This window comes from Tenrec ecaudatus, chromosome 8, assembly GCF_050624435.1.
Source record: "Tenrec ecaudatus isolate mTenEca1 chromosome 8, mTenEca1.hap1, whole genome shotgun sequence".
In the NCBI taxonomy this organism is placed as follows: domain Eukaryota; kingdom Metazoa; phylum Chordata; class Mammalia; order Afrosoricida; family Tenrecidae; genus Tenrec; species Tenrec ecaudatus.
Genome location: NC_134537.1, coordinates 127,014,837 through 127,086,925, shown reverse-complemented (window position 1 = coordinate 127,086,925; position 72,089 = coordinate 127,014,837). Strand labels below are relative to the sequence as shown.

Sequence of the window (72,089 nt, the reverse complement as noted above, 5' to 3'; positions counted from 1 at the left end):
TAGAGGACAAGGGACACACACCATCTCCCAGCCAGCTAGTCGGGGACAGATTTGGAAGGTAGGCCTATGAATATTTTTGGATAGGTCCTCAAAAGAAAGGGATTTCTCATACTAATCAATTTTCTAATGTTATTTTTCAATCCTATAAAGTTTAGATAAACTAGAAAGTTGATACTTAAATAGACATCAACAGAAACAATTTTTTAACATTCAAGAAGGTATCCTTTTTGACTGAGAATTCTGCTTTAAAAAGGACAGTCAGGAGCCATGGAGGAGAAAACGGACACCTAGCTAGCCAGTACGATCAGTTGAAAAAACACTGGTGAGCAGTGGGGTGGCTTGTCAGAGCCGGGTCACCCTCACACTCTAAAATGTGTCAACCGTTAGGTCACCTTTATGAATTAATTAATTTTGGACTCAAGAAACTGACTAGCTTTTCAAATTTAGTCCCTCAAAGAACAGTTGTGTGTAATCTGAGTACAGATTAATTATGACTAATTCTGGGTAGCCAGGCCGTGCTACGGCATGCTTGACAATGCATGCACTTACTCTAGTGACACTTTCATCTCTTCACTAATTTCACATTGTGCACAAAATACCAAAGTCCCATTTTTTGTTTTATTTATTGGTCTTTCATGAAATGTATCACAACACATATTTGCACTTGTCAGTGAATTAATTTCACACATTTTAGACTTCAGTGGTCATTGATGTCATAATGATTACAGTAATTATATGAATAATGAAGCTCAAGTGATCACAGAAAAACTACTTACTGTAAGTGAGCAACAAAGGCAACTCTGCTTGATGAGCGATGAACTCAGTTCCATGTTGCTTACTATGCGCTTAAAGATGTTTGACTATGATTCAAGAGAGTATACAGCAACAACAAATATTGTTTATTCAGCTGAAATTTGACAGATCTAATGATGTAATACTTCAGTTATTTAATGAGGAAAGTGATGAGGCTTGCATGTTTATAAAACCTTGTTATTTTCTAGTTTATCAGTAGTAAGACCATTAAGGTACATAATTAAAAGCATTAAGGATGTGAGAGTAATTGATATAAATACTACACGTTATCTTATTCAGTAGCCAGTAATTACATTTGGTTAATTGTCTGATTAAGAATTCAACAATGGGTACATTTTATTATCTTCAGAAGGGGTTCTGTAGACTATATTTTCAGGGATCTAGGTCATCATAAATCCTTGGTCATTTTTACCTTTGTTACTAAGTTGGACTCTATCTTTGCTGTAGAGTTTGTGATATTGTGATGGGCGTGGGTTTGTGGCTGGAGTGGACAGATTAAATCCCATGTATATTATCTGATGGACTGTAAACTCTTTCAGGATAAAATCGATTCAAACTCATCTTTTTCTCTCTAGAAGCTTTTCCAATACCATTCCAATCATATGTCTGTACTCTGTTTTCATGTAAATCTCTCTTCAAATTCTCCAGGCAATACCAATTCTAGCAATGATACTCAAATTCTTATTGAATGATTTGACATACTGCTTCATTTTCTAAATTCAATCGTACCCCCTTCCAGTTTTTAACTCCAACTGCACATGGGACTGCCAGTCATCACTAGGTCTGTGGTAGGAACTCCCTTGGAGAAGGCAGTGATGAGCTGCTCCCATAAGCTTGCCCCCTCCACAGCCCTCCATGTGGTTGCTGTGAGTCGGAATCACTTCAATGGTGGTGAGGATGTGCTTAGAACATGCTTTCAAATGCATCCACTCTTCTTTAGTCTATTTTATAAATGCTCAGCTGTCACATCCACAGGAGGACTTGGAAAATGGTCTGGTGCACTTGAGTCCATCCTTAAAGTGACAGCTTAGCTCAATGAATAAAGAAGGTGATGAAAAAGTGATGCATTTGAATTTTAAATATATCGTGAACTGCCAGAAGAATGAACAAACGTGTCTTATAAGAAGAAGTACATCCATACTTACCTGGCAGGGGAGACACCATGATCACGGAGGTGGTTTCCCAGAGCGAGAATTCTCCATTGCACTCTGGATGTGCTGAGCCCTGTGATTTCCCCAAATGTGGGAAACTCGACTGCATCATTTGTGGTAGTGGAGGACTATGTTCACACTCTCCCCTGATTTAAAAAAAAAAAGAAATAAGAAAAAAAAAAGGAAGTACATCCACAATACCCTTTAGAAGCAAGAACTAACAGACTTCATGCTGTCAGGAGGGATACACCGTGCTTGCTAGAGGGCCAGCAAAAGGCAAAGTTCCCCAGTTGGAAGGACTGGCAGAGTGACTCCTCCAATGAGCTCAAGCACGGGAATGGCTGTGAGGACGGTACAGGACCAGCCAGTGCTCCTCTCCACTGTCTAGAGGGCTGTACGAGTCCAAACCAGTAAGACCACACCCAACAACAACAGTTCAGGGCTTAATGTAATGCTTCACAATCATTTGATTTTTTATAACATGTAATAATATAATTTTTAAGTGTTTTATTATCAATCTGGACATAGATTTTGTGTGTTATGCATGAAGGCTGGGCCAAAATTATTTTCCCATATGAATAATTTATATAGTACCATTTTCGGAAAATATGTCCAAATATTTTTATACATTTTACTGGCATATAATTCTTGTATCATGTAATTCAATAGTTCAATATTAAGAAGAGTTGTACGATCATTACCACAAGTTCTTCATTCTCATAGTGCTTGTGTTAGTTCCCCATTTTTCCCCAACTTCCCTTGCCTGTCCTTGGGTAATCATTAAGCCAATTATTGTCTCTGTCGATTCACCTATCCTGATTTCATATATGGAAAACAATACAAAACGCAAAAAGGAAACAAACACACAAAAACAAGGACAAAATAAAACAGAGAAGAACTCCAACCAAAACAAAAGCAGAAAATACTAAAAGCTGAAACAACCTTAAAATGGGTCACAAGGAATATCAAATAAGTTGTTATATTCTACCCTATTTACATCCACCATGATCAACTTTACAATATTCTCTTTTAAACCTTGATAACAAGGTTATTCACATCTCTGGGTATTGGTAATAGGGAATTCACCAGAGTTTTATTCCATGTTGCCACCCTGTGTGTTAGGCAGGGTTTTCTAGAGAAACAAAATGAGGACACTTATGAATATTTATATATATATATATTTTATTTATATATGCATATATATGTAGGTTTATATAGCGAGAAGGAATATAACAGCTAATTAGTCCACACAGGAGTACAGAAGACTCGGTCAATTCACGTTCGTAGAGCAGTTAATAGACTGGAAGTTCTTCAACTCATGAGGGCTGCTGGGTCCAAGGTCAAGGAAGCAGACATCGGGAGTGTTCCCTCAGGCAAGGCAGGCAGAGTCTGCCCACAAGCAGCAGGCAGCAGGGTGGGTCAACAACAGTCAGTAGCTCTAGAGCCGCTAGGGGACATCGAACTCAAGTGTGGCGAAGGGATCCACCAGCCTCAAGATCAAGCAACAGGATTGGCTTGACCCACAGGTAGTGTAGCACACAGGTTGAGGCAGAGAACTAGGTAAAGCACCAGCACTCTTATCAGATCACTCGGGAGCAAGTAGGAGAGGGGACACTTGCTGTCTTTAGTTATTTCGGTCATCTTCCAATCAAGCTGAGACCTGATTAAACTCAGCCCACATTTTTCTATTGTCCTTGTTAGCACAATAATCCTACTGTAACTATTATACACTGCAAATAGATTTTGGGTGTCCACTGTCATCCATAGCCTTCTGCAAACCTTCTGTTCAGAATGAAGCTCTGATACCATTCCTAACTCCAAAGATGGATTTTATTATTTACAATTTTAGAACATAGAAGTTGGTGTGTTTCTTCCAGGTGTACTTAGTTGATTCCTCGCTTAGTTGGCTGCTTGTTTTAAGACAAGCCTTTAAGACCCCAGTCACTATTCTTTCTGACACCTTTGCACCATATTATTTCTTCACCACTCTTTGGTGTATCATGCACATCTTCTGTGATCTCTTCTTAGGACAAGTACTAAGTAAAGCCATGTCATAAGTACTAATTGCTTCTATATTGGGGTTACAACTAAGTGTGAACCCCAAATCCAAACATGTATCTATGGTTTGCATATGTCTCTGGTTCACTTTTGTGACTTCATTATCATTTTATTGGAGAACACTATAACATTCCCATCGGGCATAGGTAATTTGATTCATAGCAGCATCAATTCAGTCAATGGTCTAGATTTTTAAACACTGTTGAGAAAAGGAAATTGTGCATGAATAGGCTGGCTTCTCAGACTGGAAGGTATGAATTGTTGAGTTGTGTGCATGACCAATGAGCACTGAGGGTTCAAAATCTCTTTAACATTTATCAGCTGTTAACATGTGAATCCACCACTCATCTGTCAGTTTGCCCTACTGGAATGGCTTGTGTGTTGCCATGATTCTGGAAGCTAGACAACCAGTATGCAGAAATACAACCAGGATTTCACATAGAAGCCACATTGCCCATGGTGAGCAGGTTTCAGCAGAGCTTCCCAACTAGAACTAAGAATAAATAATAGGCAAACTACCGCTGAGCAATCAGCTGCTGAAAAGCTTATGAACAACAGTGGAATATAAACTTGATTCTGTTCTGGATTTTAGTGTGCTCCAGCTTTCCATATTGTGATCTTCTTCTTCATATATAACACTGTTTTAAAACCCTAGCTTCAATGTAAATTATGGGTCAACTACTCCTATCTTGTTCTTTTTCAAGGTTTGTGGTTACTCTTGGCATTGTGCACTTCCATATACATCTTAGAACTGGCTTGTCAAATTGAATAGTAAATAAAAGTTCTTTTATTTGCAGTAGGGCAGAGATTATATTAAATTTATAATTATAGACCCTGCTCCTCACAGAAGAATTCACTTCAGAGGATAGCACTGAAGCTGCAGCTTAGGGAGAGGGACATGTCTGATCAGAGCACACAGGAGCAAATGAAATGGGGAAGGAAAGAGAGTGGAGCACATCCTGACTCACCAAGCCCTCAGGATGATATTCCTGCTCAGAGCAGCCAATGCACAAAGAGGACCATAGGGCCGGCCCCATATGAGACACGACATCCCGCACTGACCCATAACATTACTGGGGACAACGCTGGAGACACAGTGTAGAAATTGTGCCTGGTCTTACCCCACCACACTGAGCCAAAACACTAAGGGCATACAATAAAACAGCAAGGGGAACAGAGCAATGAAGTCCCCAGGGAATAACAAAAATAGACTTTGTGGCAGGGCATGGCACCCCATCAGACTTGACCAGAAAACAATGCTAAAGGTCAAAAAACAGACCTTGAACTATTTACAGGCTTCTTCTTTTTGTCATCGGTTTGTGTGTGTGTTTGTTTGATTGTGTTGCTGTGTTGTTTTGTTTCCTTTTGTTGCTTTGTTTTGCTCTGTCTTAATTTTGTGCATATTACTTACTATCACTGCAAGTCTATCTAGATATGATAGGTGGGATAAACCATCTGGAGAAGCAAACAATGGGACCAATGGTTTGGGAGACATGGGAGAGGGGAGGCAGGGGGAAGGAAGTGGGTGTTAACAACCCCAGGGACAAGGAAACAACAAGTGATCCAAAATCAGTGGTGAGGAGGGTGTAAGAGGCCTGGTAGGGCTTGATCAAGGGCAATGTAACTGAGAGGAATTAATGAAACCCAAATGAAGGATGAATATGATAGTGGGAAAAGAGGAAAGTCAAAGGAAATAGAGGAAAGAACTAGGAAGAAAAGGGCATTTATAGAGGTCTAAATACAGACATGTGCATATGGAAATATATTTATTTACGACGATGGGGAAAGAGACCTATGTGCATTTCTGTCCTGGATTCCCTGTGTTTCCAGTTCTTATCTGTACCAGTGTACATCCTCTGGTCTAGTCGGATTTGTAAGGTAGAATGGGATTATGATAGTGGGGGCGGGGAGTGGGAGGGTAGCAACTCAGATAAGGCCGGTGGTTGTTGGCGGGCAGAAGCTAAGGGTTCTGGGCTGAAGTGCGCTACAGCCGATCAGGTGTCCGCAGTTCTCGGCATTGATATGGGGACCTCCCGGGAGTCGGGGACCACCACGTTGCCTAAGGAGGGGTGAACCGGCCCAGGTCAGACACGGAACAGGTCGAAGCTCTCGCCTCTGTCAGGGTGTTGTAGCAGGTAGCCATACAGCCTGTTGTCTAATTTTGGGTACATCTGTTCTATTTTCTCTGTGTCAGTTACCCATGTGGTACATGGAGTCTCACTACTACACAGACTCCACCTTAGTGGACGATTAAAAAGGCCACAGCCACTCCTGTTCAGGGCCACCTCAGCCAACATTGCAGCTGTGCTCCCTTCTCCTCAGCACCTTCTGCTCTCTGTCCCCTGGTGATTGATCCAGGTCTCAGACTCTTCTAACTTCACCATATCATCACTCAGGACAAAAGCTCTAAAACCTGACCAAGATCAACCTGAGTGTGAGGCTATGGGTCTCCTCATAGCTCTTGTTTTATGACCTGCCTTGTATGGATATCAGACTTCCACTATATCCTGGGATCGTTACTATGAACATCTAAGTGTAATACAGAGTTTCCAAAGTATACTGTGCCCATGTTCAACGCGATATTGCCCATGTAAATCTGCAGTCAATGTGATTGGGATCATTTAAACTGGTGTGACTGGATCCACCACACAGGAATACATGCCCAGCAGATGCATGCCACATTCATTCTGGCTGAATGATTACATATGTGACACCCAGTATATATATATATATATATATATATATATATATATATATATATATATATATATATATATATATATATATATATATATATATATATATTTCCTCACTTACCTTGTAGTAAAAGTATAAATTGTAAGGTTGATCCTACCTTCTTGCTGACCTTGAGGAGGGATAACCTGTAACCTGAGACTAGAAGTTTGAGATGACAAACCAACAACAAGTGCCTCTGGAGAGTCCAATATCCTTTTAAGGAGACTTAGAGAAACTCAGAGTCTCTCCTCCCAAGATCAGAAAGAAGGTAGGATAAATCTTAGAATTCGTGCATGATTTCGTAGCATTCCATTGTGCCAGGAAAAGCTGCAAAAAAAGACCTCTTTCCACTTACTTTGCCATTTGCAGAACAAATCTAGTTGTGAAGTGGTATCATGGTTTAGACTGCAATTGTCAAGCTAAATTTCCCTACTGCCTAACTGAAACCGAAGATAAGCCTTATTACAAAATGTTGTCAGTCATTCTTTTTAGGGGTGGATGATCAAACTTGTCCCAGGTCTTAAGAATATGTCCCAGAGGTACATCTAGAGTTAATGAGTGTCTGTTTCCCATAGGAAAGAGAGTAGAAGAGATCATGGCAGAGGCCGCACAGCCTCTGTCCCTCTGCTTATGTTCAGAGAACACATCCCTGGTTTTCCAAAATTAACTAGTCCTCGCTATGTAACCCATGCCTCTTCACCCCACTTCTAGTAAGACGCTTTGTCTCTACTCCTGGGAAGCTGCTTTCTCTTTTCCTCTAGAACCTTATGGATGAAGCCTCCTTCAGTGACCCTGACAGGCTGGAGAAGCTTGTTGGTGCTGGGTGGCTATTAGATTCCTCAAAGTGATAGGAAAAGTATCCTGGGATATAGTCCAGTATCTTTTTCTTAATGGATTCTGGCCAGTGTCTCTGCCAAGGTTCTAGAAGACAGATACCCTAAAACCAGGATTTTTGCGGTGTTGCTAGGTAAGCAGCGTCAAGCAGAGGGGAAGAGCTTGCAATGGCATGAATCCCAGGCACAAGAAGGAGGTGAGAGCGTGCCTGCCACGACCACCTTCAGTGTCCGGTGCTGAGGAGAGTAGAGGCAGAGAAGACACACCTCCCTCTCGATAGTTTTGTTTTAAATGAGAAGTAGACTGTGAAAGAGTGCGGCCAGAGAAAGGCAGAATATTGGCGGAAGCAACTCCTGGTACTCGGTCTGTTGATAAGACACAGCACAAACTCCAGATACGATTATTCTGTCCAGATAGCAGAATTCACCATTCCTGGGATAAAAACCCCTCTCCATTCCATCCCACGGTACCCTCTGTGAAACTAAGGCTCCGCAGCATGACAGAAACACACCCCTAACAAACCTACTCTTTCCACTCAAAACCCCCTCCCTGGCCCTGGTCTGAACACTGCCCCCCATCTGAACACTCACCTGTGCGTGGGGCGAGAACCACTGAGAAGGGGCCCCTCCTGGCAACAGCATTCTGGGAATAATCATTTTGGTCAGACCAAAATATAGATCAAAGTATACCAAATCTTCATAACTCAATTAAGAGGAACAGATTACTTAGAGCTCTTGATTCTAACGTTGTTATATATGTCATTGCCTTTGTTCCTTATAATATTGAAATTGTTTCATTCCTAAGCACGCACGTGTTACCAAGTCAAAGTTGAGTTCCTAAAGAAAGAAAACATATCCATATGCCTTTCATTTAATTAATATCCTCCAGAGCTAAAAATTATAGTCTCATCAATGTTCTTGTTTAGATGGCTTTGTTATACCAATTGAAATGAACAGTTCACTTTTTAGAAGTATTGTTGCATAAAAATCCTTAAAAAGTGGTTTGTGAAGTGAGGGAAAGAACTGAGCCTGCATGGCGTGTTCATAAAGCCGGCGGAGGTCTTCACAGTGGAGTTCCATTCACCTCCTGGTAGAGCCTGTGGAGCCCCAAGGGGCCGAGATCTGGGGTGAAGGGCAACCTTCCAGTTTTAGAATCATCCAGCCTATGTGACCCACTGCCCGAGGTTCCCTATCGCTAAGCATTTCGTCTGCCCAGTCAGTTTTTTAAAACCCCACGTTCAATGCTCTCTTTTTAATTTCTGACTCTGAACATTCTCAATACTAGCAAAAAAGAACCGGAAAACAACTAAGGTTCAGAACAGGCTCAAGGAAACAAAGGCCTGGTTATCAAGGGCAAGACAGAGAGACTCTGAAGAAAGCCAGCCTCAGAGAAAGACAAAATATAATTTCATTCTGCCAGGGAATGGTGTGAAATCCCAGAAAAACCAAAGGCCCACAGAACACTTCCCCCATCATCTTCTAGATGAGGAAGGTACTGCCTGCCCCTCGCCAAGCCTAATAGAGGCTTGCAATGGTACCAGAGGAGGCAACTGATGGAGAGAAACCAGACGAAAATGAAAAGGAGAGTTAAGAAGTAAAGTTATCCAATGTAGATTCCCAACCCCCCATCTGTGGACTTTGACTGGGTGCTCCCTGTAGGCAGCTAAGGCACAGAATTAATCAGAATTCTTGTGGCCACTTGTCTTCCTCCTTGAGGAAGACACTAGTTGGTCTCATCACGGTCTGGAAGGATGTTTTCTTTTCCAGCATCCCCTCTTTCTCCTGGCTAGTGGGCCAAATTTATGTTCCTGGGATGAGGTTCTTGTTTCTTACCAAGAAAAAGATGTACTCTGGTCAGACAGAGAAGCAATGCTGAGGAATTTTATTAGAAGCTCCTAGGAGAAAGAAAAGCCATTATGATACCGTTGATATATTGGCTTCTTTGCCCATATCAAGCTTTTTAACATTCCTGCACGATATACAAGATACTCGAGGGATTGATGAGATTCCAGGAACTTCAGCTGAACTGTGCTCTCTTCCTACTAGGTGATGCTGGGCACACGGGGTTCTGGAGACTATCGTCCTGAGGGCAAGCTGTAACTCAAAAGATTACACCATAGCTCGGTCACTGAGGCAATATCTGTGAGAAGTAGCTCAAAGATTTAAGAGAGAGAGAGAGATGTCTGATTCTAGAGGCTCCTCGGAGCTTTGGCCCCACAAGAGAACAATTCTTCCCTGCTTCGGGTCCAGGTCTCTACTTCTGCTCCCCTGTCCACTCTCAGAACAACTTAAAATGAGAAAGAAAAGCTGAAAGCATCCATTAGTAAGCAGAACGTGGACTATTCAAAGTATAAATCTCGAACAAATATACACATCCTAAATATTACTGAGCGAATTAGCCTGGCACTGGTCAATTTGAATCAGACAATCTTTCTGTTTACTTTGTCAGAAATGGTAAATTCAAGAGGAACGGTATAACATTCTAAAAGGACATTTGAAAAATCTGTCTTCAAGTACAAAGATGTCTGTGGTAGGATTACATCTACATCTTAATCAACCTAATCAATTTGATGCACCAACCACTAAGCCTAATGATGAAGAAAATGAAAAGTTCTACCAATTTCTTCTATTTGAAATTGATCCAACATGCGATCAAGATGCGCTGATAATTAATAATGATTAATTTTGTTTGGCTTTAACAAACAGAAATTTACTTTTTCACAACATAGAAGTCCAAATTCATGTGGCAACTCTAGGGGAAGGGTTCCTTATCTTGGCTCAGGAGCAAGGTGCTTATCTCACTCTAGCTTCTGCTTACTGGTTCTCTGAGTCTTGGCATCAGTCTCAGCCTATGTCATCTCTGCTCAATTGTTTAAACTTCTTTCATTCAGTAAGTCCCTGGGATCATTCTGCTCAAAGAAAGCTCTTTAATGTTATATAAATTTGCCCACACAATGATAGGATCAAACCAAACCCTACTTACAACAAATTCTTCATCATAAATACCATCACTTGCTGCATGTAAAGCTTTTAAATCATTGAAAAGGCCTCCAACTTTACTAAATTAAAGCTAATATGAACCAGATGTATATTTTCGGAAGTACAAACAAATTCACCTGAAAGACACAAAATAAAGGATCTCATTGCTAACCTGGGATGACCTGTATCTGAGAAGATCTGATTCTGCATCTCAGAAGATCCTACACTAACCTTGCCTCACTAATGTAAGAAAATCAACATAATCCCAAATGGGATGATAGCCATTGTGATAGATGTAAAGATTTACAGTGCATATTTGGGGAAGATAGTTCACAGCAGTCCATCTTTTGTTCAGTCCAATTTCATGTCTTTGGCACATGCAAAAGCTATTCATACCATCACATGATTCCAAAAGTATTAAATTTTTTCCAGCCTCAAAATCTCATGAAACTCTAGACATAGTCGATCCTGAAGGAAAATTCCTCCTCCTCTGTGATTCTGTGAAAATCTAGAATTGAAGTAATCTGTTTTCAAAGGACAAAGATGAGATAGGTGGTCCCATTGCAAGTGAGGGAGATTGAAAGGAAAGAAGGGGTACGATGCATTAAATAAGTCCCAAACCCCGCAGAACAAGTTACAATAGCGCTCAAGCCTTGAGAAGAGTACTCTCTTCTCTAAAACCATCTGGGCAGTGGATCTGATTTCAGCCTGGTGGTTATCCACGTCTTGTAGATTCTGGGTGCAAGCCCATTTTCCAGGGATTTCAGGCTTGCCTTCCAGGCCCTCTGCGATAGCAACTCAGCTTCCGAGGCTTTGGGTAGCTAAATCTTTCTTGTCTATCTGGGATTCTGCACCCTCAATTCTAGTGGGTCCTCTTTTTCTACACGGTGAGTGTATGGCAGCCCAGCACCCCTCACCTACGGATGGCAGCCCCACCCCTCGGCACACCTTCATGGCAAATCCCCACTACAAAGATCTGATTCCTAGAAACCTAGGAAGCCATGACCTTTTGAGATCCAGTAGACCATGGCCCACCATTTTAACTTGAGAAGATCCTACTTCGAAACATTTGTGGATAGGAGAGCTCTCCAAAAATAGATGTTTTTGTCTAATTGGAGGAGAACTCATGTGGCACATTTGGCCGATTTCCTATCTATAGAATTCCGGTCAACAGGCAGAGTTCTTTCCTTGTGTTCTTTCTCTGTTTCCTTCAGTCTAAATGAGAATTTCCCTGCTAAGATAGTTGGTTAGATTCACAGGCTTAAACTCTTTAACAAAAGATTGTGCAGACATGTGCTTGGTGACTATCCTAGAGTATGTGCCCTTAGTTTGCTCAACAGAATGTTCCCAATCAGTCCCTTTTGAAACCCAGCTCTCTCCTCCTGTGTTTTTTTTATTTTTATTTTATTTTTATTTATTTATTTATTTATTTTTTTAGTGAGAGAGTGAGTGAGTGAGACATTGAGTGTGTGAGAGAGTGAGTGAGTGAGAGAGAGCGAGAGTGAGTGAGAGAGTGAGTGAGTCAGACATTGAGTGTGTGAGTGAGAGGGTGAGATAGTGAGACAGTGAGTGAGTGAGAGAGTGAGTGAGTGAGTGAGTGAGATATTGAGTGTGAGAGTGAGTGAGTGAGAGAGTGAGTGAGAGTGAGTGAGTGAGAGGGTGAGATAGTGAGTGAGTGAGACATTGAGTGTGTGAGTGAGTGAGTGAGTGAGATAGTGAGTGAGTGAGTGAATGAGAGTGAGTGAGTGAGAGTGAGTGAGATAGTGAGAGTGAGTGAGAGAGAGTGAGTGAGAGTGAGTGAGTGAGAGGGTGAGATAGTGAGTGAGTGAGACATTGAGTGTGTGAGTGAGTGAGTGAGTGAGAGTGAGTGAGATAGTGAGAGTGAGTGAGAGAGAGTGAGTGAGTCAGTGAGAGAGTGAGTCAATGAGTGAGTCAGTGAGTCAGTGAGCGAGAGAGTGAGTCAGTGAGTGAGTGAGTGAGTGAGTCAGTGAGTGAATGAGTCAGTGAGTGATTGGTCTCCTGCTGTGTTTTACTATTAGCAGCAAGGATAAACCACACAGTCCTTTTACAATTTTGCTTATAAATCTATTCTGACAGATATAAATCTCCTCATGGCTATTAGAACTTGAAGGTTGGAAACAAATAGGAAGGATTGGTATTTTAAAAAATATGGCCTTGGCGATAGATATGAAGCCTGAGATCACATGACAGAATTTCCAAGAACAAGAACTTCTTCATTGTAAATAGTTTTTAAAAATACCATACCTGGTAGCTATACGTGTGAACCTCTCCAGATGGAAATGCACGAGAATGTTACTGTCTCTTTATGTGGGAAGGGACAATGGAGAAGTTCAATATCAGCCAAAATCACACTAAGGAACAGCCCATCGATTGTTCATATGCAATTCAGGTTAAAGTAGAAGATTCAAACAAGCACACAAGAGCCAAAATAGGAACGTGAGTACGTGGTATGTAGTAAATTTAATATGGCCTTCTTTCCTCCCACCGAATGACCCTTCCTGGTGGGTCTGGGTAAGAAGTTGGGGAAAGATGCTAATGCATTGTATGAATCAAGTGTGAGGGGTTGCCATCTGCCTAGCAATAAAACGAGCCATCTCAGAAGAAAGAAGTCGTGAATGAAGTGCATCCTGTGCATGAGAGATGCCCGCGTGGTGAAAACTCTCCTTCTAGACACAGCTTTGACACGAGAGCAGAGAGGAACAGCAGCACCAGCAAAACCCACAGCGAGGGCAGGGGACTTACTTCCCAGCTCACAGTGCAAATGAAGCTGAGTGTGTTGGGGCAGAAAGTTGTTTGTGGAATTGAGGGCCTCTGGGCATAACTTTTGGGGCATGGAAGGACTGGGCTTACCCATCCATAGAGCTGGAACTGGGTGCCTTGGAGCTGAGGCTTACAGGGATCAGCATACCCTTTGGGGATTTATCAGCTGACTGAAAAGAGCTTTGTAACATGTCCTGACTGAACAGTTGTATCCTGAGCATTTCTCACCTGAATTGTCACCTGTTAGCTTCCCTAATGAACACCACGATCCTTAGCATTGACTGTGAGCTGAATTAGCCATTGCAATGAATCACAGAACTCAGGACCAAAATCGAGAGTGTTGTGTGAAAGGCAGAACACCTTAATGGAGAACATCTCAAAATCAGATTTATCACACTCGACACTCCATGACTAAAGACCATGCTTGTTGTGTGATGACACCGAGAATATCATAAATAAAAAGGACAATAAAGTTTCATTAAAATAAAGGAAAGGAAGAAAAGGCCAAAATGAATGTAAGAAGAAAGTCTGAAAATTTATTGATAGTAGAGCAGCTAAAGCGAACGGAAGAGATGATGAAGTGAAGGAACTGAATAGAAACGTTTCAAAGGGCAGCTCGAGAAGACAACATAGAAGGAGTAAAATTAAATGTGCAAACACCTGGAGTTGGAAAGCCAAAAATGAAAAACCCCTCGACTAAAAAAAGGTAAAACAAAAATTCAAGCATCACGTTGAAAGAGTTAAGGATTCCAGGGACAATTTTTGAATGATTAAGGGAGCAACTAAAGAAAAAAGAAGGAATTCACAGTCACGGTACCAAAAAGGGGGCGGGATGTCCCACCATTTCAATAAGTAGCGTATGATCAATGGCAAATATTATTGAAGGAAGAAGTCCAAGCTGCCCTGAAGGATTTAGCAAAAATTAAAGCTCCCAGAGTTGATGGAATACCAGGTGAATTGTTCAACAAGCTGAGGAAGCACCTGAAGCACTTATGTGGAAGACATTTAATTTGATCAGCCAAGGAGATCTGTATTTGTGTGCATTCCAAAAAAGATGGCTGTATGCAATGCAGAATGTATGCAGAATTTAGAGCAGTACATAAACAGGCAGCTACCAGAAATCCAATCCAGATGTAGGAGAGTTGGCATGAAGGACATCGCTGCTGATGTCAGATGGGTTTTCTGACAGCAGGAAGATCTCTACTGGTCTTTTATTGTCTCTTCAGAGGCATTCAACTACGTAGATAATAACAAACCAATCAATAGCATTGAGAAGAATAAGAATTCCAGAAAACTCCATTGTGCTCCTGGATTTGTACATGGACCAAGAGGCAGTCTTTCCAACAGAACAAGCACAAAATGCATGATTTAAAATCAGTCAAAGTGTTGTGTGCTTTCTCCATGAATAATCTATGATGAACAGCCAATCAAGAAGCTGGACTGTATGAAGGAGAGCATGGCAATTAGACTAGAGAAAAGCTCATCAACAGCCTGTGGTATGCAGATGACACAACCTTGGTTGATGAAGCAATAAGGACTCAAAGCACTGATAAAAATCAATATGGATCGCAACTCAATGTAAATGAATAAAGATTCTCATAAATGGACCATACACAGCTGTGATCAAAAGGAGAAATGATTATAATAACTAAGCATTGCATTTTATTTCGAGAAAGTCAACACCCATGAGGCATTGGAAAATCTGTACAACACAATGATTTCATTCTGTGGACTAAGGTGGGCCTGAGTCAAGTCATCGTAATCTCCATAGCTGGAAAAGGGATGCATAAAAAACTGTAGAATAATGGATACATTCAGATTGGTATTGATGAAGACTATTGAAACTACTATGGACTGCCTGAGGTACAAACAAATCTGCCTTTGAAGCCAGAATACCTTTTTAAAGCCAAGATGGTGAGACTTCACCTCACAAACTTTAGGCTTGTTATCAGAACAGACTAGATCTGGGGTGGGGCGGGGGCGGCATGCTTGGTAAAGTACGATGAGTGAAAGAGAGGAAGATCCTCATGAGATGGATTGACACAGTGGTTGCGGCAATGGGCTCAGATATAACTTTTAGTGTGGCATGAAACTGGGAAGTACTTTGTATATAAGGTTCACTGTAAATTGGAATTGATGCACCCAACAAAAATATTCTTTTCCCAGTTATGTAAGGAAATTTTACTACTAGTGTTTGAGAATTTCATCATGAATGGAAAGAGCTCTGGGTACAATATTTAAGGCCTCTATTGATAACTGAAAAATTGTTGGTTCTAAAGGACTCAAAGGATCCTTAAAAGAAAGAAATAGAAATATGCTCCCATAAATATTACACCCTACACAATTCTATGTTAAGCTTCTAGGTTGTCACATGAATTTGATATGAGTCAAAAGCTACTTCACAATACCCAACAACTACATCATAAATGGAATTTGATTTTAGCACAAGGTTTTTTTTTCACATATGTTAAGAATATTTTGGTATTCTTATCTTAAATTTGTGACTATTATGAATCACATCTGACCTAACATTAAATAAAAAATGTCGCTGTCACAAAGAGGTAGTCTGGGGTGCAATACGAAATATCCACCCAATCTCAGTGTCTTCAAATCACATCATGTGTGCATATCCCCCAGGTTTCAACAGGGGACTTATGCTTATTTTCATCATCCCAAGACCTGAGTTGATGAATACACAGTGCCGACATGGCTTCCAAGAGCACCCAGCACAAATAGTAGCCCCAACGGCTTTTCCTGGGGCAATTCAATGTGCGATCTCAGAAGGGTTTCATGTCACTTCTGCTCACAGCCCTCTAACAGAGCCTGTCACTTGCTGGTAGAAAAATGAAATCCTGTCATGTTTTTAGGATTGGGAAAACTGACATAGTCAAGAGCATTAGAAACCTCCTTCGCATTTCAATGTCTTAAAAAATCCAATTTGTGATAAGTGTTAATTTTCTGCATGGCTGGATTCCATTCACCAATATTTTATTTAAGATTCTGAATCAATATTTACGTGTGACATTGACTGGTACTAACCTTTTGGAGACTGTCATTGTCAGGTATGACACCAAGGCTGTGCTAGATTTACCAAAGGTTTGAGAGCTTCCACGCTCTCGAGTAGCCTATGGAGGAGTTTGTACCTATGTGTTGTGTGAATGTGATAAACTAAACCTGTAGAAATACCCAGGATTGCAGTTGTGTTGGGGGGAGATTTTCAGCTACAGATGAAATTTCATATAGAAATAACAAGTTGATTAAGATTCTTTATTCTTCACTGTACAAATGCAATGTTATATTTTAGGGATTTGTCCATATTATCTACGTTGTCAACTTTATTAGCAAGAATAAATCATGTTCTGCTACCAGTATATTTGTAAGGTTTTAATTTCTAATATGATTCTATTATTTTTCATAATGTTTATCCTCACCAGAGATTTGGTAGTTTTATTAATCCTTATTCAAGTATCTCTTCTGATTGATTGTTAATGATTTCTGCTCTTATACTTAACTTTGTCTCTTATTTTTGTATTATTTTTTCAATTTGTTTGAAATACATGTTTGACTCTTGAGGTCAGAGTTTTTCTTCTTTGTTATACAAACATTGAAGGCTACATTTCTGTCTAGGTAATCTTTAAAAGTATTTCACAAGCTCTGATATGTATATTTTATTTTTGTTCATTTCCATTTTTTCTAATTCCTATTATAATTTATTTGACTAGCAAGTTTTGAGTAGCATTTTTATTCCTAATATACGACATTTTCTATTTCTATTATGTGTTTTGAATTTTTGTTTTTGGTAGCTTAAATATTTTGCATGTTTAAAGAGTTACAAAAATAATAGATGGAACATCATATGCCATTTTCAAATTTGCCAGTTGTCAAGAATCCTCCCTTCCCCTTGATTAGTCTATGTGAGTGTATGTGTCTATATTATGTATCTATATAAATATATATAAATAAATATAAATGTAAATATATTTTCATACGTATACATGCATTTACATTTTATTTTCTAAGGATTTGTGAATTATTTGTTTCAATTCACTAAAAATTAGAATTTTATATTAGAAATTTTATTTTGTATATATGCATGGTCAAGATATATAACTTTCTTTTTTTTAGAGTATTTTTTCTGGTAATAATTCATAAGGAACTTTAAATTATATTTCTGTAAAGTTAGTTTGTCTTATTTCCCTGGCTAAATTTACAATCTTCTCGTAGTCTTTGGTAGGTTGCAATTTCACTCTATGTCTAAACATGGAATTTTACTTATTAGTCTTTGTGGTCACTAGACTTCTGCAATCAATTGATATATACCTTTCCAATAATTATGAATATTTCTCTGCTATAATCTGTTTAAATATTATCTCAGCCATACTTTCTCAACCTCTTCTTTTGAAACTTTGATTAGTATGTGTTAGACCATTGTACTCTTTCATCAATGCTTCATAGTTTTTCCTCTCATTTATTTTACATCTCTGAAATAATATGATCCTTTTTATATAATTTCTTCAAATCAATGTTTCAGATGTGTGCATGTGTGCACAAGCATGTGCGTGTGAATAAAATAATTCCTGAAATGAAACTTAAAATAAATATTTTATTCATTGTGCGTGTGTGAGTAATATTCAATCGATGAGTTTCAGGAGGTTGTTGTTTTTGTTGTTGTTGTTAGGTGCAATCAAGCCAGTTCCAGTTCATAATGACACTATGCACAACAGAAGAAGCACTGTTTGGTTCTGCTCCGTCCTTACAATTGTTCCTTTGTCCAAGCCCATTATTGGATCCACAGTGTCAATCCACCTCCTGGAGGGCCTTCTCCTTTTTCCCTGCCATGCCACCCTACCAAACATGATGTCCTTCCCCAAAGACTCATCTCTCCTGATGACATGTCCAAAGTATGTGGGACAGTCTCAACACGCTTGCCTCCAAGGAGCGTTCTAGTGTATTTCTACTAAGACAGATCTCAATGTTTTTGCGCAGTCAATGGTATTTTCAATATTCTTCTCCAACACCATATTTCAAATGCATGGATTTTTCTTCAGTCTTCCTAATTCAAATGTCCAATTTTCATATGCATATGAAGCAAATTAAAATACCGTGGTGTGGGTCAAAAGTACATTAGTGCTCAGAGTATTAGTCTTGCTTTTCAACTCTTGAAAGAGGTCTTTAGCAACAGACAAGGTGGAGTTTAAGAATAAAACACCTAAAAAGTGAAACGATGACCTGGGATATAGAATTGAAAAACTTACATTAAAAGATATCATGCCAACTCAGAGTGGATGAAAAAGATGGCAGTGGATTTGTTTGTGGGGGGCGGGGGGGGATAATTTATGCACATACATATTTTTTAATTCTTAATATATTTTAAACATACTTATTTCATAGCCAGTGGCTATAAAATCACCACCAACTTATGTGACCACAGGTATGGTTCTACGGTGTTTCATTGTGTTTTAATGGCTGAAGTTTTTCAATATGAATAACCACACATTTCTTCCAAAATCCCTTTGGCTGGACTCCAAACTCCAAACTTTCAGCTGGCAGCCAAATGTGCTCATCATCTGCACTATCCAAGTAATCTTACTTATTTTGTACTCTGTGGCTAAGACCACATATACTCGTGTATAAGCCAAGTTTTTATGCAGTTTGTGCAGTAAAATTCGGTGCCTCGATTGATATTCGGGTCGGCTTATACTTGAGTATATATGGTAATTCCAACATCAGAACATTTGATCGACCTGCCTCTGCTATCTATTGCTTCTACTAGCTCTTGCTCATCATGTGCTGTTTCCCATATTGGTTTTTTTTTGGTGGTGTTTTCCTGTGTCTTCTTTTTATTTTTTAATGTTTGATTAGTAAACTAATTTCCCCCAAAATTATATTAATGCAAGTAATCCAGACATCACACAGTTCCACAGTTGGACTATATCAAGGAGTGTTGTCCAATCACTACCTCAATCAAGTTTCAAAACATTTATTCCTTTTTGAATTCCTTGATATCAGCTGCCTCTTAGCCTCTCATTTCCCTGCCATTCCTCCCCGGAAACCTTATTCTAGTTATTGTCATTATAGGTTCACCTATCCTAATTTCCACATCTGAACAATATAGAAAAATGCATAGCAGGGAATCAAGAAGGCTACCAACAATGACAAAATACAACAGTGGCAAATCCCAATATGAAAAAGAAAAACACAGAAAAATTAAAAACCAGCTAATATTTATTATATATATGTATATTTGTCCTCAAAAATTAGAATTACTAGATTTCTCCAGATTTAATACATTGGCCTTGGGGGGCACTGTCACTCCCATCTTCTCTAAATTAAATTCTCATTTTGATATTTGAGAACAAGCATCAAAATGATGAAGTATATAAATTGAAGATGAAGACATTGAGGAGATTACGTTCATAATTATGATATGCCACGATAGTTGTTTTTCCATATGCCCAGTTTAATGCCAAGACATTTTTATTACGGTCTGCTGGGGAAGAGATTAGTTTTTATTCCCCCTTCTGATAAATGTTTAGCTCTTTAAGACCCTAGATTCATGAGTGGAGGAGGTTTTCCTACTGGAATCTACATTTGAGATAAGCCTTTGGCTTTGAAACGCTCCATTCCAGTGGTTGTGAGAGAACAAATCTCAAAAGTACAATTTAAACATGTGTTTCCAAAGGCAAAAGCTCATGTTGTCTTAGGCAATGCCAATGATTTGTAAAGCGTTTAAATGAGACTAGAATTGGAATTGATTTTTCTTATGGGATGGATGAAGTTAGGTATATCAAAAGTCTGAAGTATGTGTGTTTTCAGAGGAAATGTCTTTGTTCCTGTAATTATCTTCTAATATTTTACTTCTTTGTCTTATTACACACACTCTACTTTTTCTTTTGTATCAAAGAAAATGTTGTCAATCTTCGAGATCATGTAAAATTCACGATAGGTTTAGTTGTAATACGTCTTCCTTGTATAAATATTCAAATTTTAAAATTCCATTCCTTCCAGTGGTTTGATACGTCAAACATCTTAAGGAGGTAATTAAGATAGCATATTTCTCAAGCCTGCTTCATATTTCCTAAGTCAGAATTGCTTAGAGTGCCTCCTCTGACCCGTTAAAAATGCCATTCTATTGTTCGCATGCATAAGGAAGCTTCACAGTCACAGTTGAACTTGGCTTAGCAAGGCAGACTTTGTTTTAATGTCCTTCCTTTTCTAACACCCACTAACTTTTCTCGTGGTCTTGCCTCGTGTTTACATTTTTTTAACATGTTAGGTTCTTTAAGCAATCTTTAATGCTATCTCTGAAATAGAAATTTTAAAATATAATAAAAATTTTTCTCATTGGTTGGTGGTTTACAGAGCAGACCATCAGTTTTATATTCTATAGTTCACACACACTTTATTTTCAACTCATCCATCTTATATGCCTCAAAGTACTATGATTTACCCCACTTCCGTTCTCTTTCCTGTTTCTCTTCCTCCTTTCCTTACCCTCTGCCCGTTGACCAATGGTAGGTGCTTCCCTCTATATCTGAATGGTTGATTATTCTAGCACATGGGTGAGTTTGGTTCCAGATCTGAAGGGTGACTAAGGACCATCGTCTTGGGAATTCCACCAGCCTGTATCCAACAAGTAAACCCTTTCCGTTTTGAACTTTGTTCTGCACTTTTCTCTCTCTCTACCCAGGACCTTCTTATGGGACCTTTAAGAGCAGTCTGTGTAGTACTTGAACACCATCTAGTTCTCTTCTCAGAGGGCTGCAGAGGCTGCTGCCGACAGAGAACTGCATTTCATGTGTCCATATAGCTTTTGAGTTCCGCCATTATTCTTCCCTCAGGATGGGGAGAGACCAACAGTTGCACTTTTGTGCTTCATCTGGCTGCTGGCCAGCTTTTACAACTTAGTGGCTACTCATCAAAGTAGATGTAGAACATTGTCTTTGTGAATGATGGTTTGCCAGTTGACCTTGATAACCTCTGAGACTATGACCCTGATCCCCAAGACCCAGTCACTCATTTCTTCATGATGTTTGCTTAAGAAGTTTTCATTACTAGCTGCCCCTACCCCACCCCGTCTGCTCCACCACATTCATGAAGGTAAATATAAAGTTAGATATGAATGTAAATATAAAGATCCTCTGACTTATATAGCCACGGGCACACTCACGCCCACTCTCCTTCTCATACCTGCCTGTCCTGTTTGGCTCTCCAATAATCTACTTGGAGATCCCCAGTATTACAGAGTTGTGTAGATAATAGTATTTGCCTCTGTTGTCCTTAACTCTTGCAAAGCTCCCATTTCTTGCCCTTCCTCCATAATTTGTAACATCTTATGGACATATAATTCAGATGTCATATATTTCAATAATTTAGTCATATCAAATGAGTTGTGTAATCATACCTGCAAACAATTTTAGGATATTGTTCCATCCTTTACTCAAGGTTGTTAGCTCCTCATTTCCCGCCAATCACCCTAGACATGCCCACAAGAAACAAACAAGTAATGCGTTTATTTTCTCTATAGATTTACCTATCCCAGATTGCCTATACAGAAACACATGCAAAATCAAAACAAACACAACATCAGTGACAGAACGAAACAGAAACATTTTCAATCAAAAAGAAAGAAGACGCATATTAAAAACTGGAACAAGCATCCATTGGGTCAAAAGGGAGGTCGGATGACAAGGTGTCACGTTTTAACCTAACCACATCTGCCACCATCCACTCTACTGTGTGCTCAGCAGGATGGATAAAAAGGCCATGCCCCTCTCTGGTCCACAGTCTTAGGGAACTCACTGGAATCTTAATCCATTTGTGGGTCCTTGCAAATAGATCTGGGGCTTTCAGTGTCATCCATAGCCTCTGCAAACCAGGTGCTCCGAATGTAAGCTGTAATATAATGCTCTCCTGTGAATTTTGATTTTGTTCTTTACAATCCTTGGATCACACAGGCTGGGGTGCATCTTCCATGTGGACTTAGATGTCACCTCATTGCGATGGCTGCTTATTGGAAGTCAAACCCTTAAGACCGCATGTGCTGTTCCTTCCGCTAGCTGGACACCATCTGCTTTCTCCCTCAGACTTTGCTGTGGCATCCACATCTTCAGGGATTTCCTTGTGAGAGGGACCCTCAAGCTGTGCCATGTCATAAGAACTAATTGTTCTGAGACTGGGGATGCCATTAAGTGTGACCTCAAAATCTATGCATGTACTGGTAGTTTGTATGTATAGCTAGAGATACATACATGGAGACATAATGATATATATAGAGAAAAAGTAGCCTCAAATAGATGTTCTAATGAATGCTAATTTGCAGTACTTAGAGGTTCTCATTTACATCTTCTATTATCCAAATTCTTCTGAGTTGAAAACAATTCATTATATGCAACATTAAAAACATGTTTTGATAATAACATTTTAGAAATTTTGTTACTAGAAATAAAAGTCTAGTGACTATGCTAACTAAAAACCTAATATACCAATAATCAGATAATAACTAAGAAACTTTATAAAATCATATATTACTTTCCAAAATAGATATGTTGAGAATACTTAGGGTATTTTTTCTTTTTGTTATTTATGAAAACAAAGGAGAGACATTTATTATTTTACTATTCATCACTTTACACTGTAATTTTATTGATTTCAATTCTAAGCCTCTAATTCTATATCACTCTACATTCACAATTTTTTTTCATTCTTACAATAAACTTTTTTGGACCATATGAATTAAATGAATAACTAACCTCCATATATGAATTATATAACAATTTCCTAAACTTTAATATTTGCATGCCATCCTAAATCCTTACCAGCAACTGTATTTTGGTTCATCTCTTTAGTGTTTAATGTCCAGGAGGAGTAGATCATATATTTGAGACCACTGAACACTCCAAAGCTGGAAACTGAGCTGAAGATGTTAGAGGTCACTCTCGTGTGTTCACAAGTGTTCCGTGGTGAAAGAAGTCTGTGACAGACAAGTCTAGACACCTGTAAGATTGGTTCCACGGAATTATGTTTCAAATTCTCTTTTTATACAGAAACTTTAAAATTACAATTGTTTGTCCTGATGTTACAGACCATGGATGTATCGTAGACAATGTGATGGATGAACGGGCCTCCTCCTTGCCTTTTACCTAATTCCTAAGTGAACTTGTAGGTTCATAATTCAGAAGAACCCTCCTAAATGAACCTTTCATGATAGAAATGAGATAAGGGCACACTCTATTTTTTCTTACTCTGTATCCCCATGGTGTTCTGTTACAAACAGATTCTATCTTCTCCAAGTTCCTTTGAATAAAATCTTCACTTCCAGGGACTATATTAGGTGAACTCGTTATATTATATTCCCTGTTGTATTAACTAAGCTTTTCCTTCAGTAGCGCAATTTATTTTTATCTTCAAATTAGTAGCAGCTTTGTGACTTTTGACAACTCCATATCACCTTCAAACTCTCATCCTTACACTCACCTTTCGATACAAAATGTTCAAATTCAAACTATATTCTCTTTTGATATACCAATTAACTTTAGAGGTGATATTAAGGTAAAAGTGAGCGTAGAAAACACTAGAGCTTTGCTTCATAATGTTATCATCAATCTCCATGCCTGGGGATCAACTTAGGGTTGAAACATAGTCCTAACAGGCTTCCTCTAATATGTTCACAAGCTCATTTCCCTGGAAGGCGGTCCAAGGTAGTCCCTGTCATATGCTAACTTTTATCGGCTATTGAACCTCGTTAGAATAAGATTCCAATATACCATAATAACTAGTGAAATATTATCTTTTAGACTTAGCTCAACTCTCATTATATTAGTTGTGATCTGAAACCTGAAGGAGATGATTCTTTTTAATTTTTAGAGCTTTGAAATTTGATATGTAACAGAAATATGGCATAGAAAAATCCCAGGTCAAATGACCAATAATGCTAGTAGTTTTCTATCAGTTCCTTAAATTGAATTGTTTCAACTCATAAAGCATCACATTAAAAAAAAGTTAAAAAAAACAAAAAACATAGGTGGTCTAAGCCATGTGAGTTTCAGATACAAATGGAAAATCATGACATTCTCCCAACATGACCTTCGGGGTAAGTGGAATCTCCTTAGGAACCACTTCCTAGATCAATCCAGTCTGCCCATAAAAACACATTTAAATTGTCCTCCCTGAGCCTGCTGCTCACAGTTGTGCTCTTACATTATGTATGAATCTCTGCTTGTTACATGAACCAACTGCATAGTGTACCATTAGTGATTTTCAATTCTGTCCTAAGCTTTGCAATTTATTAGTGTTAGGTTGGCTAATGTACTATTATTTTACATATTTTGTATCATTTATTGTTGCAATGTGATATTTAAATATTAAGGATCAATGTTTTCTACATTGCTTATCAATTTTTAAGATGAAAGATGAAATCAACTACATATCCTATTTCATTGACTTTTTTCTTAGAATTATTTTCTAAGAAATAATTTTGTCTTCAAAACTTGAGACAATTTTTTGGAAAGGAGAAGATTTCAAATGTGTTAACATCAGAATTGGATGGTTGTATTGAGGCTACATTAATATTATGAAATAGTAGTAATGGGAATGAAATACATTAGTCCAAATTTTGCTATGACCAGGAAATTCATAGAACATATAGACAAATACTGAATTTTCACATTTATTTATAATTACAGTCCCTTTATTAAATTTTGAGAAACTGTAAATCACACTGTGTAAATCTCTAAATTTGGGGCTAAAACACGAGTGGATGGGAAAGGAAATATGCATTATATATATACAAGAGGGGACTTCAAAAACTTCATGGATAAATGGAATTAAAAGATAATGGAATTTTTCTAGGAAATCTTTGAAGTCACCTCATATACAGGTCATACCAAAATTACAATGCATTTAGGTTACAGTGAAGCTCATGTATGATGTTTTGGTGTTTTTGTTTATTTTGCTTAATTCTGTGGGGCTTTTTGTGTGCGTGTTTTATTTTATTTACAGCTTCTAATTAGCAATATTGTAGCATATAATGTGCTGATGCTATCATTCTGAGATGTTTGCTCACAGATGTTCCCTGCTATGATTTACTGTTCAAAATACTGCCATGTTGCAGACTATGGCAAAAATAATTTTTATAAAATTAATATACGTATGTTAGTGCTCATGTTAGAACCAGCTGGGTAGAACAGTTAGAACTGGTCAGAAGACCTGTGTGTGTGTGTGTGTGTGTGTGTGTGTGTGTGTGTGTGTGTGTGTGTTCTCCTTTTGCAGGAATTATAGCACTTAAATTGTTTGTATTGACATTATTGATCACCAATGTATCATCATATACAATATGATTTGTGGACTAGAATCTCACTTGTATCCTTCCTAAATCCTAAGTGATAGATAGTTGTATGTAGATATAGCTATATAAGGAGATTTATAGAGAGCTCCAATGTTTTGATACAATTATCAAATGGTTCACCGACCTCTTTATCCAGCATGCTCACCTTACTATCCCCCTCTACCCAGTACAAAGTGGACACGTAAATCCAGGCGAGAAGTTTGCTTTGGTCTTTGAACCAAATGACTGGTGAGGGCTGCCTGTGTTCATACATTTCTTAACGCTCTAAACACAGCACGCATGTCAGCATGTAATTCAGTGACACCATACCGGAGATAACTCAAACACTGAGCTTACTAGAGAGAGAAATTAATCACCACACAAGTTACATCCTGTGCTCCCAAACCTGACTGGAACTGGAAAAGGGTAAATGAGTTTCATCAGGAGAGGGCTATTTAATGGCTCAATCTTTCTTCTGCTGTTGGGCGCTTGCACCCTTTCCTGACTTTCTTGCTTGTAAATTTTTACAGTCTGGTTATTCTTATTCATATTATGGTGTTATTGATATTTTCGCTTCACACCTGTGACTTTCTTCTTCAATGGGTTATTCAGTTTTAGAAATTTAAAGTCACTTTCCTACATTTTTATACTCTGCGTTTCTACTAATTTTAATATCTTGCTTCCCACCCATTCTGCTTCCCCAGTGATAAGATTTTTTATGAGTAATTAAACAAAAAGTTTAACCCCAAGTTGATTGGAATTTGCCAGTAATTTTTTAAAAGTGAACACCTGTGAAAACATTGAAAAGTTTTTAAATGTTTATTAATTTTCTGATATCTGACTAAGAAGTTTAGAACATTGCTAAGATTTCAACATCTCTGAAGGAGTGATGGAGAAACTGAAAACTTTTAGAAAGAGCAACTTAGTATACTAGAATATTCAGTAGCTATAAACTGTTTCCATAACAGATTGTTGTAGAATGGATCTGATTCTTTTCATGGGCTCAACAGAAAGGATTTCCTTTCTATTAGCTGGGTTTTTGGACACATGTTAAGAATAGCAGAGCGACTCAAGAGCCTACATTTCCTCAATTTGGCTTTTGTTGTTGTTCGTGTTAATGGATAATTTTCCTGTTTTTTAGTGTTTGTGTTAGGTTGGGTTCTCTAGGGAAGCAGAACCAATTATACACATAAACACCCACACACTACATATATAATCGAAATGAGACGTAGAAAGATAAAGAGAGGCATCTAGAGAGATAGAGAGGAAAATCTATATCAAGAAAATGACTCACACAGCTGTCGAAGCAGGTAAGTCCAGTCCATCTTCAAGTCTTTTGGTCAAATGCTAAGATGGAGGTTTCTCTTAATTGGAGTAGGTTTTAGGGGCTGATGAACCCCAGGTTCTTCAGGAAAGCCACAGGCTACAGAGGCAGTTGAATCCCTGTCAAGCTTGTCACTGTAGAAGCAAATGAATCCAAGGGAGCCAGGTCAGATGGCCCACTGTTGATGCCTCCTGCAATCTGGAGCCAATATGGCAAGCCATTGGCTCAAGTCCAAAGTACTCATAAAACATAGACTAGGCTATCTACTAACATAAGAAATAGGCTCCAACCCCCCCACCACCACTACCACATACACACACACATACGCCCAAGGAAACTTCATTTCAATTGTAGCACCACTGTGACTTAATCTTCTTACAATTGCTTAGCTGTTCAGAATAGTTCACACCACGGAGTTGACTATGTTAAGTCATATTGTTGGGAATTACCAAACCTCCAATGCCAAACCACAGAGCTACGAGGTCCAGCCAAGTTAATAGGAAACCCAACTATCACAACGTTCATTAATTCCCTCTTGAATTGTTATACTCTGTAGATGGCATTAATGTGCTTGGTTGATAGCCAAACAAATTGAAGGTTCAATTCTACCTGCAGGCTGTTTACATTAGAGACCCAATGAGCGACTGCTGAAAATCAGCCTTTGAAAGCCTTATGGTCCACAGTTCTACTCTGACATACGTGGAATTCATGGAAGGTTGCTTGTTATGAATTCGTGGTTGAAAGGAATATGAGGACAATGCCATGAGTTTTTCGTTCCCCTTCTTTTAGTGGTTCACCACAGAGTGTCAGCCTTTCTGCGTAGTAGGAGAGACATTGTAAGGAGAAAATCCATACAAGATTCCTGATTTGAGCCCCAGGGTAGAAGCCCAGTTGTCTACACTACAACCACCATACATGTTTCTAATATTTTAAGAAATCACACTTTCATTGTGGCCACACTATGAGAAATGATATTCTAATGTACAAATGTGTTTAACATAAAAGCAGTACATTATAGGCTATGGGATTTATCCTTTAGGGGTTAAGCTCTATATTAGCCAAAATGGCAGCTGTAATTAAATTAACTTTATTCAGGGTAGTAAAAATAAGCGGTGCCCTGCTCTCCCCTGAGTCCTGTTTCTCACGACAGCAACAGTGGGTTTACAGTGTCCTTGCTCTCCTGTGGGGAGATAGTGCTGCTTCCGGAGCACCAGCAGCTGGAAGTGTGGTAACCGCATCGGGGGGAAATTCATGACTCCATAATTTCCATATGGTTGTATTTTAGATCTGAAAAATTCTATCCATATGGAAAAGATCAAAACAAGCCCTACAAGTGCATTACTAATTTTGCAGCTTTCCATACTAAAACCCTTAGCATTAAGATGATCTTCACAGATTAAATTATGAAGCTAAAAGAGTAGCCTGCCCTGCTGTTAGCATTCGGTATCTTTTCAACCAACACAGAAAATGTTCCATGAGTGCAGCCAGTGCCATCGGACCGGTTCTGGCCCCCCGAGATCTACAATACAGAGGAGAACAGTTCCCGTGGCCTTTCCAAGACTCTGTGTAGTCACAGGAGGAGAAAGCCTCACCTTTCTCCCACAGAGAGACTGGTGGTTTTGAACCATTGAATTTGGTGTTCGCAGCCCAATGTATCACCCACTCTGCCACCAGGATCCTAATTGTGCCATATTCGTATTAAGGGTCAAGCGATACCTATGTAATTCAAGTAGATATCCTTCAATATGTTCTCTCTGCGATCCTCCTCGTGGGTTTTATGTGACTCGTGGTGTGGTTTTCCAGAGAAGACTGACTTCATTTGATAATGAAGTTCATTTCAGCTATTTCTTATTTGCCTTCCTCTCTTAGGGAAATTAATCATTCATGTTCACGGCATCATATATTCATAATTCATATATTCATAAATTAGATAGAATATGTATATGTCAATGTAAATAATATATACTGATTATATCTTTTATACAAGTTATGTAAATTAGAAATATCAATAAGATAGAGTATGGTTTTAGTATGGCTTCATATGTGTATATGTGTGTCATTTTAGCAAGGGCTATTTACTAGAAGCAAATTTCCAAAAGAGATAATTCAGAAATATAGTTAAATGAATCTTGTATAATGTCTAAATTTTGTGCTCAGAATGCTTACTCCCATTTTGTTGCAGTCACTGGGTCAATCCATGTCCTTGAGGGCTTTCTCCCCTTCTCTGCCCCTTTCCCTCACCAAGCATGATGTCCTTCTGCAGTGACTGGCCACTCCTTGCAATGTGTCCAAAGTATATGAGGTGAAGACTCGCCATGTTCTTTAAGGAGCACTCTGACAATATTTCTTCCAATAGAGATCAGTTTGTCCTTTGAGCAGTCCTTGATACTTTCAAATTTCCTCTCCAGCACCACAATTCAAATGCTTCCACTCTCCTTTGGTCTTCTTTAGTCAGTATCCAACTGTCCAACTTTCACATGCGTATGAGGCAATTGACAAGGCACCTTTATCCTCAAAAGTAACACCCACGCTTTTCCATAAAGATGTCTTTTGCAGTAAATTTACCTAATGAGACTTGTCCTTTTGATCTCCTGTACTGCTTCTTTGAGCCTTAGTCATGGATCCAAACAAGACAAAATCCTCAACCTTTGCTTCATTTAACACGATATTACCTGTTGGTCCAGTGATGAGGATTTTGGACCTGTTTACCTTGAGTTGTAATCCATACTGAAGGCTGCCATCTTTGATCTTCATCAGCAAGTGCTTTAAGTTTTCTGGGCTATCAGCAATCAAGATTGTGTCATATGCATATCACAGGTTGTTAAAAAAGAAAATACTCAAATCCAAAGGCAGAAATCTTGTTAAGGAGATTATACACAACAGAAACATTATATGAACATGGAATGGTATTCATACCCGAAAGGGGTGACCTGATGGGTTCATGTCAGCTGTACAATCAGCAGCACACTGGTTCACATGCAAAATAGTTTTCACGGAAACTTTCCAATTATCTTTGAAAATTTTAAGATACCTATAGGGACCTTTTAAAAAAATAATTTTATTAGGGGCTTATACAACTCTTAGCACAATCCACACATACATCCATTGTGTAAAGCACATTTCCACATTCATTGCCCTCATCATTCTCAAAACATTTGCTCTCCACTTAAGCCCCTGGCATCAGGTCCTCATTTTTCCTATCCCTCCCCATGCTCCCTCTCTCACGAAACTTTGATAATTTATAAATTATTATTTTGTCATATCTTGCACTGCCCAACTTCTCCCTTCACCCACTTTTCTGTTGTCCACCCCCCAGGGAGGAGGTCCCATGTAGATCCTTGTGATTGGTTCCACCTTTCCAACCCACCTTCCCTCCACCCTCCCAGTTTCACCACTCTCACCACTGATCCTGAAGGGATCATCCACCCTGGTTCCCTGGTTCCAGTTCTTATCTGTACCAGTATACATCCTCTGGTCTAGCCAGATATGTAAGGTAGAATTCAGATCATGATAGTGGGGGGAGGAGGAAGCATTAAAGAGCTAGAGGAAATATGTATATTTCATCGTTGCTACATTACACCCTGACTGGCTCATCTCCTCCCTGAGACCCTTCTGTAAGGGGATGTCCAGTGGCCTACAAGTGGGTTTTGGGACCCCACTCCGCACAACCACCCTCATTAACAATGATATGGATTTTTTGTTCTTTGATGCCTGATACCTGATCCCTTCCACACCACATGATCCCACAGGCTGGTGTGCTTCTTCCATGTGGGCGTTGTTGCTTCTGAGCTATATGGCCACTTATATACCTTCAAGCCTTTAAGACCCCAGATGCTATATCTTTAGATAGCCGGGCACCATCAGTTTTCTTCACCACATTTGCTTATTCACCTACTTTGTCCTCAGTGATTGTGTTGGGAAGGTGAGCATCATAGAATGCCCAGTTTAATACAACAAAGTATTCTTGCATTGAGGGAGTATTTGAGTGGAGGCCCAATATCCATCTGCTACCTTTATATTAAACCTATAAATATATGCACATAGATCTATGTCCCCATCCTCATATACAAAATATATTTACATATGTATATGCTTTTATTTAGACATCTATAAATGCCCTTTGCCTCCTAGCTCTTTCCTCTATTTCCTTTTACTTTCCTCTTGACCCACTATCATGCTTCATTTGGATTTCAGTAATTCCTCTTGGTTACATTACCCTTGATCATACCCTACCAGGCCTCCTACACCCTCCTCACCACTGATTTGGCTCACTTGTTGTTCTCTTGTCCCTGGGTTTGTTAATACCACTATCTTCCCCCCACCTCTTCCATGTCCCCCAGAACTGTCAGTCCCATTTATTTCTCCTCTAGATTGTTCATCCAGCCTATCTTATTTAGACAGACCTATGGAGATAATAACATGTACAAAAACAAGACAGAGCAAAACTAAGCAACAAAATAAAACAAAACAACAACAAACCAATGACAAAAAAGCAAAACAAAACACAACAAGAAAGAAAAGCTTGTATTTAGTTCAAGGACTGTTTGTTGGCCTTTAGGAGTGTTTTCCAGTCCAGTCTGTTGGGGCACCAAGCCCTGGCCCCAAAGTCTATTTTTGGTATTGCCTGGGGACTCCGTCGTTCTGTTCCCTTGCTCTTCTATTGTGCCTTATTGGGGTCTTTTAAGAGACAGAAAGCATGAGCTGTTTTTCTGCCATGCATTGAAGGAAACATCCAAGTGTTTTAAGCACCTGCAGTAGCAGAAGGGACCTTATATGTCTTAGACCCAGAATGACTAGCCGAGGATATTGTCCTACTGTTAGGAATTGTGTGTGCTGGAAGCTCACGGCCAAGAAGAGAATTGAAGATTCTTTATGAGTGAATTGGCTTGAAACTACACTCTTAGCCATTTGCTTACAAATTGATAACCAGAAAAAAAATCATTTGTTCCCTAGATTTCCAGTACCCCTATAAATAATGTGATGTACAGGTCAAATATTGCATTGTAGCTACCCAAACCAAACACCAAGCCAGTGCCACCCAATGTATTCTGACTTATAGCAGCACTCTATGGAGGTTTTCTGACACTGAAAATCTTTACAAGAACCGGGGAATGGCTGGAAAGTTTGGACCTTACAGTTGGTAGACTAATGTCGAACCCACAACACAACACAGGCTCCTTAGTCTAGTTCTATTTGTGGGGGGTTCTAGATAGTCCAATCAGCACTAAAACTATCATGAGAAAAATGTTTTCTATTTGACTTTAAATCAAGTTAGGATTTACTTACGCCACTAATTCACAAAAGGAGAAGAAATTAAAATAATTGCAATAGCCATTTAAAGGCACTTCTTTTTAAAAAGAAACCTGACAGTATAATTCCTGAGCAAAATAGCAAAGCCATAGGCACTCAGCTGAATTGTTCATTCCTTCTGTAAATTGTATGAACATACCCAATAAAAATGTATACAAGCTTTCACAAAATTACAGTGTTTCCCCAACTGAAATATCTTCAAATGTGATAAGCAAAGTCACTTTCCTATTGTTGTCACCATAGTTGTCTTTATAAAATCTGTAGGGAAAATGATTAATTAGGTTTCAATTATGCTGTAGAAAAAATGTACTTTACATACACACACACTAAAAAGCATTACAGGGTTTTTAATGTGTTTAAAAATTCAAAAATGTTTTTAAAAGCCACTTAAAAAGTCAAAGCAAAAGCATGCTAATGGAATATGGTATCATCCTTCAAGTTGATGAATGTTGAGTTTCCCCAGGCCCTTTTGCATGACATTACAAAACCATTGGTGGAATTTTTCTAAATTGTCTTTGAAATTTTGAAATACACCTATGGTGATCTTTTAACAGACCCCACGTGTAATCTCTGCTATTCCGGCACGACTTGAAGGAAAGACCTAAGTAAAGGTTAGCATGCTTGAGGAGGTCTGGGGGTTGGCAAGAGACTGGTATTCTTGGCTTGTCTGCAGATTGAGATGAAATGTACCTATCCATTTTTGCCATCAGCTCTCATGAAAATTTACAGTGTCAGAAACACTATATAAAGTCTGCTTAAATCAGAATTGATTCGATGGCTATACATTTTGTCTTGGTTGCTTCCTTTCGGTCATCATTTCATTGGAGAAGCATATCATTTGAAATTGCATTTCCTATTTTCTCTCCACAATTTCCTTTTCTTCGCGTTCTCTTCTTTCGCTTACCAGGATGTTGCTTCTCTCCTAATCGAGTCGCTCTTTTTGATTTTCACTGAATTCTACTGTCCCTCTCATCAAATTTCATTTTTCTTTTTGTTTCACTACCCTTTCAGCATGTATATAAAACTTACAGACGTGTTTCCAGAAACTTCTTTTTGTACTTTGTAAATAAAATGATGTGATTAACTGGGGGTAACTATTGAATCAGCACAGAATAAATCATCTCATATACTGTGTTGGGCTGGGTTGTCTAGAGAAACAAAACTGGTAATGCTTAGATATTTAAATGAATGAATTTTAAATTCAGAAGTAATTTTCTTTCACAAAGGCATCCCAGCCCAATTCAACTCAAGTCCATGGGCTCAATGTTAGCCAAAGTCCTATTCAGACGCCTGTAGCTGCCAGCCAACAGCTCAGAAAGGTGAAACAGAAGCAAGGAAATCACAGGCTGGTGGGTGCAGAGTTGTGTCTGTCCAAGGTCATTGGGACGTGGTAGGGTGCTCACAACTTGGAGGCCAATTCCCAGCACCTCTGGCCCACGTGGGACTGCCCCTGGACACAGACCCAGAGCCCCTGCGAGCAGGGGTGAGGAAGGAGTAGAGGGAGAAGTTCTTCCTGTCTCTTTTACAAAAAAGGCTACATCACCAGGGAGACATCATCAAGCTGTGACCTGCTTCATAGCTTGGGCTCCACCCTTCCCTCCACACAAATGGAATGGCATCCCTTATTTAAAATGTCATCTCCACAGCCCGCCCCTTATCCATTGCACACCTATACACAGTTCTTTCACCAAACATCATCAGGAAACAGCTCATGGGATACACCTAAAACATGAACAACAGAAGATGCACTAGCCCCATTTAAATCTTATATTCCATAAGTGAACAAAAGAATTCTAGGCCTCATTATTTGAACACCAATACCCAAATCCTCTAATTCTATCAGCGTCTTCCCACCCATGGAAGTTGTAAATCAGCCACATCATGCTCTTATCTCTCCCTACTTGAGTATTCCGTCTCTAAGCTTCTCGCTTCAATCGACTCTGTGCTCTATGGAGGCAAATATGTTCTTCGATGTGAAGAGTTTAATTCCCTTTGGGGTCTTGTGTGTCTGCATCAGTCTTGTTGGGTGTCAGAGTCCGTTCAAACCCATCGGGCCCTGTGCAGAGCAGAGGGGAACATCGCCCTACCTTCACAGTTGTTCCGACACTCAACCCTGTTGCTGCGCCCACTGTGTCATCCATCTTGTTGAGGGCCTTCCTTTATGTCATTGCCACTCGCTTTGACCAAGCACGATGCTCCTTTGTGAGGGACTGGACAACATGTCTAAAGGACACGAGACAAAAATCTTGCTGTACCTGACCCTAAGGAACATTCTGACGACGCTGCTTCCAAGACAGATTTGTTTGTTCAAGCAAATATACATCCTTAAGCAAAGTCAAACCTAGAGCAGGCCATCAGTTAAGTCAGTAAGCCAAGTGCACCAATCCACAGTGTCAAACATCTTCCTCTTCATCGGGTCAACTTCTGGTCAACTCAGTTCTAGCCATTCAACGGGTGCTGTAGCAAGCAAGAGACTTCGGTACATCACTCCCCCTCCTTCAGACAATTGGCCTTTTCCCAAATTCTCAACAACCCTAGGTCCTTTGGGCTAGGTCACTCCGTAGGCTCAGGTTCCCTGCAACTCGTTAATCTTAAAACCAGCCAGCCTATTTTCATGTCTTCTCTAAGCTATGTGAGCCAGGTCCCCGGTCCCTGGGTGTCAGTGGCCAGATTCACCCTGTCCCTGCATTGCTGTATTTCCCCACTTCTGCTCAATAAGTAATTCCAGGTGGTCACCTCGTGAGTATTTCAGGATTCCTACAGACTTCCTTTGACTTTCAGTCATAGAGAAGACATTGCTCCAATGGGCTCCAAATGTTTTGGCCGAGGTGCATCTACAGGTACACCATTTGCTCAAAGTACAAAAGGCCAAAGTCAACTTTTTTCCCCTCCTTAACTCTCCTAAAAGTTCTGGTGGCATATTCCTTCCCATGTAAATGTGCTGGCACTTAAGTTACTGGGTGGGGCTAACCTTTAATAAGCCTGACACCTGGGTATCAAACAAAAAGTCATTTCCTTCAGGCAATTCCCAGCACTCGTTTTACTATCTCTCATAGTAAGACCTGAAGGTGGGCAGGCTTACAAGTGCTCTCTAATCATGATTTCCTATATACATTCCTATTGCGCATAATATCAATAACAGTTGGTAGCATAAATCAGTATAATCCTAGTACATACAGATCCCAAAGACAATTCTTTTTAAAACACTCCGATTCATATTCAATCATTAAATCCAAAGACCTTCTATTAGCCATTTTGACTAAGCAGCAAAGCTTTTGCCTCCAGGTAATCCTAAACATCCCTTCTTCTCTGAGTTACAATTTCGCATCAGTTACATCCTCGTGTGCCATTTTAGGGAGGAAGAACCAATACAGATCCCAAGAATCAAAGTTTCACTTCTTATGCCCTTTCCGGAAACCCACTTCAGAAACCACTGGTCATATCTGATGTCTTCCGGCTATCCAAGGGAGAAAGAAAATCCAACTCCACTCAACTGCTGTAAGGCAGAGACCAGACATGACTCCATCCTCCAGCTTTATGATTTGTGTTACTGGAACCTCACTCCCACGGTACCAAATGGTGTTAAACTAGTGTGGTAATTACATAATCTTGGGGTCAATTTGGGACTTGAAAGCATTAAGAGTGAAAGGGGTGGAGCTTAACCTGTCAATCAGGCCATAGCCAATGAGACCTCTCTGAGGGCGTGGTCTTTGCCTGAGAATTCTGGGAATTCCTGTATTTCCTCCTTGGCAGTGGGAGACACACTTTCTCTCTGCTTACTCCCTGAGAGACACTCTACTGACAAGACACATGGCACCATGCTGATGGAACCCATGCCCTGGGAACTGGAGGAGCCACATGGAGACCCCTGCCAGCGCGAAGATCCTTCTACCACCACTGGATCCACAAGGCTGCACCCATTGGCCTGTGATCTTCCTGCATATGGTGCCATTGCATGTGTTCCATGAGTCTGAAGAGGACTTTATAGATTGGTCAGTCATATGAGCTAGCATCGGACTTATGGACTTGATCTGGACTGGACTGGGATGTTTTCTCAATACTCAACCGCTCTTCTATATAAAGCTCTTTCTTATACCCGTATGAGTAGCTCTAGAAATTTGTTTCTCTAGTCTACCCGGACTAACATTGCTGGGCTATCTAGAGAAACTAAACCAGTGACACTGAGATATGTATAAGAACTTCTATATCAAGAAATAATTTTATATCAATGCAGACCAATTCAAGTCCATGTGTCCAGTGCTAACCAAAGCCCTCTTCAGACTCATAAAAGTGAAGACCGCTGGTGAAGAAAGGTATAACAGAAGCAGGAAGATCACAGCTGGGGATGCTAAGTCTCCTGGATCCAGGGTCATTAGGAACACAGTAGGGAGCTAAGAGGTAGACTCTCAGGATCAGTGGCGTGCATGGGTCTGCCCTGGAGGAAGTACAGAATCCCCAAAAGCAGGGAGGATGAAGGAGCAGAGGGAAAAGTTCTGTCTGTTTTATTAAAAAGGTCACATGCCCAAGGGACGTATCTTCAGGCTATGCCCAGGTTGGCCTCTACCCCTACCTCCACACAGGTACCATCGAGCTTACATAAAATGTAAGGGCCACATATGCTGTTAATCAAAATTTGATACATTTTTAATATAAACCATATCTAGAAATGAATTTTGGTTTTTACTTTTTTCAAATGACATTTACAATTTTTTAAAAATGGCATTTGTTTGCAAAAGCTGTAGGATGCTTATTTTTCCTAAACTTGCTTGCAAAGTTAAAAAAATAAGACAATTCATATGAGCTCTATTGAGAGGTGGGATGGCTGACTTCATGAGGACAGCCAAAGGGGAGTGTTAGCACTCTGTGGGTACTAAAGCACTTTACAAAGGATTCTCTCATTCCAAATCTGATCCCTCTTCCCTCATAGGATAGATACGCCTTCTCATCTTTCCAAGTGTTCCAAAATGTATGAATTAAATCAAGCACATTCACAGAAACATGTTATCCAAGGAGAGCAACAGTTTTCAAACGAGTAGCGGATTCATATTAAGAAAATGAGATCGTTGCTCACTAACACATATACTCAGGCAGTTGTCAGTGAAGTGCGTAGGCTTAGTTTCAGGTCATCATTCTCTGAGCTGTAAACTTTCCTCAGAGGCCTGTGAGTACACACAGTTTATAGCTGTGGTAGTCTGGGTAGACTAGAGCAACAAATTCATAGGGACACTCACATGGGTAGAAGAAAGAGCTTTATATACAACAACAGTTGAATAGTGAGAAAACATCCCAGCCCAGTCCAGATCAAGTCCGTAAGTCTGATATTAACCTATTTGTCAGATACCAATCTAAAAAGTCCTCTTCAGACTCATGAAACACATGTAGTGATGCTGAATGCAGGAAGATCGTAGGCCAGTGAGTGGGAAGTCTTATGGATCCAGTGGCTGTAGAAGCATCTCAATGCTAACAGGGGTCTCCTCGTGGTTCCTTCAGCTCCAAGGTTCTGACTGCCATCAGCCTCTCTCCATGTGTCTTCTTAACAGGGATATCTCTCAAAGAATGAGTCATAGAGAGAGAAAGAGAGTCTCCCACCTCCAAGGAGAAAGACCAGAGTTCTCAGAATTCTCAGGAGAAAGCCATGCCCACACAGATGCCTCATTGGCTATCACCTGATTGACAGGGTAGACTCCTTCGCTCTTAATCCTCTCAAATTGACAAATAATTATATAATTACTACAAAAGACCATCAAATAACAACAACAAATAAATTGCCATCAGGTTGATTTGAACTCATGGCCATGTGTTAAAGTAGTCCTGCATCCGTCCACTGGTTTTCATTGATTGTAACATTTTGGTAGTAGATTACCCATATTTTCTTAATTTTAAAATCACAAAACAATACCTGGCTTCCTTGTTTGTTACATGGAAATTTGTGGTAAGGGTCTACTGGGAGAATTGTGAATGTGTTTGTAATATTAGAATATTATATAGAGTAGGTGTAGGTTATTTTACTGTGATAGTTAGTTCTGTTAATTATGAATATTCTGTTCTTAAAAGAAATAATGTGAGCATTACAAGAAAATGACTAAAAAGTACTAAAGTCTGTATCTTAGCATTCCATACGCATCCTCTTTATATGTATCACATTGTTAATCTCACTAAAACAGCATGAACATGGACTGTAATCATCACCTCTCATTTACAGGTGGCAGACTGAACGTAACCTCAGTTTGCAAATACTACGAAAGTTGGGATCATAAAGCCAAAATAATTATTTCAGATGTGTGTGGACATGAATGTTTTGAAAACAGATTATACATTCTACACACTTCGTAGCATTTAAACATGAATTGAAGTTGAAATGCTGATAGCAAGATGGGTTGCTTTTCTAGCCAGTATCTTGTGATGGCTACCAAATGATTGGGTGGGATTATTCAAATAAGGTATTTGTGGCCCACCCAATGTAATGGGCAGTTTGCTAATCATGTAGATAAGTTCCGTGGACCTTCTTACAGATAGGACCATGGAAACCAGGTACATAACCCCCCTGAGGAGATTGGTAACTTTTACCATCCCATTAACCTTAAAATGAGTCATCTCAGAGTTGCAAGTGAGGGAACTGACTACCACCCAAAAGAGATGAAAGTAGAGTGCATTCTTTAGAACCCAGTCCCTCCACTGTGAACCTGACCTAGACTCAGGAGACAGAAGGCTGTAACACCCAGGTGCCGAGGAGCAATGGCAGAGGGAAGAGGGAGAACAACCCGGAAGTGAAGAAGAGATTCTGTGGTGGGCTTCCAGACATACATCATATGAGAACTAGGCACCCTGGGGCCAAAGCTCACTGAGAAACTGGATTACCTCAGTGTACTTCTTGGTGGAGCGAAACAGCTTTGTGACACCTGCACTAGGCAGGGGCCAGGCTGGTCAATTAAGGCCAAGTGCTCAAAAGCCAACAGGACTGCAAAGGGTAGAGGTGCTTGGCTATGGAGTCATCTATGAAGAGGCCGTCCTGAGCAAAGAACTGTATTAAGTCATGCCAGATCTTGAATGTAACTTGCTGCTGCTTCTAAACTCCACAATCATAATTATTGTCCGTCAGTGAAGCCTTGGTGATGGGAGGCATTTGCAATGAATTCCTGAAATGAGCAGAGACGTGGGGAGTTCGACTGGGGAGAGGGATACCTTTGGAATTGGTAATAATGGTTAGAAGGTGGAGGTATGTCTGATCGCTGCCTCGTAAGAAGTAACTTTGGACTATTAATGCTGATTATCATTCTCTCATGCCCCCGTGAAGTTACAGTATATTAGGCACCTCTTCCCTGTCATTTTGATAGTATTCAGTGTCAGGCAATGCTATTGATGGTTTTCTATTTGAATATAGGCCTCTTAAACATATGTTACAAGCATGATTTTTTCATGGGAATCTATCTCCGTGAATTCAGTGAACAGTGTTAAAGATCGAAGGCCCTATTATCTGAATGAAAGCAAAGCACTTGTTTGTATTAGTTTAAAGTTTGAAATTGTCGGACTAGAATTATTCATGAAATTCTCGAGACTATATTGAGTTCTACATAGTTAAACTATGTTCCACACACAAAAAATAAATGATCTTATAACATTTGTGATCTAATCATAATTCATTTCATAATGGCAATCTCAAAACACATTTTTTAATTTTGTTAATTACATCACTGCCGTTGACTTTATCAGCTCACTTTCACTTTTGGTGAAGAGATACTTATGACATTTAGTGTTTAATGTCATTAGCTTTTTTTCCCCCCCACTAAATAAGGGTGAGAATATTGTTCAGCAATTTTGGCTCTAGTGGGAGTAAATGCAAGATGTGGATGTATCTGTTGACTATACACATGCTGAAAATCCTGGTTGTTAAGAAATAACTGCAATCTGAAGGGGAATTAAAGTATTCTGGGGGGGAAAATAGCCCATGAGGGTTAAGAAGAGGTTCTTTAGCAGATTGCTTTGCCCAGCATGCTGTAATATCTCTTTCCAAAGCATACTGGCAAACTACACTGAACAATCTTGATAAGGGAGATTTAATTAAAATGCTGTAAGCATAAGATCTCTGCCTTCATGCTACAAATTTTGTCAAAAGAATTTTATTACAAACCTAGCAGGATTTTTAGAATGTTTTATTCACTTTTAGCTATCCCACTGATTGCTATATGGTTGGAAGTATAACACAACCAGTCGGTTCTTAATAAGGGCTTTTAAAAATCACAGCATGTTCTTCAGTCCCTCCGTACAGGATGAATGTGACATCAGGGACACAAATATCATTACCTTGATAAATTACTGACGGCATAATGATTATGGAAATCATCATCGACTGATCATCAGTCACAATTTATTTCAAATCAATGTCTACAATTTGTAGCTTGGATGGAAGTTTTATCAAAAACCCTTCTGATATAGCATCACTCTTCCTAGCTAACTTCCTCTGAAGAGCATTACAGCTTTGTCATGCATTGTCTTCTGTTCATGAATGGAACCACTCAATGACCCCATGGCCTCAAGCAATCAAAATTAGTCTGAAGAAAGTCCGGCTACCGCACACTCACAGGCAAACTCATTCAGAAAGGCAGTTTAATTGAAGAACCAGCAAATGTGCCAAACTACAGAATCCCTCCCCAGACGCAGAATTTCCCATTTTTCCCCTCCTTTCCACTTGGCACAAAGTGGTAATGTTTGACTTTACTATGTTGTTAAATTGCAAATAAATTGTTGCAGAATCGTGATGTAAAAAAGCGTTTCCATCATTGAAGCACTCTCTGTGAGTGGCCCCATCATTTGCAGGGCTACGCGGGAGAATCGGTCATGCTCATTTTTCTTCCCCAACACACTGAGCCTTCCAAATGAGCTGAAGGCAGTAGCATACAACAGAGCAGTCTCTGTGGTATTGTGATCTATTTCTAATTCTTAAGTTAGTCTTCACTCATTAAAGATCATAAAATGGTTGATATCGGTGCTAGCAAATAAACTTACATAATGAAAATGATGTGCCTCGAACTCTGCCTTCTGCAATAACATTAGACTATAGATTACTCTAGCTACAATGGAGATTCGATTTGCAGACCATCAAGAATGGAGTTTTCTTTTTAAGGTTCCCATTTTCAGTGTGACTCTTTTCTCAGCAAACTGGAGTCACAGACACGGTCTGGACCTGTGGAGTCCTGGGTTGCACAGACAGTACGTAGAAAGGTCCGCACTTAGAGTTCCCCTAGGAGCCAGGTGATCCACTGCAAACTCAGCCATGGAGAGCGCTACACATGCGCTCTACTCTAGACACATGGGATCTTCGTCAGTAGGACTTGACTCGGTAGTAACTAGTTTGGCTTTATGCTTGGGTGCTTTGTTTAGGAAAGATGAATTGATATTGAGAAATATGACATAAAATAAGCACGGCAGCTCTCAGCTTAGTTTTGTTTTGCGAAATAAAATTGATACAATATTCTTTGGGGGGAGGGGAGAAAATACAACATTTACATAAATTGCTCAGTGCAGGTAGTTTGAGATAAAATTTTGTATTTTAGAGGAAGTTTAGTAGCAGTGATTTAATGTATTAATTTTGTAGTTTTATGGTCAAAATATCATGTAATTAGAAACTTAATACATATTTTCTGAAAAAGATACGTACCATTACGCATTTAGATTAAAGAGGGGCAAGTATTTCTCTGTGCTTATATAGAAATTTAGGGGCAGGAATATAAAGCAGATCAAATGAAAACAGAATGATATTAATAATGCATTATCTATTAAGCATCAGTTGTGGTTCAAGCACCCTGCTGAATATTCTAGACACTTATTCTCTGTAACTCTAACAAATTCCTATTGAGAGCTTTGTAGCTATGTAATACAGGGATCTCTAGAGAAACAAAACCAGGACACTAGTAATTTTACATATATTTAGATAGAGAGAGATAACATAAGAAATAAATGGTTAATTAATCTATAAAGCAGTACAAATGGTTCATGAGACAGCTAATACACTGGCAGTCCTTCAAGTCTTGAGGGCCACCGGGTGGTCCTCTGTAGAGCAATTCAGGCTATCCAGACATAGGCAGCAACTAGCAAGGCAGGTCACCAACAGTCAGCCAGATGACAGGGTCTGACAGTCCCCTGCTCAAGAGATGTAAATTCCAATGATGTGACGAAGCAGGTTTTGAAGGAACTTCAAACTACAGCAAGACACTCCATGGGTTAGGTGTCCCATAGGTGGTGTAGCTTGCAAATTGAGGCGGACAACAAACTAAGGCCGCCACACACTGGTCTGATCATCAAAGAACAAGAGACAAGAAAGCCAAGCCATTTATCTCTCCACCCTTCAATTAATCTCACATGTGTTCATTGGCCATGTTAGCATAATAAACCTACTTATCACAGTAGCCTGATTCTCTCTGAAGAAAGAGAATCATGATTGCCTGAGGTCCCAGATTTTAAAATGTGGGCAGCAGTTCTATTTGACATGAAAGTCATTCTTGGCACGCTTACTTAGAACACGAATAATGTTTACAGGATATTAACAAAAACTAACAAACCCACAGTCATCAAATTCATTCCAAACCTTAGTGACCCTGTTTAGGGTTTCTAAGGCGATAAACCTTGCAGAGAGCAGACAACCTCAGCCTCCTCTTTCTCTTGTAGAGTGGCTGTGAGTTTGAGTCCCTGACCTTGAGGGACATGGTCCAACACTCACCCAGCTGCATTGCCAGGACTCCTGAGTTTTAAATATGCTTTAGTTTTAAAACCTGTGACCACCACTTAAGGGGTGTTAACAATATAAACAGAGTAGCACTGTGTACCCACCCGATGACTAAATAAAGGAAAACAAGAGAGAGAGAGAAGACAGAGAAAGGAAAAAATGGAGGGGAGAGGGAAAGAGAGAAACGTACAACTGGAGAGAGATGGCAGGAAAAAGACAACATGGTCTCTGGCGTTTAGGAATTCAGAGTTATCCCTCCCTCAGTTTCTCTATTCCTCCTAAGGAACCTGCATTCGCCAAAGGCATGTAGAACATTGACCTTTTTTTTCCTGAGTATTAGCAATATGATAACTTCTATAACTAAAATAAAGCTATTATTATTTAGAGTTAGGTTCATTAAATCTCTTCTTTCTAAGTGCCTTAACTCTGCCAGTGGCACCATCAGGTCCCAATCACCTTGTTAGGGACCTTTCTAGTTGTCTGTGCTTATTTCCTCTTACTGTCTAATCAGTTAGTAGTTCTTATTGCTCTAATTTCTATATTTCCCTTCACATAGACATTGCCTCTCTCAATTCTCTGTCCTTATACTCTGGCAATACTAAATGGCTCCTTTGATGAGTTCTAATTGTGCCTCCAGCTGACAATGCTGTGATGACTTCTCAGTGTGAGAAGACGTTCTATGGTCACAGAATTCTGTCTGCTTCTCTGGGGCAGGATGCCCTTCTGGAATGGAAAGATGCATTGACTTTCCCTGGTAATTTTTATTCGACTTCAGGATAGCTGCTCTGTACGTGCCAAAGCAAATTATCACTCCGTTCCAAGGACAGTGAGATAAAGGTATGTGGCACCATCCATACCAAGAGAGCCAACAGTCAGTGCCCTGCTGGGTAGAGAGAGAGATACCTGGGGTTTTAGGGATCCTGTGACTTTAGGCAAGTTCATTCGTTAACAAGTTATCCCTTGAGCTCATGCATTGCACTCAGCAGTTGTACAGGCCTACAATAAACACAGCAGGACCCCCAACTCAGTGATGTTTGCTATTTGTGGTTGTTGTCATTGTTTGATGCAATTGAGTTGGTTCTAACTCATAGCAATCCGATGTACAACAGAACGAACCACCACCTGCTGGTACGCCATCCTCACAGTGTCGTTCTGCTTTTGCCCCTTGGTTTCAGCCACGGTGGAAATCCCTCTGCTCCCAAGTCTTCCTTTTTTCCTCTGTCCCTCTATTTCACCAAGCAGGAAGTCCTTCTCCAGGGATTGAACTCTCTTGATAACATGTCCAAGTCCAAAGTGCTTGACAGGAAGTCTCCCTATCTTTGCTTCTGCCTGTACTTTTTGGGGGATGTTACTCCATAATATTACTAATGTTTCCTTCTTTTAAAAATACTTTTATTGGGGGCTTTTACATTTCTTACCACAATCTATACATTCATCCAGTATATCAAGCACATTTGCACATATGTCGCCATCATCATTTTCAAAGCATTCTCTTGCCACTTGAGCTCCTGATATCAGCTCCTCATTCCTTTCCCTTCCCTCCCCTGTCTGTCCTCCCTCATGAAACCTAGATAAGTTATAGATTATTATTTCCATGTCTTACATTGTCCTCCATCCACCATCACTCACTTTTCTGTTATTCACCCCCTGGAAGGGGGAGTAGATTGCTTCTTGTGATTGATTCCCCCTCTCTCCCCCTCCCCTCCCCTAGCACTCCTGGTATCTCATTGTTGGTCTTGAGGGGTTTTATCTATCTTGGATTCCCTGTGTTGAAGACTGTTATCTGTAGCAGTGTGCATGTTCGGGTCTAATCCAATTTGTAAGGTACAATTGAAATCATGATAGTAGGGTGAAGGAAGCGCCAAAGGACTAGAGGAAAATTATATGTGTCATCAGTGCTATTCTGCACCCTGACTTTCTTGTGACCCCTCTCTCTGTGAGAGGATGTCCAATTGACTACAGATGGGTTTTGGGTCTACACTCTGCACCTCCACCCCCACACCACCTCCGGATTCACCTTGGGTATGGTTTTGTTGTGGGTATCAAATGCCTGATACCTGATCCCATCGACACCTCATGATCACACAGACCGGTGTGCTTCTTCCATGTGGAATTTGTTGCTTCTGAGCTAGATGGCCACTTGTTTATCTTCAAGCCTTTAAGACCCCAAATACTATATCTTTTGATAGCCAGGCACCACCAGCTTTCTTCATTACATTTGCTTATGCACCCTTTTTGTCTTCAGTGATCGTGTCAGGAAGGTGAGAAACTGAATGCCGGGTTGTTAGAAGAAAGTGTTCTTGTGTTAAGGGAGTACTTGAGTTGAGGCCAAATGTCCATCTGCAATCTTAACTTTTAACATATAGATATGAGCACATAGTTCTGTTCCCCGCTATATATATATATTTACATATGCACATGCCTGTATTTAGGCCTCTATAAATTTCCTTGGCCTCCTGCTTCTTTGTTATATTTCCTTTTACTCTCCTCTTGTCCCACCATCATGTTCAACCTTCATTCGGGTTTAGTAATTCCTCACTGCTACATTGCCCCTAATTAAGCCCCACTAGGCAACCTACGACCTTCCTTCCATTGATTTTAGTTCACTTGCTGTTCCCTTGTCCCTGGGTTGGTTCCTCCCCACTTCCTTTCTCCCACCTCCCCTTCTCCCGTATCCTCCCCAGAATCATTGGTCCCATACTTTTCATCTCTGAATTATGTATCCCACCTGCCTTATGTAGATAGATATGCAGATACATTAATACATACAAAAACTAGGCTAAGCCAAATGAAGCAAAAAAAGAAGTCAAAACCAACAAAAAATAACAACAACCAAAAAATCCAAAAAGAAAATTAAAATAACAAAAGGAAAGCCACTGACAAAAATGGAAAAGGCTATAAATAGTTCAAGGTCTGTTTGTTGACCTTTATGAGTGTTTTCCAGTCGAGTCTGATGGGGTGGTACACTCTGTCTCCAAAATCAATTTTTGGGATTCCCCTGGGGTTTCATCATTCTGCTCCCCCTGCTGCCCTTCTGCATGCCCTCAGTGCCTCGCCCTAGCATGATGGGGCAAGACTGGTCTGTGGGCACTATTCCCACACCGTGTCTCCAGTGCTTTCCCCTGCAGCACCATGGTTCAGTAAGGGACACCATGTCCTCTTGTGGGGCTGGTCCTAAGGTCCTCCCCATGCATTGTCTGCTTCAAGCAAGAACATCATCCTTGGGGCTTGGTGGGCCAGCCTGTCCTCTCCTCCATCTGCATCCGTTTGCATTTCTCAGTGTTCTCTAATCTGACACGCTCCTCTCCCCAAGCTCTAGCCCAGGAGATGTCCTCTGCAGTGCATTCTTCTGGGCGAAGGGGAAATGGGTGGGTCCACATAGTTGGGGTTGGGGCCAGCCCTGCAGACCTCTCTGTTGGTTCCCTGGTACATAAATGTTGCATTCACATCTTGGCACATTGGGTTGACTGGCTGTACTTCTAATATTATTCACCAGCACCAAAATTCAAACACATCGATTTTCCTTTGGTCTTCCCAACTTGCAAATGCCTATGAGAGGACTGAAAACACCATGGTTTGGGTCAGGTGCATCTCAGCCCTCAAAGTAGTATCCTTGCTTTTCAACACTTTAAAGAAGTCTTGCGCAGCAGATATGCCCAATGTGATTTGTTGTTTGACCTCTTTCCTGCTGGTTCCATGATTATGAACTGTGGATCCAACCAGGACAAAATAGCATGTCCAAAACTCACGAGACCAAGCTTCTATATCCTAGCTTCCAAGGTGTGTGCTGGCTGTTCTTTCCCCACACACATGTCTCTGTTCTCTGGCCGTCTAATGTACTTTCAAGGTTCTGTGCCAATACTGTACATCCAACACACAGGCGTTTCTCTGCTCGTCTCTAGTCACTGTCCAGCTTCCTGTGCAGATGAGACTGGCTTGGGTCAGACACACCTTCGTCCTCAAAGTGCATCTTTGTACGAGATACATGGCAATACTACATCCATCCTTGCCCTCCCAGTGTCTGAAGTCTCATGGGGAGCCAGCATGCATTTTGAATGAGTTGCTGTGACTCTCGTTCATGGCAGCTCAAAGCGCAGTATACAACTGTGCTCCTTAGCATTTTCAATGCCGATGGTTTTCTCCGATTGTCGGGCCTCTCCTCTGAGGCACCTCTGGGTGGACAGGACTCTCTAACCTTTGGGTTAGTAGCTGAGTTCATGAACTACTTACATCACCTTGAAACTATGGGGGTGTATGTTTGGAACAGATCATTACACCTGGCAATGCATGTCATGATGCAAGCTTGCACTAAAGAGCGTGCCTGGGTTGAGGAGGAGGAGGAGGATGGAGAAACACTCCAGACTGGGTGGACAGCTTGAACAAATAACAGGAAAAAGAGAAAGCATAGAGTCTTTTCAAAGGGGATTGAGTAGACTGAAGCAGAGAATTCACATGGGCTGCTACATTATAAGAGAAAAGTGGGAAATGAGGCAAGAAAAGAAAATTGGAACCAGATTTTAGCAGGAGCTTAATGCCTAGCCAAAAAATGTGGACTTTGTTCTGTTGATATTAGACAACTCTAGAAAGTTTTTGAGCAAGGGAACGACATGATGAAAAGGTATTTTGGAAGATTAATTCAACATCTGTGCACAGGACAGGCAGGAGGGAGATGAATCAATAAGCCGCTGCTACAGGTTATCTGAGGTTTAGGGGAATTTTGATTTTGTTAAATCTGAGTTTTCCAAGCAAAATAATTCTGTGAATGCCTCAAATTCCCTCATTTCTGCCTATGCCCAAGGAATTATCTGATGATGTAATAACTTTTATCAAGGATGCTCTTTTTCTCTAAAAAATAAAATAAAATGAGTAGTCCCCTTCTACAGATTACTTGTTCGTTCCTCCACTATTGTTTGATTAATAATGACAGGCGAACTAGAAATTGACAGGGAACTCACAGAGGGTGGGGAATTATGAAAACAAGTGAATGTTTTGCTAAGGAAATGTTTATCACTGTGGTTTTCATCATGATGAGTTAATTACAGGCTCTCAGCAAATATCCCATTGTGAACTCAGAGGTGCAATATGTTTTACTTGAAAAAGTGAAATAGTGATTTCCTTTCCAATATCCAGTTGCATTTCCTGCTATTTTAAGACCACTCAGTGGTACCAATATACTTTGACAACCAATTATCCCAGCATGTCTTTGCAGTGTATTTTAACTATAATGCTTTTTAAAAGCTTGAATTGCAAAAACAGAGCCCTATCTTAATTGATCAGATGTGCATCTAGAGTTGTCTGATCATTATTTGTGTAAAATCTGAATAGCTTCACTGACTTACATGAGCACGCGTGTGCACACACACACATACACCACACACACACACACAAGCACACCACACACAAACACACCACACACACAAACACACCACACGCACACACACACACAAACACACCACACACACACACACACACACCTGTTGGAATAAGACTTGCTAAACTTGCTTTAGAGCGATATTTTCCATGTCCCCTCCCATATACCCCTGAACTTTTTCTTCACCACTCTTGAGTTATGACCATGAAACAGAATAAAATGTAGCATAAACTATCTCTGGAAGCTCATAATACGAGTTCATAAGGCCAGTTGCCATCTAATTGCTTTAAAAGGAATCAGTTACAGGCATTGAACACGTCAAACTTTGCCCATGCCATCTTTTCCTGGTAAATGTGGTTCCAAGGATGGTGTGGCTCATTTTCTACAAGCAAAGGGTGACTTTACAAAGTAAGAATTCTCCCTATAAATATTGCTCAGTGCCTGTTAACTGCAATTCATTGTTTAAAAGCTGACATCTGTAATTGATTCAGGTCTGTTGCTTAATTTACTTTGGTTTGATTTTTTTCCCACACTCCCAGTCGGCTTCTCCAGAGGAGAAAAGGCAGACAGTAGTTACTGCTTTGGAAAGAAAAGATAAGCTGAACCCTTTGGAATGCATTCTTTTAACACTCATTCGCCAAGTGTTACATGACTGTATCACATTTCTTCAGACTTTGATAATGAGAAACAGACAATTCCACAGAAAATACAACCAAGAGCTTTGCAGTAATAGAGGATTTCAGAAACACACATGGTTCTAAATGGCACTGAGATTATGTGCTTTAGAGTTCTGAATCTTTTATTTTTTCATGTTTGAGTAGGCACTATGGTTGATTATCAGGTTGCGGAAGGGCAGAGGCCCTGCCGACTGATTATAAATGTGCATGTGTGTAAAATTTTCACACATAATATAATATTTCAAAGTTATTTTTATGGAGGCTCAGGGGTCCCAGAACTTAAGCAAAACTGCTGATCATTGGCTCCATGAAATACTTAGAAGGAATCGTAGGTTTTTGGGGTTTTTTTTTACCTCATATGGAGTCATTTGCAGACTTTGGGGCTACAGATCACATAATGTTTATTTATTCAGCTGGCTTTGGAGATTTGAGCAATATTTGGAGACACATGAGTCTTTGCGTTGCTTCATAAAAAAGTATACTCAGAGGTGTAGTTATAGCAGTTTTATATTCAAAAGGTTCTCACATGCCGAGATTGATAGAGACAAAAATGTAATTTTAGAATTAAGAGGAAAGAAATCAAACCATGCCATCTTCTTTTTTTTTTAAAGAAATCCTTACTAGACCATAGGCTCTCTATATTGAAATACTTGAAAATGCACTATTGTCTTTTCCAAGAGGCCCGTAAACAATAGTTACATTATTCTACTCTGATCCGCTCTGGCAAACAAGACCCGGTTCACGTTCTAAGAGTAGCCATTTGACAGAGATGTGGATGTTCGTTGGTATTACTTGGACAGCTTTATGTCATAGCGCTTTTCCTAGGAAAGGAGGGAGAATAAATATTTCATAGCCCTGGCTTTTGAGGAACATCCCGCCTTTCAATCTTGAGGCAGTCTTTCAACATACACGCCAATCAGAAGGCGGTAACAGATGCAAAATGCATCTTGTCCACTCGTCTTTGAAAATATAAGGAACTCAAGATGCACCTGAAATATTCATTACAGGACAATTCTCTAAGCAGAGTCGAGACTTGCTGAGTGTGTCCGCTGCTGCTTACACGAAGGAGCTTCAAAAAGTTCATGGAACAAATAGGAAAAAAGTCATGGTATTTGTCCCTGAACAGTTTGAAGCCCCCTCAAAGTCAGGTTTTTTTTTTAATGTATTGTTTTATTTCTCATGCCCCAAGTAGTTCCTCAGCTTGTGGCTTGTCCAAATGTCTTTGGATTTTACCTGAAGAAGTAGCTCACTTGATAGTACTTAACAGCTTCAATATAACCTTTTCCATGTGGTTCGATCGGCAATTGATCTCGTGGAAGAATACATTTTGTATCATGAATCATTTTATTTCCTTTACTTCCATGTCCCTCTCTTTTTCATTTCACTTACCTGCTTCTAGTATTTTAAGTAGATCACTTTATTGTGAAAGTGTCTTTTACATGAGTTTCAATGTTAAAATCTGATTAGTATGGAGCTAATTCATTGGCCAGACAAGGGTTCATTTGTTGAATTTTGCCAGGGAGGTTCTACATTCTTTACTTTGAGTCTCTTTGAGAAATGGGCCCACCCATCGAACCATGGCCAACTCTTCAGATTGGAGCTTACCTCTTCCAGAGTGGTTTGTCTTGTGTTTGGGCAAAAGCTATTACAATCTACGTAAAGGCCAAATACATTTTTTTTGCCTTAGAAAATCTTATTTTTTGATAAGGTGTTAAAAACGATCAAAAAGAAAAAAGCAAACTCACTGCCAATGTGTTGAGGCTGACTCAAAGCAACCATGTAGGACGCAGTAGACCTGCCCCTGTGCATTTCAGAGACTGACTCTACAGGCGGGAAAGGCTCCGATTTCTCCCTCAGAGAAGTTAGTCCAGGTAGTGGTCCAACATTGTGTTGTTCATAGAATGTATTTTCAAAGTTCTGTTGTGCCATCTCCACATGTTCGCATCACCAAGGGCATATTTTTCAACTAGTCTTTCCTCTTTGTTTCCAATTTGTTATTTCAATCACTGATAATTATCACTGCATCTTGATTGCATGTTTGATCAATTTCAGATGAAAGACATCGATAGAATTCTTTGATTTCAGCCTCGCTGGTTTTAGTGGTTGCCCCATAAATCTTAATAAGATTTATATTGACTGGTCTCCTTTTTATGCAGATTTATTATCCTATGATAGGCAATACCGTACTTCCATATTGGTCTTGAAATATCCTTTTTGACAATGATTGTGATGTCATTCCTCTGGAATTTGTCATTCCGGGCGTAGTAAACCATAGGATTGTCTGATTCCGGAGGATCAATACCAGTCTATTTAGATCACTAGTATCCAAGATATCGATCTTTAAACCCGTGTCATACTTCACCACTTCCAATTTTCCTAAACCTCTACTTGTTCCAATTATTGATAGATATCTGCAGCAATTTCTTCTTATTTTGAGTATTGCCCCATCAGCATGGAAGGTCCCGAAGCTTTTCCTCCATCAGCATCATTATGGTCAACTCTGTTTTGAGATGCAGCTCTTCCTTGGTCATATTTTGACAGCCTTCCAACCTGAAGGCATCAGCGTCTAGCGCTACATCTAACCATGTTTTGCTGCTACATATGAGATTTCTAGTATCTGACAATGTTTCACGGCTATTCATAAGGCTTTCTGTGGTGAATTCCTCAGAATTGGACAGCTTAGTTCTTCTATTTTTAGTTTGGAAGTTCTGTTGAAATGTTTTCACCTTGGTTGATTCTGTTGACATTTGACATGCCGGTGACATAGTCTCTGGCATCAAAGAAACTTACAAGCCACCTAGTATGATAAATTGACACACCAGGAGCCGCAATAATATACTCTATATCACCTTCATCCTGTCTATTAACATAGTAGAGAATTTTCTCCCAAACAAGATTTTAGCCACAGGCATTGAATCCAGAATTATATCACATGAGGGATGATGGCTAGCAGGGCTATATTAACTGACTACATCACAGTTTTAAAATGAGTGGAGCAATGTCTTGGTGATGTTCATGTACACATACACACACATACACACACACTTCAAATACTTGACTGAAATAAACTACATGTTAAAGAGTTCAGAGTCATAGAAGATGACAAATTAATGTCTTTTTACTATATAATACTCCATTTCTTAAGAAATGTAGGCCGTCATGTATTATTTATCAGTAAAACAATTAGAATTCCAACAAATCTTGCCCTATCGGATGAGAAATTGGGATGTATTTTTAACATTTGTTTTCTATCTTCATGTCTTTTTTCACACCCCAATCTTTTAGGCTTCTTTTAAGTTTCATGAACAGCAATGCCTAGCTTTGTCATAGACCTGCTATAAGAAGTATATTAAGAAATAAGAACAAAACTATAACATTTTTCAGACTTTTGAACGCCCTGGGAACTACAGTAGATCATTTTTATATGTTATTTCCCTATAAAAATAGAATCAAAACATGCAAATATTTTAATAATTGCTGTTTATATTGCATATAAATGTATATTATGATTCTTTTACTATTATTACTTTATTATTTTGATGATTGGTCTGCTGTTACATCCACTTGAAAGCCATGGTCCTCTGTTCCCAGGGGGATAAAGCATGAGACAGACAGACAGAGGAGCGCAAATGTGTTTATTTTATTTGGAAAAATATATCCCAGAAAAAGTATGGAATATGTTTGTTCTTATTGATTGCCATCATTGGAGTTACAAAAGGGGGCACAAATATTTGCAAAATGAAAGAAATTTATCTCAGACACCAGGATCACTACTCATGTGAATAATGTATTTCAGGTATACATAATGAAAAATGTGGGCTTATTAATTACTACACAGCTATCTTTGCAGTTTGTGCGCATTCTTCATAGTTAAATATATTCTCTCCTAGATGACCTTTAAGAAGCTATTTTAACCCTAGAGTTATAATTTATGGAGCTACGAAGAATGAAGTTAAGAAAAAGATCGACACTTCAGCTAACTCAATTTCCTCGATTCACCGAGGAAATGGGCAGTTTCTACGGCAGTGCTTGTTTCTTTGTTGGACTGTTTGTCTTTCTAGTGGAACATTCATACTTCCTCAAAGAACAGTGAGCAATATATTTTTAAAAAATCACAACGACTCTGTTACTTTCATGAAGATTTATTGATACTGACTACTAAATAAAAATGTCAAAAGCACAGTAAATATCATGCATAAAAAAGCATAAAGAAATGCTACATTGGTTTGAGGACAAATAGGAAATGTAAATTACATTCTGAGTAGAAAATGAATTTCTAGTAATGTTAGGCAAAAACAAATTACAGACTAAAGAAATCTAATGGTTCTCATGTTACCTGGATAAGAAGGCAATATTGAAACCAATTTAGGTTCTTGGTGCTGTACTAAAAGTCTGGCTGTAGGCAAACCTGTTAAGTAGATAGCCTGACCTTAGCCCCTTCCCCGCAAATCCAACTACCCTGAGTCCTTTTCCTCAATCCAAAGCTCTCAGAGTACCTAAGCAGAGGCATGCTTTGGTGTTTTACATCCCTCAACACATGAGCGTTCCCCGCTGCTGACTTCTTTACCTTTATATCAATGATTTTCAAAACTTTTAATTGTTGTTCATTTAGGGATAAGATGTAGCTAATGTATTTCTATATTATTATCCCCATGGTCATAAATTAGAGAAGAACAAAATATCAATCTGAATACTAGCAATACAAAAACTATACAGAAAGGCCAAGTAATGGACAAATATAAAATAGTAGCGCTATAAGTACATTAAAATCTTATAATTTTGACTGTAGTCAAGAACACCGTAAACAGTAATAATAACATATGTGCCTTCAAAATTACACAAGTTCTAACAATCGCCCTGTGGACATGAATAACAGGAACATCGGAAGGCTTCCTGCAATGGTTTGCACTCCAATATTTTAGGAACGCTAGAGTTCTGCGTTAATTCTCATTACATCCATATATATGTTAGGACATTATAAATTATAAATGCTACTAATGACTAGTAAATTCTATAAACTCAGAAAACACTGGTGAATATTCATTATTGCTGTTGGCTGTCATCAAGTTGGCTGCAGCCCATAGTGAGCCTGCACACAACACAGTGAAAGACCGGGGCAGTTCTCACAGTGGTTCCCGTGAGGGAGCCTCTCGTGGCAGCCATGGCTACAACCCATCTCTCTCAGGGTCTTCCCGTTCCTCTTGCTCTCTCTCTTTTTAAAAGTTTATTGGCATGTCGTTCACATGTACAGTTAAATAGTTCAACCACCTCAAGAAGGGTACTGTATATACTCGTGTATAAGTCGAGCTTTTCAGCATATTTCAATGCCGTTCTGTGGTAAAATTAGGTGCCTCGACTGATATTCGGGTCTGCTTATGCTCATGTATATATGGTTGTATAATGTTCACCACAATATTAGAACATTGTCTTCCTTCTTGTACTCATTGTTACTAGCTCCCCATCTCACTTCCCCATTCCCACCCTCCCCGGTCATACCCCCAGAGAACCACTGATCCAGGTACTATCTCTGTACACTTACCTATCCAGGAATTCATAACAAACAACACTAGCAAAGTAATACAGATAAAACCCTCTATTGAAAGAAAGCCAATAATATTCAAAACTAGAATAAATCTAAATGCATCATAAAACCAAAGGAACACACTCATGGCCATCAGGTCAATGCTGACTCACGTTGATCTCTGTGTGAGTTTCTGACACTATACCTGTTTATGGGCCTAGAAAGCCCAGTCTTTCTCCCATGGTTAGTGAACTGGTGACCATGCAGTACATAGTCCAACGGTAACCACTATGTCACCAGGGGGAGATCAAAGAACAAGATGCCAAATTTTAACCTAACTGCATCTGTAACCATCTACTTTCCAATGTGTTCTGCAACATAGCAAGCCTGTGCACACCCCTGGTCCGTAGTCAAAGGGGACTCATCAGGGGATTCTTTTTTTATTCCCTCCACCTTTCCAAACATTATGTGCTTGTCCAGGGACTAGGCTCTTCTGACAACCTGTCCAAAGTATGTAAGACAGTCTGACCACCCTTGCCTCTAAGGAGCACTCTGAAGTCCAGATTTGTTTGTTCTTCTGGCAGTCCATGAAATGTTCAGTATTCTTCTCCAGCACCACAATCCTTATTCAATGTCCAACTTTCACCTGCATATGAGGCCACTAGAAATACATGGCCTGGGTCAGGTGGACATTAGTCTGCACAATAACCTGTCATATAGGTTACTCACTGGGATTCTGATAGTTGGGTCAGCAGTTCAAAACCACCAGCCACTCCATGGGAGAAAGATGGGGCTTTCTACTCCTGTAAAGAGCTGCTTAGACACTGAGAGAGATAGTTCTGCTCCATCCTCTAGAGTAGATGTGAGTTAGAATGGACTCATGGCAGTTAATTCAAAGAGGCCTTGTGGAGCAGATTTATCCAATGCAACTTGTTGCTTCATCTCATGACCGCTGCTTCCATGAGCATCAATTGTGGATCCAAACAAGACAAATCATTGACAACTTCAATATTTTCTCCACTATCATGATCTCATCTAGTGGTCCAGTTGTAAGGACTTTGGTCCTCTTTACATTTAGTTGTAATCCATAATGAAAGAGCCAATCCTTAATTTTAATCAGAAGGCGCTTCAAGCCCTTGAGTATCATCTATTAGCCTCTAACACCCTGGAACTTAAAGTTTCATTAGCTTGCTACATCACCATTCTGGAGACAGGAATTCAGAATAAGGCTGTTGGCAGGGTGATTCTCTCTCTGAAGGATCCAGGGGAAAACTGTCTTGTCTCCACGACTCTGTGGTTGTTCCAGAGACTCCTGAGATTGAAGCTGGGATCCCTGCCTCCGTAACCATTTATTTTTCTTCCCTCTGTGTCTGTCTTTCGGTGTTTCTTCTTTTTCCATAAGGACACCTGTCAATGCATTAGGGCTCACCCTTCTCCAGCACGACCTCATCTTAAGATACATCTTCAGACGCCCTTTGTCCAAACAGGGGCACATCCCCAAGGGCCACAAGTTAACACTTCATCCGATCTTTACTTTTTAATTTTTTTTTTTTACAAACAACCTTTCATTGTGTTTCAAGTAAATTTTTACAGAGCAAATTAGGTTTTCATTAAACAATTTTATACAAATAATTCTGTGCTATTGAGCTAGTTTCCCTTCCCTTTTTTGCCCTCTCATCTTTGCCTTTGGGTGTGCGGTCTGTTTGGTATTGCATCATTGATTAAGGGTATGCATTATGCATCATTACTCATGTGTGATATTGTTTATTTTATAAGTCAATCAATTCTGTGCTTGAAAGATGACGTCCTGAAATAGTTTCAATTCCAAGTCCAAAGAGTATCTCAGAGCAATAATCTCTGTCTGGGGTTCCTCTTGCCTCTATACATCCAGTTGATGTGGCCTTTTATAGGAATTTGAATTTTGTTTTTTCATTTTGCCCGCATTCTACCTAGGGTCTTCTGTTGAGTCCATGACAAAATCAGTCAGTTGTTATAGCCAGGAACATCTAGTTCTCCTGGTGTCAAGTAAGAAGACAAGGTGGCATTGTATGATTCATCTTGATATGATTGAATTATGGAATTGTATGATATATGGATTATGTCCCAATAAAACTGTTAAAAAAATTTCAAAGAAGAGCACATGGTGTATGTGGAAGTCCCATGGGGTAGCCTCTTCTTCAAGCCTTTGATATCTTTCATTCTCTTCTACTCCATGTGACTACAGCTCAGTAGTCGAATTCAAATAGCTGCTCAAACACTCCAGATACTGCTCCCCCAAAAAGAGTGTAAAATATTACCTCTCAGAACTATGTTATTCCAATTGACTACGTGGTTGCTCAAACCTATAGTCCCATACCTTTTGAATGAGTAAACTAAACCCACAAAATTGACCATATTCCAAATGTACTTTGTTAGCTATATAGGTATATATGCAGCATACCCAAGCATGTGTGTGTGCAGGTGTGTGTGCAGGTATGTGTGCAGGTGTGTGCCTAAAGAGAGTTATTCACACTTTTTCTCCCTCTCATCCCCCATAACCATCAAAGAGCATTTCTTTCTGTGTGTATATCTTTTTTTCTTTTTTTGACTTTTTACAATAATGGGACAATACAATATTCATCCCATTTTGATTGATTTATTTCATGCATCAAAATGTCCCCAAGATTCATTAGGGTCATGGGATGTTACAGATTCCTCACTATTCTTTATAGTCACATAGTATTCTATGGTATATGTGTTCAATCATTTGTTTATTCATTTATCCATTGTAATCCAATTGGGGGAAACAATTCAACCCATAACACTTGTCTACCACAAAACAGAGAAAGATCATTTTATTCCTTGAAACAGAGATCCATCTGGTTCTTCAAACCACATCTTACCATTAGACCACAAACTAATGAGCCAGAGAAGGAAAAATTAAAGGCGACAAAGTAATGTAGTTAGTGGTCAGATCAACTGATATATGGATTAGAAATATTAAAAACTAGAACAAGTCAGGTAGGAGAGGACATATGAGAAAAATTCAAGATGATGCCCTTTTGATTTTAAGTCTGAAATCTTAAAACACTGAGATCTTAGCAGGGAGAGTTCTAATTAAGAGATCCTTTACTGGAATTTTCTGGTATTTAAATTGCTGATATCCATTTAAATTAGGGTATATCAGAATGTATCCTACTGTACTGAAGACCCCAGATTACCAATGTCAAATTTATGGGCCACCACTTAACTTTCACTTTTCTTCAATCTTATGACTTAAAACAGGTCTCTTGGTGGCCACTCCTGGATTAAACATATCCAGTCATCTAAGTTGTTTTGTAAGATGAAATTGCTATTTATGTCCTGTTATACCTCATAAGTACATTATTCAAGTGCTTCATGAATCTATTTTAAAACATTTTTTATGCTTATGTGGAGTTTACAAATAAAAGTGCTTAGTACACTTTACCTGAGCAATAATGTAAGTTGCACTGGCTTTGAGTAGCATTATGTTGCTTGGAACAAGAGCTTTCGATCTTTCTAGTTGTTACCAGCTATTGCTATTATACTAAGAAATATTTGAAAGTAAGGCCTATTCTGAATGGCTCTCATTTTATTTTCAAAGGAAAATATACATACATTTGGGTTACTCTTATTTTTAATTTCCTTTGGGAAAAAAATGTTTTGTTTTTCTGTAGCATTTGTTGATGGTCTTGAAGAAGCCAAGGAGAAAGAAGCCCCGGAAATGCCCTATTCAGAGTGTGTTTTAGACAGACACACTCGGTTTTCTACTAAAAAAAAATGTCTCATTGACCCTGAATTCTCTTTGTGTTTGATCATGGACCTGCTGACAGTACCATCAACCACATGCCTACAGAGAGGATGGTAAAAATAAGGGGTTGAAGGCTGACTGAAGCACTTTCCTCATTGATAAAATTGGCAGTGACCTTAATCAGTGACTCTCTAAGCTTTTTAGCACTGACAGAAATAACCATTTTTTTCCACTCTGTCTATTTTCATCAGGCACTTTCCCCCTCTCATCTTTAGATATGATACATGTCCCTTTAGAAATCTGCTCACCGCACTCCTCTTCCATTTTGATTCTTATCAGAATCCTCTCAAATATATATTAAAGAAAACTTGATTAGAAAATATAACACCCTCGGGTTATGGGATACACATAAAATTAGTTAAGGCTTTTTATAAATAATCGATTGGTTACTAGTGGATATAAACCTGAACAAAATAAGAATCGCTCAAAGTTTTACACAACATCCCTTATCTCTAAGTCCCTAGATATTAGTTATATTTTTAAATGTTTGTAAAGAGTATCAAATTACTGAAAGTCCAAAATATTTTTGTCATAGTAACATTAAACACGAAATTATTATTTTAATTCACTTGGTATTTGGAAACCTAAACCTTGATTGCCTGGTTAAACTCAATAGCCCCTTAAGTAATTATTTTCCATAAATTGACATGCCATTTCTATCTTCTGTCATTGTCAAGAAATCTAGGCTGTGAAGTTTTAGCTAAAGCTAAATATTCTTATCCACAGTCAATCCAGAATTTTCTAACATTATGGTTAACTGTGTGGTGATCAGCTGCATGGAATCTAATTCATAATTAAATGAATTAAACAATCAAAAAAGGAGCCCCAGTTGCACTGGTCACTGAGCTCCTACCACAAGGCTGGCGGTTCAAACCCTCCAAGTGATGCACAGGAGAAGGTTGGAGCTTGACTGCTCCATCAGAGATTTACCATTTTAGAAACTTTACATTGGGTTCCTAGAATTGACTGGAAGGTGGTTGGGTTTTATGTTTGTAAATAATAAAAAACTTCACCATTTTTTATTTAATTTATATAGGCACTGCCTGGGTTTTTGGTTAGCATACAGCTGCATTTATTGCAAATCCCATATTTTTAAAGAGCTCACTAAAATTATGTTTTCAGAATTTATAGCTTCAGGAATGATTAATTTTTTCCCTAATATATGAACTCTAGGAAGGCTAAGTCCTAAATCCTTGCAGAATGTTTAACATCTCTCTGGTAGACTTTTTTTTCACAAAAGAAAAATATGGTTTACTAGGATGAATTAGTGTTCCAATTATTTAAGTCATCAATTGGTGTATTCGCTAAAAGAATATAATTATTAGTATCAAGGTTAAATGATTATAATTAAATAATATAATATATCTGGGGATTGATATGTCATATTTTATTACTGATTTTGTGTAAATAAAAATGACATATTTAAAATTTAATGGAAATCAATATTAATAGTAGAACCCAAGTTTAATACAACTCCTTGTACATACATATGCAAATATGTGAGTGAACTTTGAAATTTTTAAAATCAAAGAAACCATTTTGATGATTAAGGTACTCCTCAGGCAAATCTTGGTCTTTTTAATCAACTCATACCAGGGGTACCCCCCACAAAATATGGAATTGCGCTGGGTGGAGCAGATCTTTCTTAGTACACATTTTACCCCATGCGCGAGAATTGAGCAACTCAATCTGAGTTAGTGCACCCAGTGGCATAGCCTGAGAAGACTCTCTTTGGTCACAGTGAGGTTCTTTGTTAAAGCAGTTTTGCTAGAACCTCATTTTTTGTGATGGTTGATTTAAGAGAACATCATGCGGCTGTGAAATTTTGTTTCCTGCTTGGAAAAAATACCGCAGAAACTGTTGTGATGTTGAACACAACTTACAAGGACAGTGCTATGGGAAAACCTCAAATGTTACAGTGAGTTTCTTGTTTCCAAAAACGTGAAATGTAGATTGATGACAAACCTCTTTCTGGACATATGTCAGCTTCCCGGGCAGAGGAAAATGTCTACTCATAGTGCATTTGGGCTTCGTTCCGCCCGGTCCCATTCATTTTGTTAATCATAGAGCATCAGGAGTTAGAACCAACTTGATAGCAACTAATAACAACAAATCTATTTTCCAAAAGTTGTAGCAAGGGCAACAGTAAAAGCTCTTGCACACATCTTTGACTGTGCTGGCAGGTAATTATAAGTAGTGAGTAATAATTTTAGGGAGCAACAATAGGTTATTTTCTTAAGAAAAATAGAGAAAGAAAGCTGGCAGAGATGGCTGAGAATGGACTCAGGTATGCAGGTCAGGTGCAGGACTACTGGCAAGAAGGCCTTTCTCTGGCGAGGCCTGGGGTATAGTAGAGAGAGCATCTTCTTCAGAGTCTACTAGTCAATTGAGTTTGAATCAAACAGAGTATTCTCACCCTCCTGGGATAGTTTTGAGAATGAAGATCATTATGTGTGTAAAACAGCTACCACTGCCCGACAGAAAACACATGCTCCATTCACATAACTCTGTTTCCCTAACCGCTAACCATAACTATCTAACCGCTAACCATAACTACCTATATGATTGTGGGTAAATAATAGAAGATGAATTTTAGAGGAAAATTGGCAAGGTTCAGTTAAAATGTTAATTGTATTCTAAAGCTGTTTTTGGAGTTTGCTCATTTAGAAGTTCACTCAGGCCAATCACCATATCTGTTTCTGTTGTCTACTGTATAAATGTCTATCTCATACAGTGCTTTGCATCGTCAATGTTCAATAAATATTTTTGGAATGAATGATTGAGGAAACATGAGATACATTTTCCTACAGAGGCAATCATGTGACTAGTTCCTGGATTCAATCACAAAAGCCTGCAGAGCTAATAAGATAACTAGGAGTGTTTTATCAGTGCTGCAATAAAATAAAATCATAACCATGCTAGAAGTTATACTCGTGATATTCCAAACACTGACAGACACCCACGTTAGTAGGTTTTAGTAGACCTTCCACAACCAGTGTATGCACCGTATATACTCATGTAGAAGCTGAGTGTTGCAGCACATTTTAATGCCACTTGTGGTAAAATTAGGTGTCTTGGCTGATATTTGGGTTGACCTATACTCAAGTATACATGGTAATAGTAAGAAAAATTTCTTCCCCAAATGTAGCCAGTTGGAAAGATTATGGATCCTCACAGAACATTATCCCACTAACTTATTTTTGACATGTCATCTAGGAGGAATCAGTGCCAGAGAAGGACCTCGTGTTTGGTACAGGACTAGGTAGGATATGAGAGACCCACACAGCAGATTGGGACATGCTGGGGATTGTAAAACAGGTGCAGGCCAGGAGATATTTTTTTCTGTGGTACATAACTGTTCAACATACGTTGGAATGGATTCAATGAAGTAGCTACAAGCAGTGAAGTAGCTAAAAAACAATAATGCCACGCACACTCATTTTCAGATGCAAACAAGTTTAAGTTGTTACAGCTGTTCGGAATTCCAATCCACAGATTCCCCTCAAATGCAGTGAAACCACGGACTTCCTCTACCACCTCTTTCCAATTGTCAAGACAAAATATCTCAAACTCCATTTTATTTGCACTGATTATTAAAATACAAGGAATTGATTCCCTAGAGCTAGTCATTATTTGATGTAATACCCTTGTCCTATAACGACAATCTCTAGAATCGCAAATAATCGCTGTAACAGGCTCTCAGTGGGACATGCAATAACTAGAAAAATAATGGTAGGAGAAATTAACTACATAACCTGTAAAATATTAGTCATGGATCTGTGTAACCCCGCGTTATGTAAACATTCTAATTAATCTTAATTAATTGACTTAATTAATTTAGGAATTATAAACAAATGTAATTTTGTATTTTCAATCACCTCAAATGCCTGTGAATGTTGGACATTGAGTTAGGGAGGTTAAAGACGAATTTGAATTATGGTGCTAGTGAAGAATACTGAAAGTACTATCCACTGCCCAAAGAACGACAGCAAGCAAGCTGTCTGGGAAGGAGAGTCACTGTGGTAGTTACACAAACTGGTGTCAATATGGGGATTAAGAGTAAAGGGGTGGAGTCTAGCCTACCAATCAGGATATAGCCAATGAGGCCTCTGTGTGGCACATGGCCTTCTCCTGAGGATTCTGGGAACTCTGATATTCCCTCCTTGGAAGCAGGAGACACACTTTCTCTCTACTTACTTCCTTGGAGACTCTTGACTGACAAGGCTCTACTCCCTAAGAGACATTTCTGAGAAGAAGCCACATGAGGCAGTCAGAGTTTCAGAGGTGAAGGAACCACGTGGAAACCCCTGCCAGCACTGAGATGCCTCTACTACCACTAGATCCATAAGACTTCCACCCACTGGCCTGTGATCTTCCTGCATTTGATGTCATTGCAATATGCTTCATGGGCCTGAAGAGGATTTTAAGATTGATATCAGACATATCAGACTTAGCAACTTGATCTGGACTGGGTTGGGATGTTTTCTCAATATTCAATTGCTCTTGTATATAAACCTCTTTCTTTTACACATATGAGTGTGTCCATGAATTTGTTTCTCTAGTCAACCCAAACTAATGCAGAAGAATGCTTCTTAGAAGCAAGGATGTTGAGACATCATCTCTTGAACTTTGGCTATATTGTCAGGAGAGACCAGTCCCTGGAGAAAGACCTAAGGCTTCTAAAGCGGAAGAGCAGCAAATAGAGGAAGACCTTTAATAAGAGGGATTGACTGTGACTGTAACAATGGGTTCAAACATAAGAACAATGTGAGGAGGGGCCCTATGAGTCAGAAGCAACTCAAGAGCACCTAACAACAACAAAAACTAAATAAGGAAAGTTCACTTCTCATTGTCTAGTTCAAGAAGCTCCAGCATGCCTGAGAACATGCACCAGACTAACCACGAACCAAGGAAATTGGCGTCAAATCAATTCTGATTCACGGCAAAGTACAGCTGCTCTCCATACAGTTTTCAATGGCTGAGTCTCAATTTCTAAAGTAAATGACCATGCCTTTCTTTCCATGCATTTTTGCCTTTCTTTTTTTAACAAATCATTTTACTGGGGGCTTTTAGCTGCTCTTATAACAATCCATACATTAATTGTATCAAGCACATTAGCACATATGTTGCCATCATAATTTTCAAAATATGTTCTTTCTATTTGAGCCCTTGGTATCAGCTCCTCTTTTTTTTCCTTCCCGCCCTCATGGACCCCTAATAAATTATAAATGATTATTATTTTCATATCTTACACTACCCGCTATCTCCCTTCACCCATATTACTGTTATTCATCCCCCTAGGGAGTGGGGGGAGTTATACATTGATCATTGTAGTCGGTCCATCGTTTTCCCCTCCTTCCCCCCAAATTCTGCCTTACCCTCATTTTATCACTACTCGCATTACTGTTCCTGAGGGCTTTATCTGTCCTGGATTTCATGTGTTGAGAGCTCTTATCTGTACGAGTGTACATGCTACATTCTAGCCGCATTTGTAAGGTAGAACTGGCTTCACGATAGTGGGGGAGAGGAAGCATTAAAGCACTACAGGAATGTTGTCTGTTTAGTCAGGGCTATGCTGCACCCTGGCTGTCTCCTTCTTTCGTTGTGACCCTTCTGTGAGGGGATGTCCAATTGTCCACAGATGGGCTTTGGGTCTCCAATCCAACCCCCATCATTTGTATCGATATATTTGTTTGTTTTGGGTCTTCTGATATCTGTTATCTTTTCCTGTTGACACCTCATGATCACACAGGCTGGTGTGCTTCTTCCATGTGTACTTTGTTGCTTCCCTGCTAGACGGCTGCTTGTTTAACTCCAAGCCTTTAAGACCTCAGATGCTATATCTTTTTATAGCTGGACACCATGAGCATTATTCACCACATTTGCTTATGCACCCATTTTGACTTCAGCAATTGTGTCAGAAAGGTGAGCATCACAGGCTGCCAGGTGAATAGAACAAGGTGTTCTTACATTGAGGGAGCACTGGAGTAGAGACTCAATGCCCATCTACTACAATATTTAACATTTAAACATCTGTGCATAGACCATATTCATATCATTGTATGTTAATATATTTATACATGTGCATGCCTATATTTATCACTTTGTAAATGTCTTTTGCCTCCTAATTCTTTCCTTTCTTTCCTTTTACTTTCCTCCTGCCCCACTATCATGTTCGACCATCAATCAACTCTCAGTACTTTCTCCAGCTACATTGCCATTGATCAAATCCAATCAGGCATCCTGCTCCCTCCTTGCCATTGATTTTAGAACTCTTGCTATTCCCTGTACCTGGATTTGTTGGCTACCCCCTCTCTTTCTCCCAACTCTTCCTCTCCCATGGCCCCCACAGAACCTTCAACCCTGTTATTTTCTCCTCGGTATCAGTTCCCCTCCCCATATATGGATAGACATGAGAAAAAGTGAGAAAAAAACAAAACCAAAACAGCCTATCTGTAGCTCCAGGTCTGTCTGCTGACGCTTCTTAATGTTTTCCAATCTGGTGTGGTGAAGTGCCAAGCCCTTTCCACTGACTCAGAGGTCTGTTTGGGCCATTCCTCGGGTACTTCTTTGTTTTGCTTCCCTTGCTGTTCTGCTGCGCTCATGTTACACCCTGATGGGGGGGGGGGGTGAGTGTGAGACTTGGCACAGAGTGGGCTCTGTGTCTCTAGTGCTCCCCTACAGTCCTGTGGGTCAGTGAGGGGACATCATGTCTTATGGTGGGGCCAGCCCCACAGTCCTCTCTGTGCATTGGCTGTCTCTCTCTGTCTGCTCAGCCCCAAGCCCCCTTAGTTTGCTCCCATGTGGTCTGGGCAGACCCACCATTCTCCCCAGGCTGTATCTGCAGTGCTGTACTCTGCAGTGCATTCTTCTGGGGGGGGGGGGGTCAATGTACCTCTTCCCGGGCATTTCTGACTGGGCTTGAAATTTAACGTTTGCTCAACTGCCGAGCATATTAATAATTTACACTACTCACAGACTCCATGATCAAAATAAGGAATGTCCATTCCACTGTGAGTCTTGTGTAGTAACCAAGAGAATTATTGAGATTATTGAAACATCATTGGTAGTTGAAACCACCAGCAGCTCCAAAATGAGAAAGACTAGGCTTTGCAGTCTCAGAAAAGCCCTGGGGTCACTAACAGTTAGCATTGATTGAATGGCAGTGAGCTTGGTTTTGAGTTTGAAAAGACACAGCCTATTAAATTTGGTAGTATTATTTATGTGTAATGACCAAATGTTGCACCAGCCCCATCTCCTATACTTTTCAGCATTGTCTATGTCACTGACAGAGTCAGAAAACAAAGGACACAACCACTTTTTAGTACTAACCTTGATTGGATTTCAGAGCATCTCAGCACTTCTTTATGCACATCCTCCTTCAAAAAATGTACTTTACTTGCCTTGTTTTTTTGACTCCAGCCTCCTCTAGGATTATTCCCCTCCCTTTTTCCTACAAAATGAGGTCTTTTTCTATCACTCCCTCTTTATAGTCTCTACTCCGTTTGATCAATCTCATCTAACTCTCTTACTTCCATGACCACTTCTCTGAGGCTCACAATTATTTATTTCTTCTTTCTGGTGCATACTCAAAAAAAAAAAAAACCCCAACATACCTTATCATATATACTTAAAATTGTTTGTGTCTATTTGTCTTTATAAAATGAAATCTTCTTCAGGATGGGGCTTATTCTTATTCATTTCTAAATCCCTGGAACTAGCATAGGTTCTGGGTGGTGCCATTTGTTAACCAGCTTAATTGCTAACTGCAAAGTTGGAGGTTCAAGTCAGTCAGAAGCATCTTTGAAGAAAGGCCTGGGGATCGACTTCTGAAAAATGAACCATTGAAGGTCTAGGGAGCACAGTTCTACTCCATCAGACATATATGTGGTCCTCGGAACCAGAGTTGACAGTTGGTTTTGTTTTGTGTTGTGTTATGTTACCTTACCACAGTACCAAGCACATTCTGTGACTCGATGTCTAGACCCAGTGTGTTAATTTCTTCCCCTTTTCCCTCCTGTCCACGATTTGTCTTTTTATAGTACTGACCAAGTGGGTGGGTTTATTATATATTTCTTTCCAACTTTTATCTAATTTCCTTGAAGAAAAAGTCATAAACTATACTGCTACACGTCTCTCAAGCTGCCTGGCACAGACAAAGGTAGTCACTGTTTGTTCAACAAAAGGTTTCAGTGAATGAGTTATCACTTTATAATTACGTAGCTAGATCACATATGGAAGTATTTACAGTTATAATAAATAAATGCCTTATCTCATTTTTTAAAAATCTGTATTGTCTCTCCAGGTTTGTACCATTGCTGGGCAACACGTATGAGCCAATTGCCCCACGATTGAGGGAGAATATACCTGTGGGTAAGTAGCACGTACACTTTTAAATCTTACAAGATTCACTAAGTCAATGTATGCCTTCCTCTCATTTACTGCCCGATGTGATACAATGTTAAACACATGATATATAATTGCATATATATATTCTCCAAGAGATTAGAGAAAATTGAAGAAACGAAGAAATCTTTTCAGCACAGTTAACATTTTATATGCATATTGTCATAAAACCTTCCACTTTGGACTCCATTCTGTTTCTATAGATTTCAGTGTTTCTAATAAGAATTTATATTTTCACGACATCCATTGATGTATATTATACACTTAGAAGGCTGCAAATGACAAAAGGTAGAGGTCCATTCTTTTTCACATAGAGGCCTTGTCTGGTTTAAGAGACTGAGCGTTGCCAGTACCCTATTGTCTTTCCCTGGTCCTTGTGTCCCTTCCAGTCCCACCCCTTCCTTACCGTCCACCTACTGCTCCATCACCACAAGTTTGTTTAGCCTGTTTTTAAACTTCATGTGAATGGAGGCTTTTCAAAACTACTTAAAATTAAGGTAAAATTCTGAAACTTAGCTCGACGAGCAAGTGATCATTCTCCCATGTAACAGCTGTTTTCCTATTTAATTCAACAGCAAATTGGAGCCATTTCACTGTTATTTCTAAACCCAGCAAACATCACCTGTTTTAACTGAGGGTCACTGCTGATTAAGCAATCTACCGATTTTCATCCCACATATGTGTGTTTAATAAATTATTGCCTGCCCAAGATCAGGAAAGGTATTCATCACGTCAAATGTTTACAGCAACTGTCTTTATAATTAGAGCAAAATATTTTCTTTTTTCACTGACTAATTAAATTGGTAATTAACATAGGATGAAAATTTGGCCCAGTTCCTCAAAAGGAACCAGGAAAATGGAGGTATACTTATATCAGCTGACAGTTTAATAATACATTTGTTCAATACTTTATTGCGTTTATTATAATAAATGAGAAATAAGATTGTCTTGATTTCAACTATATTTGCAGTTATCTATTCTAGAGAAAGCCTTAAAAAGAGTCTCATTCTTGACTAATTTTAGGCATCTTCACCAAGAAATAGCAATTAAGACAGTAGCAGTTCAAATGCTCCACTTAATGATTCAGATACTAACTTATTGATCAGGATCCTGAAGAGAATGATAGTATACTTTCTACCTGTCCTAAATACCTCTGGGGGATAGGGGGGACTTGAAGTTCTTTTATATTACCATTAAATGTCATGGTATCTCGTCCTACTTGATTAATTTTTATCATAGGGCATCTGGAGTCTTTCTTAAAATTAATTTCTGTCATCCAGATCATCTTCAGTGTCATTAATGATCTGCAAATCACAGGGCGATGTTTTATCTAATCTCGTCCGTTATCATTAAATGCTAATACTCTGTTCTCCAGAGGAACTTCATGACTTTGCTCCTAAATTTTAGGATCCATTCGATTGAGAAGGGGCTCTCGTGTTCTATATACATATGTCACCTCACTGTGTTATTGAATATGTGTTTAATCAATCTTTAATTAAGTGGAATTTGAATGTGAGATATGAATTCCAATAAATAACCCTAATCAAACTTTTTCAATTATTCAAGTGCCTCTTACTTACATATTTTAAAGGATATATAGGCTTCAAAGCATTTTGTGAATTAAAGAATTAAAACTGTTGTTAAAAGATACATGTCTTTTTTTAAGTTCATGGAAAAATCATAGTATTGTTTAATGTCAATTCTGTGCAAATTTTTTCATTCCCTTAGTATACTTTGGCGAGGAGCCCTAGTGGTGTCATGGTTCCACGTTAGGCTGTGCTTTGCTTGGTCGCCAATGTGAAGCTACCCGGAGGTCTGTGGAAGAAAGCCAGTGCTTTCTAGGCTGGGAAGCAGTTAGTCTCCGACACTCACCGAGGGGGCACTATGAATCAGCATTGATCATGGCAGTGAGTGTTTTTATTTTGATAAAATTTGGCAATGTAATTTTAAAAACGTGTTCACCCCCCCCCCAAAAAAAGATGGTTGATTATATTCTATTTTTTTATTAGTGTACATAATGGTAAAAATCAAGGCATTCTTTTAAGCAACGTAAGACCAACTACTTCACAAAGTAGGTGCATGTTGGCTAGATCAACACAAATCTAAAACTATATTTCATTCTAAACTGTAGCACAATTAATACCTTATCATTATTTTTCAAAATACATAGTAGCAATTTTGCTGAGGTAAAATGCAGCGATCATATGTGTGAAATTCAGAAGTTTTTGACAAATGTATACATTGAAGTCATCAATATCTTAATGAAAGCGTAGACTATTTCCATCCTCCGGAAAGCTCTCTCATGCCATTCCCCTTTCTCCTATAGCTAATCACTAATTTATATCATGGAGATGTTTTGCCTATTCATAAAATTCATTTAAGTTTAATCATTAAATGTGTGCACTTTGGTTGCTGGCTTCTTTCACTCAACATTAATGTCTCTCAGTTTATCTCTGTAGTTGAGTTAGCAGGTGTCATACTTTTTTTAACAATTAGGAAATTAATTTTATTGAATTAACATGGCATCATTTCTATATCTTTACCCATGGATAGACATTTGTATTGTTTCTAAGTACTAGAGATCATGAATAAAACTACTATAAACATTTTTGTAAAAGCCTTTCTGTGGATGTGACATGTTCCTTTCTAGTGGGTTTTTACTATTGGGATGCCTGAATCATAGGGCAGTCAGTGCATGTTCAAATTTATAAGCTGTCAGCTAAGGAGGGGGCTGAACGTAGTTTCCTTTTACACTCCCACCAATAACATATGACAACTAGATTTGCTCCATTACTTTTTTCCCCAATAGTTTCATTAGCACATAATATGCATATCATACAATTACATAGTTCAATCATTCAATAATATCAAGGAGAATTCCACTTTCATTGCTCATCCATATTTAGCATTGTTAATGTTCTTGGTTTTCATTTTTCATTTCTCTGTGAGTCTAGAACAGTGGTCGATGAACTGTGTGGCTCAAGAGAGTCATAATTGGCTCTGAAATAAAATTGAAAAAGTTGTAAGGACATATATATGTATATTTAATATTTTATTGGGGGCTTGTACAACTCTTATTACAACCCACACATACATCCATTGTGTCAAGCACACCTGTACATTTGTTGTCATCATCCTTCTTAAAACATTTTCCTTCCACTTGAGCTTCTCAATTTTTCCTGTCCCTCTCTGCCGCCCCCCTAACAAAAACTTGATAATTTTGAAATCATTATTATTGTGTCATGTGTTACACTGTCCAACATCTCCCTTCACCCACTTTTCTGTTATCTGTCCCCGAAGGAGGATGTTATATGTAGATCCTTGTGATTGGTTCCCTTTTCTACCCCACCCTCCCTCCACCCTCCGGTATCACCACCTCCACCACTGGTCCTGAAGGGATCATCTGTCATGGATTTCCTGTCTTTCCAGTTGCTATCTGTACCAGTGTACATCCTCTGGTCTAGCCAGATTTGTAAGGTAGAATTGAGATCATGATAGTGGGGGTGGGGGGGAGCATTAAAGAAATAGAGGAAAGTTATATGTTTCATCGTTGTTACACTGCACCCTTATTGGCTCATCTCCTGCCTGTGACCCTTCTGTAAAGGAATGTCCAGTTGCCTACAAATGGACTTTGGGTCCCCACTCCTCACCCCCTCCCATTCACAATGATATGGATTTTTTGTTCTTTGATGCCTGATACCTGATCCCATCGACACCTTGTGATCACACAGGAAGGTGTGCTTCTTCCATGTGGGCTTTGTTGCTTCTCTTTGCTTCTCATAATGGAAATGTTGGATGGTACAAACAGTTAAAACAGGATATACTGACTGAGAGATTGGGGATTGGAGTCTCCCAAGATGCTGTTTAACTATACTTATGAAAAATCAGCATTGAAAACGCAGTGAAGCACTTTTACTCTGTAAATGCTTTTGTTTGGTTCTTAATTTCTTTGTTTCTTTGGTTGGTTAGTTTGATGTGAGTAATGCTCCTGCCTACAGCAGCCCTATCATAGGAGAGGGAAGAACTGCCCCTGTGAGTTTTCTAGACTCTCATTCTGGCTCGAGTAGAAAGCTTTGTCTTTCTTCTGCAGTGCTACTGGTGATTTCGAACTGCTAACCCTCTGGCTAGCATCCCAACACATAGCCATTTTCACGTGTTTATCAGCAATTGAGAAGAGCCTTGGTGGTGTAGTGGTTCTTGTTGGCTACAGGTCCGGCTGTTCATTGTTCGCTAAACAGTTCGAAACCACTGTGGACTTTCTTCTTCCACCAAGTAAGCCTTGAAAACCCATTGTCCTATAGTGTCTCTGTTAGGTGGGATCAGCTTGATGGCCCTGAGCTTGGTTTGGTATAGGGGCACTGTGAATCAGCCATTCGAATCCAGCAACGGCCATATGAGAGAAAGATGAGGCTGTTAACTCCTTTCAAAAATTACACCCTAACCCCTATAAAGGGTCACTTTGCTTTGGAATGCCCTCAATGGCAGTATTTGTTCTATGCTTACCAGTAATTCACATACTTTTTTAAGTGTCATTTTAAGCCATTTGACTATATTTTGGGGATGACTATTTTACCATGTTTCATGCCACTCCAAACACTCTATGCCATCAGTCACTTCTGACCCTGTAGGGCAGCTTAGAACTGCCCCTGTGGGTTCTGAGACTGTCCCTCTTTACCGGAGCCCAAGCCCTGTCTTCCTCGTGCAGAGCAGCCTGGGGTTAACAGCCCAACATGTAACTACTACACCGGGCTCCCATCTTTCATGAATTGTGAACGATTTCTTCCCACATGAGGCGTGTATATTTTATAAACGTGTCTTTGGTTGAATAGAAGTTTTGCATCTGTATGTCACTTCATTTAACTTTTTTTGGTTTTGTTTTTAACTGATGTGTGCATTTGTGTTCTCACTAGGAGTCTTGGCCAACACCAACATTTAAAAGTTTAAAAGCACCTTGCTTGGGTTCTCCCATCTAGGTCTATAGTCATCTTGTGCTTAGTGTGAGGCAGGTATTGAGTTGGAGAAATGAATTTTTCCTGCATCCTCTTTAGCATTTGGTGTTATTGCTATTTATTTTCAGCAATTCCGATAGGTGTGTAGTGATGTCATTATAAGTTTAATTTACATTTCTTAAATCTATGATGATGATGAACATCTCTTCATGTGTTTATTTGCCAGGCATGTATCCACTTCGGTGAAATGTTTATTAACCTTCTTATTGTATTACTTTTTAATGTTGAGGTCTTCATAATTTTTAGATACAGGTGACTTGGAAA

General features: G+C 39.4%; 1 non-coding gene across 1 annotated transcript; it reads left to right on the top strand.

Annotated features, from left to right (window-relative positions):
- Positions 1-1,950: 1,950 nt before the first annotated feature.
- Positions 1,951-2,113, top strand: LOC142455613 (U1 spliceosomal RNA). The gene has a single exon (XR_012785795.1). It is a non-coding gene; the product is annotated as a U1 spliceosomal RNA (small nuclear RNA).
- Positions 2,114-72,089: the final 69,976 nt, after the last annotated feature.